Source organism: Ascidiella aspersa, chromosome 1 (assembly GCF_963924565.1).
Source record: "Ascidiella aspersa chromosome 1, kaAscAspe10.2, whole genome shotgun sequence".
NCBI lineage: Eukaryota > Metazoa > Chordata > Ascidiacea > Phlebobranchia > Ascidiidae > Ascidiella > Ascidiella aspersa.
The window spans coordinates 38,968,996-39,041,084 of NC_139447.1; the positions used below are offsets into that span (position 1 = coordinate 38,968,996).

General features: G+C 34.5%; 1 protein-coding gene and 1 non-coding gene across 2 annotated transcripts; both read left to right on the forward strand.

Annotated features, from left to right (window-relative positions):
- The first annotated feature begins 10,745 nt into the window (after positions 1-10,745).
- Trnap-ugg (transfer RNA proline (anticodon UGG)) lies at positions 10,746-10,820 on the forward strand. The gene has a single exon. It is a non-coding gene; the product is annotated as a tRNA-Pro (tRNA).
- An 18,258-nt stretch (positions 10,821-29,078) lies between these two features.
- Positions 29,079-38,831, forward strand: LOC146170423 (NACHT, LRR and PYD domains-containing protein 14-like). Its single transcript, XM_083391828.1, has 8 exons — positions 29,079-29,084; positions 29,631-29,786; positions 29,932-30,087; positions 30,271-30,462; positions 34,185-34,346; positions 35,063-35,218; positions 35,394-35,585; positions 38,404-38,831. The coding sequence occupies exons 1-8, from the start codon at positions 29,079-29,081 to the stop codon at positions 38,593-38,595; spliced, it is 1,212 nt and encodes a 403-aa protein (XP_083247954.1). The 3' UTR covers positions 38,596-38,831.
- Positions 38,832-72,089: the final 33,258 nt, after the last annotated feature.

The following is a 72,089-nucleotide window of genomic DNA, read 5'->3' on the forward strand; positions in this document are numbered from 1 at the left end:
AGTTCATAATTAACTAATTCTAACCTAAAGGAAAGTGGCACGCCGCCTGGTAAATAATACAAAGTTTGTCACACAATTGCAGATTTGATCATCATTACTTTTACAGTAAAGGCTGAAGTTTTCAATCCTATTTATTCAAGTTGTATGGTATTTGCAATCAGGAAACTGCAGGCTATTGTTACTAAAATGGCAGCTAGAAAAGAGTAAAAGGCAGCCAAAAAAAAATTGCCAATTAAGTTGGTTGTTCAAACGCACATGACAAAAAATATCTATATTTTAATAAATAATAAACAAAACGAAGTTATTAAGTTTAGTATGTATACATAGTTGCTGCGTACGGTCAGTTAAGCAGACTGTACGCAATTTTTTGTAATGGCCTGTTTTAGCTTTGCACACCTGCATTCACACACAACTCGTTTTGGCTAGGGATATTATTGGTCAAGTTTAAACACACTTGAACTAATTTTTGAGACATATACTGCATAACGCTTGTTTTTTAACAAACAGTGGTGTGGTTATTTTGCGCTTCTTTTACGGCGTAAAATTCAAAACGGTGTCAAAGTATTTACCCATAAGCCAATTATGTTTTAAGTAACGTCTTATGGTTTTGCGTGTTTAACGACTTTTTATTTTTCGTCAAGTACTACAGTACATTTGCGCTTAATAAGAATCTATTACGTCATAAAATTTCAGCCAATAGGAAGTGTTCTGAAAACGCTTGGATTTAGAATCCTACTATGGACGTTTAAGTATCTACCTCCAACAATTCATTATTTGGGGGAATTTAAACTAGGGAAATTACTCTTAGGGGAATCCCAAAATTCGAATTTCAACTTGTTTTGTTTTTATCAAACAACTTATTAAATACAACTACAGATTGTAGGAATCAAACTATTTTAAAGAAAAGAACTCGAAATAACAGATACAAACCGAACGCTTATTGTCTACGTTTGCTACGTAGAACTAAACTATTATTAGGCTTTAGCATCACATTTTAATTTTTAAGTTACATTTATTGTAAAGAGAAATGCGTTGAAAATTAGTAAATCGGCGCTGGTCTGGAATCCTACCACAGCGTTTAATTAATTTTTAAATCAACGCACAATAGTTAAGTTCGGGTGCGGGCGGGTTAGCGTTTGGGTCAAGTATTATTATTATTATATTTATTAGTAATGCTTGATAATAAATCTTTCCAAAACTTTTACTTGACATCTTTTCAAGCTGAAAAAGCAGTTATATAAATTAATTTTAGGAAACAATTTGCAACAAAAAATGTAATGCTACAGTTTTGCAACAAGTTTTTTTTTTTTTTGAGTGGGTTTTTTAACATTTGTTTTGTTTTACAATATGACAAATTGTGGATATTACTTTTTATATTCTTGTCTGGAGTGTGGCTTTATTTTTAATATGGGTGTTTCAATATAGCATATTGGCTTAAATTTGGTAGCCATATTAAAAGATTACATGTGAAGCTTTGTTTCTCTGTTCTGGTTATAAAGTAACAAAAGCCTGAAAAGTCATCGATTATTTTGTTTTTACAGGTGCTTGCATTACAACAACAAACCTTGTGAGACAAACAAGTGGAAATGGCCACACTTGGGCTACAAACTATGTGGGGCCTCTTTATAGTGGCTCCTTTCAAGATACAGCCACCAATAAACTTGTGGGTTGGGTTATTTACTTCAATTCCGGTTATTCAATCATCGCAATTCGTGCCGATGAATGTGGGACGCCCTCAAGTGATGACCAGTCAAAGTTCAGTGCGAGTTGTTCGATAAGTGGAAATTGGGTTTCACTTTCCATCAGTGCAACTTCTCCACTGACAACTGAAATCGTTAAACTTGAAGTTATTGCATCTGGAACATCGTGCGTCGATCTAACCACGTTTATTTCTGTGCAAGGTAGAGGTTTTGTTTTATCATATGTGAGTTAGTTCACATAACATTTAAATGGAGCTGGTCTAGAATCCAACTTCTTTTTTTACTATAAAGCAACGAGTTGTCAAATTTGTAATTTCAAAGCAGAAATAAATATAACATTACTTTACCCCAAAAATCCAAAATCCAAATGCTAACTCGCACCCTAACCCAAATGATAAAAGCAATATAAACCCGCAGACAAATATTCTAAACCAGCGCTCAACTAAGTTATCCAGTAAAAGTGATTTTAAAATAATTCAGTACACTATTTATTTATTTGCACCATTTTGAATAGTTCTGTTTTTTTAATATTCTAAACTTTAAACAACTTGAAAATAAAGTAAATTGACATCCTCTTAATCAAGACATTTAGATGCGCACTTGAATTAGATCTATTTAAACTTCACTTATACAAGGTGGAACGCATTCCTTATCATCCACTGTTTGTTTAGATTGTGGGAGTCCAGGTCTTACTGGTGTGGAACCACCGCCAGCAAATAGTGTTTACGGCGACTCACACACTTTCGGCTGTGATACAAACCACAGCGGTGAAGCTGTGAATGCAACTTGCAAAGCTGATGCCACCTGGAGTTTAACAAATAATACTTTCTGTTCAGCGAAAGGTTTGTGCTTTAACAATTTGAAACAAGTTTTATTTATAATTTGTGTCATATTACTTTGCAGTTATGACAAGCTCTTTGTCTTTCTCCTAATTCTGTATTTCATTTGTTAAGAATATTATAAGAATTAAATTATTTTTGATGATAATGCAGTAGACATATACATAAATGTCTATAAATTGTGCTTAATGGAAACATATATTTTATACTTAATTAAATATTTACATAAGTCCATTTGAAACAGTAGGAATGTACCCTGATTAGAAACATATATTTTTTACTTTACAGTCATTGAACCTTTCTCAATCATCCCAAGTTCATTTCAACTTATTGCTGCAACTGTTTCTGGATATTTAAATTTATTGAAACACAACTTCCAATTGAACTTTTTAATCAATGATGAAGTAGGTTAAAACAATGTTGTATGTTTTGTAATTTAAATTCAAGCTTTATTACTGTTTTGTCAAATAGTTAATTTATTTTGTTGGGTTTTAAAATAGTCTATTGTACATTTAAGGAAACATTAAATATGACTAATGTAATTCAGCTTGAATCCAATAATATTCCAACAACACAAAATTGTCCTGATAGTTAGCGTACTTACAAACAATAGGCTACATGCTGTTTTTTAAAGCAACTGGAAAAAAGCCAACTTTGTATCATTGTTACTTTGTTGCTAATTAATTTTCAGCTTGCACCAGGGGTTCAACCTGTGGTAGGCGAACCACTAGTGCTACGCAGGTTACTTAGGTGGTACTTGAGTAGCTTCCATTTTTTTTTTACAAAAACCTGGATTCATAACTTAATAAATTATTTTGTTTACCTGGTTTTGTTTGCAAAAAAAATCGCCAAAGCCTATTCCTATTATGACATAATTATTACTGTTGTTTTGTGCAATTACGATCTCAAAAAATGATTATGTCAATTGTCAACAAGGAGCAAAGTTGATTTAAAAAGTCGCACAAAGATGTGGTGCAGTGAGCGTTAACTATGTCAAAGTTTGCTTTTGATAAATATTATCTACTGTTTTATAGCTTAAGGGTTAAATAATGCTAGTTTTGAGCTTAAGGTATTTCGCAATAAAACTTTTAATAACAGTTAAATGGTACGCGTGGCAGTACAGAGCGTCCAAGTGGTACGAGATCGTAAAAAGGTTGGGAACCCCTGGCTTACAGAGACTAGACTAGACCAGTGTTTGTCCTTTTGAACAGTACACACTTTCACGTTTACTGCACTAAAGTACCTCAGAACAACAATTGTTATCAAGATATATATTTTTGGTTTTGATGTCACAAATAGAGTATAGTATCTTACGCGCTATGTACGCTTAAATACATGTTGTGCCATCTAGTGTACACTCCAGTAAGGCTGGAAATAAACCTGTTTATTTATTATTATTATATACCTGATCATAGGCTTATTGTGGTATCTTGTACACATCAGTACACTGCATCAATGTGGTACACCTTTTAACAATTCTGATTCACCCGTACAATACATCCGGTTGAAAAGCATTCTAGACCATCTCACCATAAAATATTTTAAAAATCTATAATCTTTCTTACCCCTGTTTTACAGATTGCTCACACATGTGAATACAACATTTCATTGTCACCAATATGCACATTAACACCTTGAAGCTTATACATCAGCAGATCTTCAGTCAGGTCGGTTTATATTGTTTTGTGAATAGGTATAAAAGTGAATCGTCTGTTATATTCACTTTCAAGTAAAATGTCTAGTCTAGATGTATAATATCTGCCTAATTATAAAATACAAATATATACGTGTCATATAAAGGCACAATTTGATTTTACCAATTGGCAACTTTTGTTTTTTTGAACTTTACAATGATGTAACAGTTACCACCTGATATTCCAAATATGTTACGATTTATAAATAATAGCGACTTTGTTTCACAGCTATTTTCTTGCGGAAAGTCAAGTGCACATTTACTTTAAACTTAAAGAACTTACGCTAGAGGATAAAAGTTTGTCTGTAACAACAATTGACGGAGTTATTATTGGGTTTGCAAAGCTTGATGTCAGACGTAAGCATAAATTACTGTTTATTATCTTGTCTTGAAAAGAATATTTTGCATTTTGAGAATTAATCATAACATTCATTGGTTTTTATTCTTTACTCTGGTGTTTTCAATTATTAAACATATTTTATTTTCATTTTAAGCATTAGTAATTACAATTACAATTTTTTAATCTGTAAAGCTGTTTTTTTATGTGATAGCAAACTAAGCCAAAGGTACTAAATGTAAATGTGGTTTTAGTAGTTTGGATTATAATCTTTTACATGTTGGTGTAATATAAAATGCTATTCATTTTTTTATATATCCTTATTCTGATGTTTTCAATTAATATAATTATTTCAATATAAGTTTTAAAAGAATAATGATAGCTTACTTAGGAAATATGAGTTTCATTGATTAGAGAAAATATATTTAGTCAATGCATTTTCCATGAAGTATTTAATCATTGTTATCATCTTTATTGCCAGATCCTATGTTCTAGTAACTGTTGTTTTACAGTTCCCACTTAATATTTATCATCAAAATGCTGTAACTAATCTACACCAATTGACAACATGTGCTTACGAAATGAAATAAGCCACAATAATTTAATTTTCAGTTGCTGGACCGTTTCGGATTGACCCCAGTCCAGCACAAGTTGTTGGTGGGAGTGTTGGAGCTTACATAGAATTGGCAAACACCAACTTCAATGTGAACTTTTTAATTAACGATAAAGTAAGTTTGTTTTAGGTTTAGAATGCAATAAAAGTAAGTTTTTTGTTTTGGTTTTTATAAATTAGTAGATTTTGAATCTTTATTGGTGTGTTTTTGGTGACTATTTTAACTGGGTATTAAAGTGATTAAAATTATCAGAGAAACATGGAAAAAAACTCACTGTCTTAAAATATTTTTTCTAATGTACGATTGTAATTTTATTATATTTAAAATTCTATTTTAGGAATTGTACCATCGGTAGTTTGTTAAATTCGATGGTTCAGTTTTAATTCTGTTACTGGCTGAATGGCTGATTAAGTTATGTATTAATTGACCTACAAACTCCATTAACTGACGTACAATTCCACAGGTAACTTACACTTGTGAACACAACACTTCCTCCATTCCAACATGCAAATCTACACCTGGAAACCTTTACTTCAACAGATCTTCTACAAGGTTGCTCAACTGTTTTGCTAAAATCCTTTAAAATACTTTATGCGATGTGGACATCCTGGATCTGTGAATCTGTTAAATGCATATTTTACTATTTATTTTACTGCATTGTAAATTGACCTCTGAATATTAGCAAAGACATCTGAACCACTGAATTCGCGTTGGTATTTTTATTGGCAGATTGTTGCTGTTTAGCTTATTGTAATGCTCAGGTAGGGAATAAATGGGCAACATTATTCATTGGGTGGACCTATGATGTAATTTTGCGCGAAACTTTAACTCAAAAGACAATAATATTTTTTTACATACAAGCCAGTTTGTGTTTTGAAACATGGTATTTTAGAAACTTTGATGTTTAATAAACTTTCTTCTTGGGTTATCTACTTGAAGTAGTAAATGCATTTTGTTTTGTAGTTCTTATTTTTCTCAAATTGGAGTGACTATTTCTATTCAACTGGAAACACTGACTTTATTGGATAGCAACATTTCTGTCACAAAGATGGATGGAATCATAAAAGAATCTGCAAGTCTAAATGTCCAATGTAAGAAGAATCTGTTTATATTAAATAAAACTTGATTTCTCAAAATTTGAACAATATTAAAAAAAAATTACCACATCTTAAAATAATCTTTGTTGCCTGTAATAATATTTGCTTTGTTAGTGATATCTATTCAGAAAAAATAAGCTACTACATAAAAATCATTTTGGATAGTTGATTGTAGTTAAAACTTTAAACAAATGCATTCAGTGGTAAAAGTGTTTTTTAAATAAGAGTAGTTCAGTCAACAAATTGTATATTTGCGGCATTTTGATTAATCCGTGAGAATGTGCAATATGTTCCTCTACCTGTTTAATCAATTAAGGCAATTTGTTTAGATTGTGGGAGTCCAGGTCTTACTGGTGTGGAACCACCGCCAGCAAATAGTGTTTATGGCGACTTACACACTTTTAGCTGCGATACAAACCACAGCGGTGAAAATGTGAATGCAACTTGCAAAGCTGATGCCACCTGGAGTTTAACAAATAATACTTTCTGCTCAGTGAAAGGTTTGATTTTAACACAAATTGATTTTTTGGTTCTGGTTTACTCTTGTTCAGATAAAGTTGTGTGAAATATTTTGACCAAAATTTCAGAAATGGAGAAATTAAAAACCAATGGGTCTTTTATTTTAAGAAATCATTTGTCATTTTAACACTTTCATGTAATTTTGATCATTGACACATATTGACCTGCTTGTCATATTTCAAACATTCTTTGGTCTATTAATGAAAGCACATTTATTTTGTGTTTGTGATGTGATGTTCTTTACAAAGATACATAAATAATTTTAATCTTACTTGAGATAATCTTTTCTAATAATTATAATGACACTTTTTTAGTTAAAGGATTCTGGACTTCCCCAAGCCCCAGCCAAGTTTTTGGTGGATATGTGTACTTTGACATTTATCTTGCGACCACCAACTTCCAAATCAACTTTGTAATCGATGGAGATGTGAGTTTCAACAAATTTACTATTTTTTTAATGTATCTGTCTCTTAATAAACAGAGGTCGTTTTTTAAATTGAGTAGCAATGTCATGTCTTTGAGCTACAAAAAGTTATCGAAGCATGTGCATATTTGCTGATTGCAGTTAATGTGAGAACCTGACATTATTGCCAATTTCTATGAATTTTAACCGTTGTAATCTTAGGAAGTAAAAATTAAGATTTTTTGTGTCCATGGTTATCTTTGCTTAAACAAATTGTAATGCTTATACCATTTGGATGACCGTTTTATTGATCGTTTATTTGAGCGTGTAACTTCATGGTGTATATTTGCATTTTGAAGTCTACTTAACAAGACCGGCATAACTGCATACTAAAACTCCCCATGATTGACCATGATATATGGTGATTGCCAGCTATTCTTAGGCTGTAGTTGTTTCTTTAAACAATAACATTTTATGTATTGGTAGTAGTTCCTTTTAAAGGAATAAACTGCATTTACTAACTTTGTTGATATTTCAATGTTTACATTAACTTGTTATTTAAGAATAATTATACTATATAGCCTAAAATAAGTATAAATTTCTAGCATATGTGTGATAATAAACTGCTTTGATTAAAAAACTGGGTAGTTTTTGCAATACTTTGTTATACTAAGCCTCAATCCTACACTTAAACTTTTAGATTGCCTGGACATGTCGCTACAATGTTTCCTCCACATGTGAATGCACTCAAAGGAATGGAAGTATTTACAACAACAGAACATTTAGGTTGGTTAAACTTCATTATTGTAAACATTCTTGTTTGGTGAAATGTAACTTTAAAGATTTGTTGGAATTGATGTGTTTCGTCCTACGTCCACCACTGTATTCAATATCTGTGTTGATTTTCAGTTATTGTTCGGTACGTAGCCAGGAGGTATTAACGTACATTGAATTAGATCCACTCACTTTAATGGATAAAATAATTTCTGTTACAACTATTGATGGGTTAAGCCTAGCAAATGCAAATCTTGATGTCCAATGTAAGTTGAACTACATTATATAGGCCTTGTGTATTTTCAAAGTTTATTTTAACAAAAAAATCACAAAAATAATTTTAACAATTCATCAACCATAATAACAAGGCATTTATGGACAAGCCACTAATAGCTACAAAAATACCTATAATTGGTCCAATAAACCTCTGACAATACCATAAATCTAGTTTTGTATTTACACCTTGATTTTGTTTTGTGTGAGCTAGTTAAAAATTGGGATTAATAATTAATAAGAATACAAATTATTGATCAAAATTAAAAAAGGTGTCTTGTTTAGATTAAGTGCATGTTGATAGGTAACTGTTTCAGATAGTCTGAAAATAATTGCTCAGTTTAAACAGTTGTTTTTATAAACCTAAACAGAATGCTGCCAACATAACATGTAACAGCTTATCATTTTTATCATTGTTTCTTTGATTGTTGCTTTTGTTGCATTATATTTTATTTACAACAATTCTCCCTAAAGTGTAGTTGTAGGTGAATGACACTTTATTTCTTTTCAGTTAAAATCCCCCTAACCCTTGAAACTCCACCAAATGGATTCTTACCAGGAAGCAACATAACTGCATCAATATCACTTGTGACCAATTCTACTTATTATCACTTTAAATGGTTCATCTCCCTCAATGTTAGTGTGTTTCACAAATCTTTATATTTAAATTTTTTCTATGAATATTATTGTTTTAATTAGGTTTACTTTTAGCCACTGTTTAAAATTCTTACTTAATCCATTACTTTGTCTTTGTATTTTCTTTAACCCAGTTGAGAATTTGAATAAATATTTTTTCTCTTGTTTTAGGAGGTTGGAAATTGTTACAGAGATCGTTGCTATCACCATTCCTCTGTCTATCAAAGTCAAGTTTCATTCACGTAAGAAAAATACTATTTTTATTTCACTGATAAGAGAGTTGTAACTCACCTATAACATCTACTGTTTGTAATGTGCAATTAGATTGTTTGTTTAACCTGATGTTACTTCTTTGAACTCCTTAAGCACATCAAACACAAACAATGCCTGCACTTTTTATTGTGCAATAATAATAGAAAAAGATTTACTGTGTGAACTTTATTATTATGTTTTGTTTAGTCTATTTATAATTTCATGCAACAAAACTTAAATATTTCATTTTAAAGCATTATGAGAAACGCTAGCTCAGTTGATTTATCGATGAGATTCCAAACCAACGCTACTTCTGCATCGCATAACATAAGTCTTCAAGGCTACTACGATTCATCACCGTTCGGATATTTAGAATTTTCAACTGCAAGTGAGATATTTGTTGTGTTGTTTTTTTCTAACATTTTAGGTTTAATTTTTTACAGAATAATTGTTTATCTTTGTTATCTGTTTAACACGCACTTACATTTCTTGATTTGTCCTAAATTTATTTACAACGATTTTCATAATTTAAAATCAAATGATGCTCTAAATCAAAAAAAAAAGTACATCACTGCCCAATTTCTTGTTTGTTAAGATAGACCAAACATAAGTAATATTCTTAATGTTGTTTTCAACTTACTAGTTTCATTATTTATTTTACATGTATGCATGGTATCCTTTCGACATAAGTCATTTTAACACAACAAGATTACCATTGTAAATAAAAACACTTGTTTACAAAGTATAAATTATTTTGTGTGTTTTAAGGATGTGGAAATCCGAGCCAAGCTGGTGTGTCAGCAGCCCCAGCAAACAGTGGGTTTGGAGCGAGCCACACATTCACCTGCACCACTGGCTACACAGGGACAGCTACCGGGCTCTCAACCTGCCAAGCTGATGGTATTTGGAGCTTGGAGGGAATACCGACCTGTGTTACAATATAAGGTGGGCTGAACATAACACGATAGACAACAGTTGTTTTTTATACTTATAATAATCAGTGTCTTCTCAATATGTTGAAACTGAATAAGATTCATTGAAAACGTTCAAAAGGCTATCTACTTCTGTATGGACTTTCTTACTACTTGTTACTAAAATCTCACTACACTTTTTTCTTTTAATATGGAACTACAATTTTTTTTCACTTTACTTACTTCACCGAGATATCAGTAATCTCTTGCTAGTCTTCCATTTGTTTCAAACTCGCATGAAAGAGTATGGTCACCTTTGTCATACATAAAATCTATTGGTTTTTGTATAAATTAAGCTAGTTGTGTATTTTGTACGAATTGTTCTAATTTATGTGTGCGTCTCTTGTGCGATTTATTTGTTGGATGTTTTACAAGTGTTTATCTTCTTATCGCAACATGTTTGTGGCTTTATTGGTTTCTTTTTTTGTATGTTGGTTAGTGCTCAAGTATTCATAGTAACACCTACATTAAACATTAAACATCACTAGTTTTCATTGAAAAAAAAATAGATTTGCAATATTTAACAGTAACCCTGGAAAATATTCAGCATACATATTCTTCAAAGTGAATTTGCTTGTATTAACAGAATGATACAGGCAACGGTGCTATGGTTGTTTCTCGACTCGTTCCCTTCTGAGCCTGCATAGCTCAGTTGGTAGAGCGACGGTCCCGGCTGGACCGGAGGTCGTGAGTTCGAACCTCACTTCAGGCTTGTTGTATTTTTGTTTTTTTCCTGCTTTCATCATATATCAACAGAATCGGTGAGTCTGCGATGGCTTTTGGTGTACTATTTGGTCAAAAAGCAAGCGCGTTTTTGAACGGTGACATACCGGATACATTTATGACAGTTTCAGATAACTTTCAGACTATCTTACCAAACCGAAGTGGAACCGGTTGAAATTTGTTCACAAACGTAACATAAAAAAAAACGAATATATTGAAATCCATCATTTTCAACGTGTTTTAATTCCACATCGCGAGTCTTCACACAATCAACTACAAATCGAACTGTATTTTTTCTTGTTTTTGTGTTATTTTTTTACCACGACTTTTGTGAGTGACACAAATATTTCTGCAGTATTTAGTTAATGCTTGTTGTAGTGATGCACAATGCGTTTAAGTTCAGGTATTTTTATGTATCTTAACGATCTTGTTTGTACTTTGTCAATGCTTATCATTTGACTTTTGACCTTTTTGCTTTATTCTGTTTGCTAGTTTTCCACAATGTTATAATCAAGGTTCCTCAAACCGCATCAAAACGATAGGTTTGTCCATAAATGCTATTTGTTTTTTACCGCTTAAAATATCGCTCACATTATGTAATTGAAGTTTTACTGTTATTTTGTGATTGTGGTTTATTTCGATTGTTCTATTTTACTGTTGTACTATTTTACTGTTGTACTATTTTACTGTTGTACTATTTAAATATTTGAAAGTCATTTCATTGGTTTTATTTAAGTTCTAAGTGTTACGTCATTAAAGCAACGTCAAGGCAATTTCGTGTGAGCTTTTTTACAACACATTCCTGTCATTTTGATACTAACTAAGACAGTCTCCGTAGTAAAGCAGGTTGATACTCACATAAACCCAAGCAGCAAGCAGCAGTGTTGGGTTAGGGTTAGGGCACTGCTGCATGCTGCTTAATTTTATGACACTTTGCAAGTCGCAACGATAACAGTGCACTTACGCAGTACAGTTCACATTTGAACCTCTATGCATTCATTCGACCACAAACGCAAGCAAGTGTAGGCTATATACGGTTAACTAGCATCTGTCATTGACTAGCTTATCAACAACTAAAAAATACACCCGCAGAGCTAAACTGGTTTGCAGAGCCGAAATAGCTTTGAAGAGGTTGACTTTGTTGTAAAATCAATAGCTTAGCGACCGCAAACGGATATGTGTTTATTGAGTAACAACAGAACAGCAAGTCATACAGAAATAGCGTAAGGGTCCCGTACTAACAGCCAGCATTAATTCAGTGAAGCATATTTTGTTGTTACATTGCTTCCCAATTCATTTCAATACACAACGTAGGGCTATTTAGGACATTTTTAACTTACTGTACAATTTACTTATTGGCCTTTTATTTTGCCAGCCTTTTTCAAAGCAAGCCGCCGTTGCTCGCTAGAGGCGACAGAGATCTGGCGTAGTTTAAGTGTTTGTCAAAGTTTCTGAAAAAAAAAATTTAGCTACAAAGGTATAAAGGAAGAATTTAAACTTCGTAAAACATGTTCCTTCAACATGATCAAAATTGCCTATGTTGTTGAAAAACAAATTAAGGAATTAAAGTTCCAAAATTAGTAAAAGTGCTAAAGATTTTTTGGAAATTGAAATTGTTTTTTTACTCTCATATAAGCTTGAAACGTTCTGGTTTTAGTTCCGAAAAAAAAGTATGAATTTCTAATTTGAAATTCATTTTGCCAGTAATGATAGTTGGCCTAACGGACTTTATTGAGTCGGGAGTTGGACTCGACCTGAAGTTATGTTCGTGGGTGAGTTGTGCGACAACTATGACAACTCTTCAAGTAGATTACGGGATATTCACCCTATTTTAGAGACCGGGATGCGAGCTTTTTGTACACGCGCACAACCAAGGTACGTTATGTACGAATATTTTTCAGCATGTCCGCGCATTTTAAAGGCCTTTTACAATGTGCAAAACATAAACCTTAAAATTTGGCACATTCTGAAAAATGGGCGCAGAGTTAGAGCTATAGTTAGAAGAGTTAGAGTAGGAAAAGATGTAGGCTATAATACTTATGAGAGTTAAGAAACGAATCGGCGTTGATGAGCGTCGGCGTTTGATGTCAACCAAAAGCGCGTGTGCCCGCAGGAAATCAGCGCCCAGCAGAGGTTTTGAGACATCGGCAAGAAACTTTCATTTGCAGTAATCAGGGATTTTCCGGTAGGGTTCAATCGGCGTTCGCGTCCAGTGAAAGGAAAAACGCTGATCTCGGCGCCAGTATCGACGAGAAAACTGTAACCTGAAGTACGGTCAAACACGTGGAAAGGGCTACCTGTTGTACCGACCGTCGCAGCAGACGGTCTTTTAGCTTTATTTCCAAATCGTTCGTAATAAAAACACCGGCCACATCACTTGACTTTTTTAACTTGCTTTGCAAAAGGTTTTTTTACATTTGTTGCAGTTTTGATTTTTTGTAGACGCCCGGCGAATGGTCGAAACTATCTTTGAATCGGCCAAGCGGAGACCTTGCAGTAGTACTCTGTGAGGTTTCGTGAAAAACTGCGCCTCGGTTGCTGGAACCATACTTTCGGCTGAGCAGTCCGGAACGTCGGCAACTTAAGAGCGACTGCGTGTTGCGATTCTATGCTCATGCTTCCTTTAGAAAACGAACATTCTCTATAGAAATCACAAGTTGCGCCGCCAACTCGCTATTCGTTATAGCGACATGACGCCGTTTGGTTTCCAAAGTAACCATAGACACTAACAGTAAAAAAGTATAAATCTGTCATTTATGAAATACTTTGTTTGTTTTAAAACATTTGATGCGTGGCAATTTAAATTTCTTTTATATAAAGCATATGGAATATGATTTTCCTTTTTGGCGCTGGTCTAGAATCCTACCACAGTATAAAATCAACGCACAAAATTTGAGTTAGGATGCGGGTTAGTGTTTGGGTGTGGGTAGGTCAAGTATTATTATATTCTTTATTTAATAATAATACTTGACCCACCTTAACCCGGGTAACACTAATTTACGGAATGATGAATGGTCGGAATAGTCGGAACGCTCACTAATTTACGGAATTGTCGGAATGGAATGAATAGGGCCGAAACTAATTTGATGAATGTTCGGAACGGAATTAACTGTCGGAATAGAATGAACTGTCGGAATGGAATGAATGACGCTGTAGAAGCAGAATAAACTGTCGGAATGAGATGAACGAAGCTTTCCGACAGTTCATTCTGTTCATACAGCTTCGTTCATTTCATTCCGAAAGTTCATCCCTAACCCAAACCCTTACCCCAACCCTAACCCTAACAGCTTCGTTCATCTCATTCCGACAGTTCATTCTGTTCCTACAGCTTCGTTCTTTTCATTCCGACGGTTAATTCCGTTCCGACCATTCATCAAATTAGTTTCGGCCCTATTCATTCCATTCCGACCATTCCGTAAATAAGTGAGCGTTCCGACCATTCCGACCATTCATCATTCCGTAAATTAGTATTACCCCCTTAACCCAAATGCTAACCCGCATCGTAACCAAAAAATGTTTTGTTGCGGTAGGATTCTAGACCAGCGCTTCCTTTTTTTCATGACAAACTAAGAAAAAAAATAGTCAAGTTAAGCATAGGCTGTGCTGAAAGTATAGAATGGTGTGGAATATTGAATTATTTAGTCATACAGACCAGGAGACGAATTGAGTTAGTTAAAAATATGATAGCAGTTTTAAATGTGTAGAAAGTCCCTAATTATAACAAGATGCATTAAAAGTTAGGCCTATACTGTTCTCGTTAGTCAAATGTATGCAGACCTAAATGATTAAAACAGGGTGCACACTTTCTCTCCATTGTTTACATATATATGTATGTATTGCTATAGGTTGTTTGGGTGCTGGTCTAGAATCCGGGGCTCTTTCACTATTGTACGTGAAAAGCTATGCAAAAAAAAAAAATAATAATACCGCATACCACAACGCATATTGTTTGGGTTAGGGTGCGGGTTAGCGTTGTGTTTATTGTTAATAATTACTTGACCCACCCTCAACCAAACGCTAACCCGCACCCTAACCCAAACAATATGTGTTGTGGTATGTGGCATTTGATGAAAGTTTTTTTTTTATTAAATTTTACGTACAATAGTGAAAGAGCGCCTAGAATCCTACCACAACGTACTTTATTTGGGTTAGGGTGGAGGTTAGCGTTTTGTGTTAGGTTGGGTCAAGTATTATTATTCAATAATAAACATAATATTACTTGACCCACCCTCACCCAACGCTAACCCGCACCCTAACCCAAATATTGTGCGTTGATTTAATTATTTAATAATAGTGGTAGCATTCTAGACCAGCGCCGTTGTTTGTAGTTGGTTAAATATTTGCATCTTCTTCCAATCCATTTGAAAGTTTTTAGTTTACCCTTTATAATTAAGTATGGTTGATTGTGGTGTACCAGATTGTGTTGGCAACATCGGGAAGGTTTCGTGTTGGTACCAAGAGGAGAATGAGATTAAGGATAACTAGATTGATATGGGTTAATTATTATTGAAGTTCAGAGTAAATTTAAACAAGTTCAAAAAGTATATGAGCTTAAAATATACTAAATGAGCAAAACAAGAGACACATTAGCAAATCATTTATAGATAGGTATGAGAATTTAGTTTATTATCATTATTTTTAAAAAGGACAGTTTAGGCAAAATTAATCAATGGTGGGAAAAAGTAAGTATCTACTGCAATTTCAACAGATTTTGATGTACCAAACTATCATAAAAAACAATTATATGGAAAAAAACAGAAAAAACTTTGTTAAAGCATTCTAAAAATGGAATGACCAGTAACTGTAAGTTGTTTTTATAATTTATAACTTAATTGATGGGTAATTAACAAAAATCCTGTTTGCATTATAACAAGTTTAAAGGCTGATTGCAATGGTCATAGTGAGATACTGAATCAAAAAAAAATACATTTTGTGTACACATATATATATATGTCATTTTTGTAGTTGTTTATTTTATAAAGTGAGTAAAAAAGAGTTTCCAGATAAAAGTGCATAAATTTTAATGTTTTTTATTTTATACAATGTTGTGATATTCTTAAAAAGTTAGTTATTCACTGTTGACTTCTATGTTTGTTTTCTACCAAAACGAACGTTGTCAGGTTTAGCGTTGTGGTTTGGGTGGGTGAAGCTTTATTAAAAAAACCCAGCATTTCAAAAATAAACAGCATTTTTAAAAATAATGTTTATCTTTCTGTTTTCTTACAATAACAACAACTTAGTTTTAAGTATCCTTTCTCAGCCAGCGATGATCTTGTACCTACCACAGCATTTAAATTAATAAATCAAGGCATCCTATTTGGGTTTGTGCTGGTTATTGTTTGGGTGTGGGTTGGTCAAGTATTATTATAATAATTCTTCCCAGTTTCAATTTTAATAACTGGTTTTCCACCTGTATTTCGTTACTTGGAAAAAGGTAGTAGGATTTTAGACCAGCGTCCCTTTCTCTGATAGATTTTCTCCATGTTTACATCAATTGAACTAACATTGCTTCAGTCGTTTTCTACAGCAGCTGCTGGTTCATTTAGTTGTCTTTTGAATGAAGTGTGGACTAACTTTTGCCTTGTATAAAAATACTTATTCTATAAACAACTTTAAGATACAATGATGAGAAATTTTATTTTTTATTTTTAGACTTTTGCCCTTTGGATCCAATTTATTAAGTATAAATATGGAATAAGAGTTTATAATAGAATTTTCTGTTAAGTATAGTAAACCAAATAAAGCTAAATATTTTAGGAGCTGATCAATTTATTTGTCTTATAGAATTTCTTAATATTCATGTAGTGGGGCATTGATGACTGCTTAACCTTAATTTTATCCATAATAATAAAATATTTGTAAATGCATTATGTTTTTCCAATGTAGATAATATGTGAATATTTTGAATAGATTAACACAATTAATATGATAATATTTTTTTCAAATTGCTGCAATTAGGTTTGTAAATATGTGAATATTATACAAATTCGCTTAAACTGTGAAATGTCTGACGAACAAACAAGAAACATACACTTTAAGGTAAGTTTTCCTTCTGCTTTTTCTAATTTTAAGTGTTTTTAAGAAAAAAAAAATGTTTTTTATAGACATTGGTTAGACCTTAATCAAGTTGTTCGGTAATACTAACTCATTCCTTGTGGCTTATTTATATTTTTTCTTCTGGGTTGGTTTAAATCCAATTTTGAAATAAATTAAAACGAGGGATTTTGGTGGAAAGCAGATATTTGTGAAGCCCATTCTTTACACTTTTCTGGTCTCAACCAAAGCCAGTCATTTATAAGATCATAACATAAATAAATTTTATGGTTAAAGTTCAGCTGTCATATTTAGAACGAAATTATAATTATTTAAACTTCAACAATGCAAAAACATTTATATATATGTATTGATTGTTTTTTAGTGGTAATACAAAGTCGTGCATAGCTTTTCATATTCTTGATGTCAATTTTTGTTTCAGCATGAATCTGCTAGACAATTAAGAGCAGCAACTTCGAATCAAGGTAAGCTCTTTTTAGTATTCAAGTGTACATTTAATGACTTACAACAAACTCAAATATAAATTGCAGTTTATAGTTTAGGCAGATGAACCACAACAACATAAAAGCTACAAAAAATAATTCAAATAAATATAGAAATAAATTGATCACTCGTATCGGGTTAACAAATTATCAATTATTGATTTTAGAACACATTACTTGGTAACCAATTTAAATCTTGTAAATGGAAAATTAACTCAGTATAACCTGAAGCAGGTAAATTCCGCTAAATATTTAGGCCTCATCATAGGTGATAAATTGTCATTTAAACCTCATTTTCAAAAGATTTCTAGGGAAATTGTACTGTTATCAAAAATGAAATCTTATGTAGACACTCCTACACTTGGGCTTTTATATTATAGCTCAATACTCATCTTCAATTGTGTTTTAACTGGGGTAGAGCTTATCAACTAAATAAAACATGTATTACAGAACAGAACAGGGAAATCCAAATTTTAAGCAACACCCATTCTTAAACAAGATTGCTTCCATTATACCATAATCACTCAAATTTAATAACTTCAATAAAAATATAAAAGCCATAATATATATTTGATAAAAGCGACATTTCGCAACTTACAGACGTTTCAGCAATAAATCATGCCATCATTAGTGTAAAAATCAAGATAAAAGCGATAAAAACGATCTTCACTTGATTTTTCTTCACTTGATGTGCGCTTGTTGTATATTTTGTCAGGGGGTATATTTTCAGGGCTTGGTGTTTTTTTATTTTTATTTTAAGTTTAAAATTTTTTTTTTAGTTTTTTTTAATTTTTTGATATTTTGTATTGTATATTTTATATTATATAATTTATATTTTTTTTAACTTGTTTCTGCAAGCAAAAACAGATATGGGCCGAAAACTTCCCCACTTAACTTCTGGCTTTGATGCGAAAGGGGTTCAAATATGGTGTCGTAGTATTTGGGAAATAATCGAAACATATATTAGATAAATAGAATTTGCGTAGATAATGCGTACAAGCATGTTATTACACTTTGGCCAGCTAAGATGTTTAAAAAGCAAATATTTTCAATCTCTCTAAATGATTTAACGTCTATGGTTTGCTATACTTTTTCCAACTTTTACTGTGTAAATTTTTACCATGCCTTGGTCTGAGCAATCACTGTTGAAACCAGGGCTTTGGAGCCGGAGCCCCGGAGCCGTACATTTTTAACGGAGCCGGAGCTCCACATGAAATTTAAATAGAGCTGGAGCAGTTGTTTAAAAAATAGCTCCGGCTCCGATGTATTTCATAAGATGCTATGCTAATAGCCTTCCACTAAAAGCTGAATTCACATAATTTAACAGCAACTCTTCACAAAATTAGGAATTATTGCCTCTTTGGCGCACCTTTTGTAACTAACCATTGTGGTGTTTCGTTTGTGAATATTTTGAAACGCTAGATATTGTAATTAAGCGTTCAGCCTTAAACCTCAGTTTTTGACGTAATGGAGCCGGAGCTGGAGCCGGAGCAGTGGTATCAATAAGCTCCGGAGCTGGAGCTAACCTATGATAAAAGAGAGCTCCGGAGCTGGAGCCGAAACCGTTTAACATTTACGACTGCTCCAAAGCCCTGGTTGAAACAGAGTTTAAATCTGTAGTTTTGAGCAATATGCAAACACGTTTATGTGCCTAATAAGCCACCTTTTATGTTGAAAGTTTTGCCAATTTAAATCCAATAAACGCAATATATATTTATTTATGACGCCATGTTATGACGTAGCTTTGTAACGTCGTCGCTAACAATGCGTTAAACTTAAGCTTTTTGTTGCCGCGGCCCTTGTATAATTATATTTGTTTAGGCCTGGTGTTGATATGTTTGAATGGTGCAACAATTACAACAGGTCCAAACAGAGATGTGTACACTGCTTCCAGGATTCGCATTTCAATTTGCGGTGGTAAAATATTTTGTGTTGTAAGAGCAATAGGTTTTTTTACTTAGAGAGGCCTCTTTATAAAAGGCAAGTCGCATGCGCCTAGTTTTACTAGGCAAGCCACTTCGAACAAAAAGTTGCACGCGCAGGACAATGAGGCACAGCAGGGATGCCAGCAGCCGCCTCATCGCGACGTGAGCTGAATAAAGCAAGTGAATGAAAGCATTCTGTATTGAAGTTTTTCTGCCGCTAGATAGTAGTAGATAGCTGTTATGAACTAAAACAATGACGTAACAATTGTTTTTTGTCCCCCAATTGGAGGTGCCTAGGGGTGCAGCCTCATAAACCTCTACATAGCACCTTAATACCACTATATGCCATGTCTGAAAATTTGAAAGTTCTCTGATATGCACTTTTTCTATAATGCTCTGGATATAAATTGGTCTGAAACATACCAAGCAAACCATAAAAACCAAAAAAGAATAGCGGCAAAAGTTTTCGGCCCATATAAAATAACGGCAAAAACAAGATATGTCCCGAAAATAAATTTTCGGCCCATATAATAATAGAAAAAAAACAAAGAGTTAAAAACAAGAGTTAAAACTTGAGATAAGAACAAAAACAAAACACTGAGTGCAACCAGTAGGATTAAGTTTCAACTTAATGTAACCCTAATTTTGTTTAATGTAAAGTTTTTTTTTTGTATGTTCGTCATGTATTAATATTTATTCATTGTGTAATGCATCTTGTTTTGCCTTTCTTGTTGTTGCAAAATTCTTGACACACATTGATTCACAGCCAGGGGCAGCTGACTAGATGACTTAACAGTCTTCTGTACCCCCTGGGAACTACGAATGCTTTTTTTGTTTCAATTGTTTTGCATGTGAATACCGTTGTTCCGAAATAACTTAAATCTATTTATTCAAATGAAGTTGCTTGAGTTCGTTTAATCAATGATTAAAATTCTGTGCTTCTGTTTAGGTGTGAGCTCTGATGAAGAGTATTTCTCTAGTGGCTCCGATAATAATCCCTCCATCAGTCAACATCCGGATGCAAGGAGCAAGAAAAAAGCCCCACCAAGCAATCGGCCAAGAACAAGTTCCAAGAAACTAGCAAAGGCTGCCAGAGCAAATAAGGAATACAGAGAGAAAAAAGGTAATTTATTAATAAATAGTTTCCCAACAAGTGCAATCATTTTTACTTTACCAAGGTGGATCAAATCAGTGTTTTATTTAATTTTTTGTACTGCTGTTTAGAATCAAGCTCTGATGAAGAGTATTTCTCTTGTGTCTCTGATGATAATCCCTCCACCAGTCAACATCCGGATGCAAGGAGCAAGAAAAAAGGGGGTTCCCCACTGAGCAATCGGCCAAGAACAAGCTCCAAGAAACTAGCAAAGGCTGCAAAGAAGGAATACAGAGAAAAAGACGGTGAGTTATAAATTCCCAGTCAAGTCTTTATTAGAGCAAGTCAACCCCAAGTCAAATTACTGATATAAAAATAAAACAATATACTAATAAAATGAGTAAACTTGATAAAGTAAGATTAATTATTTAATCAAAAAATATTTAAAAACAGAAAAATTAAGATAAAAAGCTGAATTTTATAATAAAACTCTTTTTAAAATTTTTTTGAAAACTTTTACAATTTAAGTTTCAACCAAAGTTATTTAATTCAATTTGAAAACAGTGACTTAGTGCGCTAAATCATTGACTTAAGTCGTTCCAACTCTGGACTGTACATAAGTAAATCAATGATTTTCTAAAACGGTCAAAGAAAATTTGTATGTTCTGGTTATATTTAGCAATGTACCACATAATGTTCCAATGCATATTTCACTTCCTCCTCATGAAAGGCCTTGATATCTCCGTGATAAAGTTGAACAAGTGGTTGAATTTAGTTAATAAAAACCAAACAAAAGGTCAAACCCCTTCTGTTTTCCAGACAAATTAAACAGCCTTACTAGAGATTAGTCTTTTCAGTACAAAAGTTGGAACTGCTTGTATTGAGATTAAAATAAACAAATTGCTTAAAATTGTTGTAGTAATAAGACATTACTAAAATATAACGTAGCACACCACATTATATTAGTTGTTGTTGATTCACAGATCCTCAACATCAAAATGGCGACTCCAGGCAAACCACAATGCAAGCAAAAGGTACTTGGTATTCCTGGTCAACTCACTTAAATGTATTGTTTGATATTGTCAACAGTGACAAAAAGATTTGTTTATGTTTGATGGTATTATCCATAAAAATAATATCAAAAAATGTAGTTGTGCAGTCTTTGTAAAAATCTTTATACACAAATTGTTTGTGTATCTGTCTATTTAATGAGATGATTTTTAATCTGGAACATGATGAATATTTTATCTTCAGGAAATTAAGTGTTACCATTACTATTTTTGTTCAAACTTTTAATAGGATTTATCTGGTTTTAAATTAAATTACGCAATTACAGACTATGCCCAGCAGGCTGGGGGGGATATTATCAAAACTGACACTACTAATATAACGGGTAAGTACTTTGGTAAAGTGTTAATATTTTATTTCATAAAAGCTATAATATACTTGTTACGACTTTACTAGTAATTCTAGAAAATTACCTAGGCCTCCTGTAAAGTCGCTGTGAGTTCTTATTTTCGGGCAATAAATAACCTACCAAAGAGAACTTATATTAAAGACCACAACAAGAAAACCCAATGTACAGATGTATTGGTTGCAAGAGTAGAATATTACCACACCGCAAACAATAATGACACTTAGACACACACAATTACTTACAAAGGCGACAAACAGAGCATAATGAAACTTAAAGTTTTACTCGCTAATTTCACAAGGCTACACCCAGACGTCTCTCTTAGCTGTAGGCGGTCAGCCGCTGGTAATATACGCTAAAACAAAACTCCTTTTCACGGGAACCGACGCGCTCCCGGAAACCCCAGGCCCGCCTTACAGGGCGGCCGTTTCGTGGAAAGATAACATTGGGCGGACCTTTTAGTGAGAATTTAAACCGCGCCGGAAAACAAGCGATAAATGATTGTGAGATTTGCAGAAATGTTTGGAGACAGGAAAAAACATGTCTAAAGTCCAATTAACGGCGAACACCACAGCGCACAAGAATATTACGTTAATATACAATTATACATGTCTCGAAATGCGAAAACCTAATTCCTAGCCCTACATTTAAGAACAAAGGCGCAAAATTAATAATGAATGTTAGAATTTACAGTCGGCGTAATTAGCAACCGGTGATAATTTTGTAGTGCTAATTAAGCACGTAACAATACTCCATAAATAAATGTAAAATGAAAAATCATTAAATTGTTTTAATAAACCACAAAGTACAAAAGGCGACCAAATATTATCTTGCTTTGATCGGCTTGCTCTGTAATGAAATGTGTAAAAATACTTTTTACACAAACTGTAAAGAACACAGTGTATGATTGTGGTGATACATATATAGCAAGGTCTATTCACAGTAACCACATTTTGTACAAATATTTATTTTTACCGTTGAATATGTATTATTTTAACATCTTGCTTTTATATTGTTTTAATGCTATATAAAAAGTGGCAACAATGTGATTGTAGCTTGGGTTTCTTACTGAAGTACGTAAATCTTTGTCACAACATCCATTATTATGCAATTAATGTGTTTTATTCACATATGTGTCTACCATTTGGATATTTCAGTGGAAGGCAGCAATATAGATCATTCTATTTTTGGAAATCAAAATGTCAACATAGAACAAAATATCTACAATACATCAAGTGAATCTGCTGAATTAGACCAACGAAAACCCACCAACTGTAAGTGTTGGCATTTGTTTAAACTTAAAAACAATAAATAAATTGTTTAAAAGATTGAAAACTAATGAGAAACTTTTTGAAATTAAGTCAAAGTCAAATCTTTTTGAATAAATGACCCAAGTTAAGTCACTGACATAAAAATAAAACGTTGAAGTAATGAAACTGTACAGAAAGCAAGTTGTTTTTGGTACAAAAATTAAAATACGTAACCCAATGTTATTAATAAATGTTTAAAGAAAATTTTTAACATTAACGGAAAAAATTTTAACAATTAGTCCAAATCAAGTCATTTGAAAACACTTCTTTAAGTGCATCAAGTCCAAGTATTAAGTCAAGTGATTGTCAAGTCATTACAACATTACAAACTGATTGAATGATAATGACCCACATGTGTCATTTTAATGTTGTTGTCACCATCAAAGTGTATGCAAAAAGCAAAAGCCAACAGCCCTCAAGCATTTTTGGCTTAAATTGTTCAAAATTATTGCACCTTTAAAGTGCTGTGTGAACTTAACAAATGTATAAGCTTTGCCATGTTTAGGCAATAATAAGGGAATAATGAGCGATACTAATCTAAGAGGCAATATATTTTTATCTATGAGGTCCCCCAATGTTTTATAACATCCTCAAATACATGAGGTATGGGGTGCAGAACTACAATCTGGGGGTACATCGTCTGCTTTTCCTATTGTTTTCTTATAGTTAAGTTGTTTTCTATCTTCCTGTACTGTAAATCTATTCTACCTAAGAATAACACTTTCTTTGTTTTCAGACACAAATGAAACAAAGCCAGATGGACCTTCTTTATTGACTAGAGTTTTGCAATTTATTCCAGACAAAAGTAAGTTAAAGTGTAGTTTACATTAAATTTTCTAATCAAATGTTATTATGCTGAAACATCATTTTAAATAGCATGTTTTTTTAGTATGGCAACTACAGCTGAAAAAGGAATTGCGAAAACATGCGCAATTATTATCAGGAATAAGAAATATGCCGATAAAACTTGATCGGGACCAGCCAATTCAGCTGGTGCCTGTTGCATTAACTAAAAATGAACCAAAATCTATCGAACAACTCAATAAAGAAGGACATTACAACAAACGAGAAGATTTCCAGAAAATTTTATCACTTGAAACAAAAAGCCTTGACATCAGTGAAGCGATAGAGCAAGCTTTTAAACAAGCAGAGTTAGATGCAAGACAACATGCCTCTGAAGAAGCCAGACAGGACTACATCAACCAAAACGGCAACAACATTGTGTTTATCGGGCAAGCTGGTATTGGCAAGACCACTCTTACCCGAATGATAGTGGAAATGGTTCTACAACAAAAGCTTTTTCCAAAATGCGAGTACATTTTTTTTGTGTTTTGTCGGGAAATCGACTTTACAACCAAAACTACACTTCTACAAATGTGTTTCAATGGAACAAACATTACATTTCGACACAAGCAAACTACAGAAAAAGCTGTAATGGAAACAATTGGGGACGGTGAAAATGTTGTATTTGTATGTGATGGTTTAGATGAAGCAAATACTGATGCTTTCTTCACAGATGAACGATTACCATCAGATGAAATAGCAACAGCTGATGTCCATCTAAAGAGGCTGTTTAAAGCTAAAGTTTGGAAAAAATCCATAAAATTTTTCACTTGTAGGCCTGGTCAATTTCACCATATGTCTAAAATGATTCAAACCACATCAGTCTTTAACCTTCGAGATATTTCAGCTGCTTCACAAAAGAAGATTTGTGAACAAATCTGTAAAACAGTAGAACAGGTCACATTAGTAATGGCTTATTTGGAAAAAAAGAGAGATATTTCTGTTTTGTGTCATGTTCCTGTTCTTTGCATAATCATTATGTATGTCATAAACATACACTTTGCAGAAGGTAAAGAGCTGGAAATAGAATCCCTCACATATATTTTTTTTAAAGTTCTGGAGTATTTCTGCCAAAGTGAACACATCAGGGAAAAACATGCCCACTTAAGCAAAATTGCTCTTTTGGCATGGAATGGATTTAAAAAAGGAGATTTTATGTTTACAGCCAAGGACTTTTGGGATGTAGGCATGGATCAAAGTGATGCAGATGCCTTTCTCATGCACTATGTTGATGCTAGGTATAAAGTTAGCTTAAAAATACTGGAAGGTTTCAAACGAACAAGCTTCACACATTTGTTACTGCAAGAAAACTTCTCCGCTCTTCACTTGGTGTTTTATTCCACTCTGGATGAATTTATTAACATTCTTCCTAGATTACCTGAAAGTCGATGGGAAGTTGTGTCAAGATTCATGTACGGATATTTTAACATTGCACTGAACTCAACAGTTAGCTCATTTCTCACCGCATGCAGTTGTGAACCCAACCATCAGATATGTGAGGCCAAAAGATCCAAATTAGTTGGATTTGCACTTCAGTTTATGCAGCAAATTAGTTCAACTGACACAAAAAAGCTTATAACCATCAGTGGCTGGTTGAACGAGCTCAGAGATCCAGAGCTCGATAAAAAGATTGCTGAGTACTTGCCGAGTCAAATCAAGTTTCAAGGAAGCGTCTTACCATCTGATGTCCCCAGTCTTGTCTATCTGCTCTCAATCAAAGCTGTATCCCTTGATATAAGCAGGAATAAAGGTAACTAGACGGGGGTGCGGTTGTTGTATATTTTGTCAGGGGGTATATTTTCGGGGCTTAGTGTTTATTTTTATTTTGTTTTAATTTTTTTTTTTAAATTGATTTTATTTTGTTTATTTTTCAATTTTTATTTTTTCATATTCCATTTTAATTTTTTATTTTTTATTTTATACTTTTTATTTTTTAATATTTTGTATTGTGTATTTTATATTATATATTTCATATTTTGTTTTTCATCTTCCTTAAACTTGTTTCTGCAAGCAAAAACAGATATGGGTCAAAAACTTCCCCACTTTGATGCGAAAGGGGTTCAAATGTGGCGTAGATTTTGGGGAATGATCGAAACATATATTTGATAAATAGAATTTACGTAGATAATGCGTATGGCTATTTTATTAAATTTTGACCAGCTTACGTGTTTGAAAAGCAAATATTATTATTCTCTTAAAGACTAAAAATGGTTTAACGCCTATGGTTTGCTATACTTTTGCAAACTTTTACTCGGTAATTTTTTACCATGGCTTGGGCCGAGCAATCACTGTTAAAACAGGCTTTAAATCTGTAGTTTTAAACAATATGAAAAACACTATTATGTTCTCAATACGCAAACTATTAAATCGAAAGTTTTGCTGGATGTTTAGGCCTGATGTTGGTAGTATGCTGGTTAGAGCAAGATGCACGACAGGTGCTAACAGAGAGGCGTAGACTGCCTTAAGATTTCGCATTTAAATTTGCGGCGGTAAATACACCCTATTGACACTTGATTATTAGGCGAAGCTTATCGCAAAGTAATTGGTCGCCCCCCCAAAAAATGCTGACGCCGCATTTAAAGCAAGCATTATAAATGTGTTGCCGATATTCTGCCTTGAACAACCCTACTCGAGGTGGGTGAAACTTTATTCACGGCCTTACCTCTTTTTGTATTACCGCGACAATACGATGAAATACGATTTGAAGAATATTTGAAAAAATCGTATTTGGAGAATATTTGCTATTTGCACCTGTGTAGTATGTTACTCCAATCCAACATATCAACACACAATTTTAAGTTGTGTAGGCCTGGTGTTGATATGTTGGATTAGAGATGCCACCAGATTTCGCATTTAAATTTGCGGCGGTAAAATATGTTGTTTCTAAAGAGCATTAAGCAATTTTACTAAAGAGAAGCCTCGTTTTAAAATGCAAGTCGCACAAGCCCAGTTTTGTATGTGCTACTTCGCACAATGAAAGTCTCACGCGCGGGACAATAAAGCGCAGCAGGCGGTGAGTCGCTTCGTCACTTCACAAGCTGGACGAAGCAAGCGAATATGAACGAATTCTGTATGAAAATTTTTCTGCTGGTAAATGGCAGTCGTTAGCTACAAAGAGCTAAAACGCAATATTTCAGGTTTTTGCCCCCCATGCAAAGGCCCCTGGGGGTGCAGCCTCATGAACTTCTACAAAGCACCTACATACCATTCTACGCCATGGCTGAAAATTTAAATTTGAAGGTTCTACGATGTCTACTTTTTCTTTAAAGCTTCGGACAAAAATCCATAGGAAACCATAGGAAACCAAAAAAGAATAGCGGCAAAAACAAGATATGTCCCGAAAATAAATTTTCGGCCCATATAATTATTCCACAATTTGTAGAATTTATCTCTGTTTAATTTGCATTTATTTACCTAACCCATACCATTATTGTTAGATTAGCCACCATTATTGTAAGCTAACAACAATCTTATTGGGTTTTTCACAGACACACGTTTACAACAGCACTTTAAAGTTATAAAGTGTTTTACTTACTGTTGTATTAATCAGCAAAAAGGTACAAAAGAATAACTGGATATTCTAGAATAGTAGGTTTTTAAATATAATTAATAAAAATATCAAATCCTGGTACAGTTTTATTTATTTTTTTAATTCAATTTTGCTGAGAGGTTATTCATAAGATATCCTTTTGTCACAAAACAGCAATAAATGGCAAAACCGTTTCCCAACATTTACATCTTGTGGGAATTGTGATGCATAATCACACAAAATATAAAGATAATTTACCACATTGGTAAATCAAGATTATATTTTGTGTAGTTATGTATTACAATTCCATGTATTTTGTGGCATGCACAAAATGAACTCTATACAAATGTTTACTTACTTTAAGTGTTTTCTAAAACATTGTTGTGTTGTAGTTGAACCTGGTCACAAACGTTGTATATTTATCAGTCGGTAATATTCAGATGTAAACATGACTGCAACTATTGTGTTGCTATTATTAAAAGTTATGCTGTGGTTGAATATGCTGGCCGCTTGCTCAATTGCATTTGATTAATACTTAGTAACAATAAGGCAAAGTTTATCACAATCAGCAAGTAATTGGTCGCAGAAAACCAACTTTTTAAATGAGATCAAGCATTATAAATGTTTTACAACAGCGATAGGCACTAAGCTACTCGAAAGTTTTATAATGATTTTCAACAATATTTAAACTAACTTAAACCATTATTATGATTGTGATAATAACACCATAAATTAAAACTACTAGAGTTTATAAAGATGAAATCTGCTTTACCAAGTTTCCTGCTACATTTTGTATTTTCTTGTAGAATATTTATTGTAAGTTATTCTTGCTGTTTTTTCCATATTAGTTATCATTTATATTTCACCAACCATTTTTTAATTTATTGTATTTAGACTTTTTTAAGTTTGGAATTATATTTTAAATTTTAGCACATCGGAATTAAACTATAGGATTGTAAATATCATTTACATTTAATTAGTTTTAATCTTGGTGTTATTTCCATTAGAACCTGAATTGGAAAGTGATTCCATAAACTTGGGGATAAAACACTTTCAAGGAAAAGGATTTTCTTTTTTCATGGAATCGCTTCGACTGGAAAGTACCAAGGTTGAATTGTATCCAGTGTCACTTTAAAACTATTCATGAATATTGCAGTAAATTTTGAACTATGTGTTTCTTAAATTTCTTTTGCACTGATAATTTCTGTTAATACTAAGATCTAAATTACAGATTTCAACACTTGATCTTTCCAATAATATTATTGGTGATGGAGGTGCTTCCATTGTTTCTAATATTTTTACAAATATTGACAGTCTTAAATTATCTGGCTGTGGAATAACTACAAAGGGTGCCAAGTCCATTTATAAGGGATTGTCAAACACCAAGGTTTAATATTTGTTTTTATTTATACTGCAATAAAGTACAATTCGTATCTGCCTTGCATACTTAAATATTATTGACAGCATTACAAATTGTTTTACTTCTTTTCACTACACATGAGAAATATTTTTTTATCTTTTTTTTGATATATCCCTGCTATCTCATTTGTAACATTTCAGCTTTCTACACTTGATCTTTCCAATAACAATATTGGTGATGAAGGTGCTTTAATTGTTGTTGATGTTTTGCCGAATATTGACAGTCTTAAATTATCTGGATGTGGTATAACTACAAAGGGTGCCAAGTCCATTGCTACAAAGTTATTACATAATAAGGTTCAATGTTAAAAAAATGTACATAAATGTCTATTGTTTTTATTGAACACTTTTTTATTACTTTCAACAATATTTTTCCATTTTTGTTAACTTAGAACAATGTTGAAATATTGCAGACATAACCTTTATTTACAGAATTCAACACTTGATCTTTCCAATAATATTATTGGTGATGATGGTGCTTTAATTGTTGTTGATGTTTTGACAAATATTGACAGTCTTAAATTATCTGGATGTGGAATAACTACAAAGGGTGCCAAGTCCATTGCTACAAAGTTATTACATAATAAGGTTCAATGTTAAAAAAATGTACATAAATGTCTATTGTTTTTATTGAACGCTTTTTTATTACTTTTAACAATATTTTTCCATTTTTGTTACCTAAACTTATTTGACAATGTTGAAATATTGCCGACATTGCCTTTATTTACAGATTTCAACACTTGATCTTTCCAATAATGATATTGGTGATAAAGGTGCTTTAATGGTTGCTGATGTTATGCCGAATATTGAAAGTCTTAAATTATCTGGCTGTGGAATAACTTCAAATGGTGCCATGTCCATTGCTACAAAGTTATTACATACTAAGGTTCAATGTTAAAAAAGATATGAATAAATGTCTATTGTTTTTATTGAACACTTTTTTATTACTTTTAACATTATTTTTCCATTTTTGTTACCTAAAATTATTGAACAATATTTTAAGATATTGCAGACTATACCTTTATTTACAGATTTCAACACTTGATCTTTCAAATAATAAAATTGGTGATGGAGGTGCTCTAATTGTTTCTGATGTTTTGACAAATATTGACAGTCTTATGTTATCTGGCTGTGGAATAACTACAAAGGGTGCCAAGTCCATTGCTAAGGGATTATCAAACACAAGGGTTTGACATTTGTTCTTTTATTGATATTGCAATAATAGCACAATAAGTATCCGCCTTGCATACTAAAATATTATTGGCAGCATTTAAAATTGTTTTACTTCTCTTTACTACATTTGAGAATATTTTTTCTATAGTTCTTATATATCTTTAATGAATTCTTGCATCCCATTTGTAACATTTCAGCTTTCTACACTTGATCTTACTGGAAACATTATCGGCACATCAGGAATAAACGCTTTGTCCAAGTGCAACATTGATCAGCTTGTCTTGACTTCATATGTGATCCATGAAGGCAAAATATCCAAGCATGGTGATGTCGTGATTGGAAATCATGAAACTGATCTGATGGAAAAACTGGTTGTGAACAAATCTAAGGTAACAATAAGCGCAATAAATATCTACCTGCATTTACGTGGTTAAACAGAATAAAACTATTCCACAGGAACACACAATAAGATCTACAAAGCCTCTATATCTAGCAGGGTAATCAATATTTATTACCATAGCATTAGTTAGACAAATACCGATTTATATATTTATTTACTAAGATAGATAGATAGATTTAAATTTACTTCGGAACAATGGTTTATAAATACAAAAAATTAAATAAAAAAGGAAGCGTCCGTACCTAAAAAGTAGGATACAGAATAGTTTCTAAAAATTAAACAAATTTTTTTTGTTGTTGTTTAGCATCATGCCACGTTGATGAGCAAATTAAACTTAAATAAATAAAGGTAAATTAAACTGAAATGTAATTTTTTTAGACTTTCTTTCATTTTTTTTTAACTTTAACTATATTGAATAAAATCGTTAGCGGTACAAGTATCGGCTGACAAAAGCGTTAAAAATCGAATATCGGTATCGGCAAAATAACAAATTAAATCTGTTGATCTCTAGTATAATAACCAACGACATAAAAAGTCATACGCAGTCATATCTACGACAGAACCTGTTGTGGAATAAGTCCTAAGTTCATCGGAATAAAGCCTCGATGGCCGAAATAATGCCTTAACCGTAGGGAGAGGGTGGTGGAAGCTCGGCCGTTTTGGTGTCGACGTTTAGGCGCCCTAGTTTGAAGCGTTAAAAATCGGATATCGGCCAGAAAGAGTTATGTCGCTTAATCTCTAGTATTAAGACCACCGACATAATAAAGTCATACGCAGTAATATCCACCACAGAATATGATCTAAATCGTCTAAATAAAACCTAAACCTGTTAAAATAAGTCATAAGTTCTTAGGAATAAAGCCTAAATGGCCAAAATAATACATGAAACTGTAGGGAGAGGGTATGAGGCGATCGGCCGTTCTATTGTCGACGTATAGGCGGTCTAGTTTGAACGACTGTTTTAGCACCGAATTGTTTGCCCCTGTTTGGGGTAAGTGATGGGTAATGGGTGGATTTAGAATTTCGGTAGAGTTTAAATTTTTAGAGGAGATGGTGATGTACTTTGAGGTGGGGTTTGGTGTAAAAGGTTGTATATTACGTCGTTATGTGTCCGTGTAAATTTGCTAGCCTCGTGAAATAATAGCCGATCAACATAAAATATGAATGTGGCAATTAATATGTAACCATAAATAATCCTATGGATAGCGTAACATTGTCGATAGATGGATAAAGAGTGCGGGAATATTGTTTGAAATGCAAAATATTTTTACTTCATAAACGTTGCATTACGTGGCGCTACACTTTACGTAGATAGCATTGCCATAAAATGTGATGTGTTTTTCATTTCGTGTAATCGTGGAGCGTGGAGCTTACATTTTCAAACATCAAAAGGCGCTGGTCGTTCCTTGACTGTTTGCCGCTGGTTGTGTCCGAATTTATCGCAATTATCTAGGTCAGTGGTTCTCAAAGCGAGCCACTTGGCTCACTTTGGGGGAATTTTAAATTTTGGGGAGGAAATTTGTTCCAGGGAGGAATTGGGGAGGAAAAGTGGATGAATAATTATTTGATGATTATTACACATAACTAACTGCTCGAAGTTTAAATGGGAACGTCTACTTGCTATACGACTTAAAGTAGCCTTTAAGTTAAGACAATATGCTGCTTTAACTGTGTTAAACCTACGTCATAATAGACTCAGTTTGGTTTACAATATCTATTGTTTCGTCACAGTAAGTAAAGTTCACTAGCACCAGGTGTCTGTTTTATACTGTTTGTTTGTTTCAGCATGGTTGTATAAGCATGGTAAAAGTAATACGTAAAAGTAAAGTAAAGAAATGGTGAAACATAAGATTGCCCAGATCCAGTATATATTTTAAATTCTGCAAAATGCCAAAGCAAGTGCTCGAGAGCGACTTTTACCAAATCATTCATTTAAAAAACATTTGGTTGGATCCACAAGTTTGTGTGCTAAGGATTAACCGTTGCAGAGCAAACACTTCTTCCAATTCCGACTACATGTTTAGTTGAATGTGGTTTTAGCGCCATTACAGATATTTTAACCAAAAAGAGGAACACTTTATATTTTTAAACGCGGTGATCTCCGGGAAAAACTGACATGTTTTTCTCCTCAATTTTCATTGTTTTTTTTGTTTAAAACATGAAGCTCATGGTTTACATTACCAATGAATAACGCTTTGTAAATATCTTATGTAAATTTCGTTTTGTAAAACTGTTCTTTGCGTTTTTATAATTGTTTTTTAATTGATTCCTACTTTTGTAATGTTTACTGTTATCTCTGAAATGAATCAGAAAAACGCACCATGCACATCATATCCATATACTGTGAAATTTTGGCAATATTCCTTTTGGGATTTTTTGAGGAGGAATTAACATTGTTTAAGTCTTTAAGGGAGGATTACGAAAAAAACTTTGAGAACCACTGATCTAGGTGATCATCAAAATCAAATTATTTTTTTGGTTTTGTAAATCTTAAATTGAAAAACAAGCAAAAGAGGTTGGCGTAACAGCGTAAAACTTTTTAAACAAAATGATTGCAGTCATTTTTATGACCCAGCAGTTTGCAAGTTGAAATTTAAATATAATTAAAACGTAATGTTTAATGTTGTGTCTGAAATAAAATATATACTCGCTATAGCGCGCCACACTTGGCTAAGCACCTCACACACATACTTGCCCCTGAAATCGCCGTTTTTGTTTGTCTGGCATCAAGTAATTCTTTCGTTTACTACTTAGAATAAAGAAGCTAAATATTCACGTCCTGGTTGCAATATGTCATATATATTTGCAGAGGTACAAGTGTATATTGCAACACATTAATATTAATTTTAGTCAAGGGCTTTCAACTTTAAGCAATTTGTTGTGTTGAAATCAAAAATACCAATATCTGATGTTGTGGCAATACTGTCTCTTTGCTTGCAACATTTTGATGAAGTAAATCTAAGTTCATCCAGAATAACAAATGATGATTTACAAGAACTTGCTTACGCCATTGCTCTACTTCATAAACCAGTGAGTCAATAATGTTACTATAGTTTATTGACAGCTCTAATCTTCTATTTAAATTTCAAATTTCAAGACTACAAGTTAACAGTTAAACAACTTTATTTTGTTTGTTCTTTCTTAAACATGCTCTATTTTTTTCTATTTAGACTAGTTAGTCGCCATATTGTTTTCTATTTCATTTATTTGAAGGGTCTTGTGTCACTTCCCTGCCGTTCGTCGAGTTCACTTGTAAAGTACACATTAGATCTGTGCAGATTTAAATTTATTAGAATACTTTTCACTGGTCTTATTAGAATGGAAGTTTTTGCTACAATTCTAAGCATCCTCTTAAAATATCCTGTGAACCCCAGGTTTCCCCTAAGGTTAAGGGTTAAGGGTTAAGTCTTGTGGTAAAATACACCGGGAAGTGTTCCCACTGCGTTTGGTCGCTACAGTAATTTGAATACTCGTGTCTTGGATCCTGGTAAGCCGCTGGCATATTCAAGTTGAAGTAGAAGAGAAACTTTAAACAAAACCGGGTTAAGTTGAAAAAAATAAAATACTGCAACAATTGCCTCTCTATCCAACAATGGGCGCAACATTTTGTAACAATCACTTGCTTTATTTGTTAAAGGGATACCCGCCACCAGTGGGCGCTGGTGATTATTTAGAATGTTTATTAAATCCAAAGTTTCATCTCACCCACAGATCAAATCACTCGATCTTAGCCGTAACAAAGTTGATGATGAGAGTGCTCGTGAAATATCTGCTGCTATCCACAATATTGAGAAGCTCATACTTTGGGATTGTATGCTTTTAAATGCTGCGATGCAAACGTTGGCCAAGTCAATCAAGGAACTAAAACAACCGGTTTGTGACATTTCCTTGTAACCATATATTTTATATTTACATTAAAACACTGGCGTCTATTCCTATCGAACAAGTGGTCACGCCCCCTGCTTTTAAAAACAAGGGGCAACTATATTTTGTCCTGGCTGTTATTACGTCATTACTATTAAACTGCAACTAGTCAGCGCTCATAGAAATCACATGTGAATTTAACAAATGGATAATATACGCCACAGTTTAATTACAAGAACCCTCTAGGTCAGGGGTGGGCAATTATTTTTAGTCGCGGGCCGCATGAGAAACTTACAATGTTGTGGCGGGCCGGGTAAAAAAAAGGATCTGAAATACACAAAATACGACGTCCTACTCTGACGGTATAAATCAAATAAGCTAACGAATTTTTTATTACGCTGAATTTGTGCCAAAATGTGCAATTTGAGCTGAATGTAAAAAAGCCGACTAGACCTCGCGCAAAGCGCCAAAAAATTGCGACTATATTTGTATGAAAATGCAAACTTCAATTTAAATTTAATAATTTTGCAATTTAAATTTAATAATTTGGTACAAAAAACTCGTGTTTTTAAAGCTTTAAGTTATCAATATGTTACTTGCGGCACAACGGTCATATTGCTAAGGCGATATTAATTTTGGAGAAACACACAACATTTTTCCATTTTTGTTACCTAAAATTATTGAACAATATTTTAAGATATTGCAGACAATACCTTTATTTACAGATTTCAACACTTGATCTTTCTAGTAATGTTATTGGTGATGAAGGTGCTTTAATTGTTTCTGATGTTTTGACAAATATTGACAGTCTTATATTATCTGGCTGTGGAATAACTACAAAGGGTGCCAAGTCCATTGCTAAGGGATTATCAAACACAAGGGTTTGACATTTGTTCTTTTATTTATATTGCACTAATAGCACAATAAGTATCCGCCTTGCATACTAAAAGCAGCATTTAAAATTGTTTTACTTCTCTTTACTACATTTGAGAATATTTTTTCTATAGTTCTCATCTATCTTTAATGAATTCTTGCATCCCATTTGTAACATTTCAGCTTTCTACACTTGATCTTACTGGAAACATTATCGGCAAGTCAGGAATAGACGCTTTATCCAAGTGCAACATTGATCAGCTTGTCTTGACTTCATATGTGATCCATGAAGGCAAAATATCCCAGCATGGTGATGTCGTGATTGGAAATCATGAAACTGATCTGATGGAAAAACTGGTTGTGAACAAATCTAAGGTAACAATAAGCGCAATAAATATCTACCTGCATTTACGTGGTTAAACAGAATAAAACAATTCCACAGGAACACACAATAAGATCTACAAAGCCTCTATATCTAGCAGGGTAATCAGTATTTATTACCATAGCATTAGTTAGACAAATACCGATTTATATATTTATTTACTAAGATAGATAGATAGATTTAAATTTACTTCGGAACAATGGTTTATACCTACAAAAAATTAAATAAAAAAGGAAGCGTCCGTACCTAAAAAGTAGGATATAGAATAGTTTCTAATAATTAAACAAATTTCTTTTTTTTGTTTAGCATCATGCCACGTTAATGAGCAAATTAAACTTAAATAGATATAGGTAAATAAACTGAAATGTAATTTTTTTAGACTTTCTTTCATTTTTTTTAACTTTAACTATATTCAATATAATCGTTAGCGGTACAAGTATCGGCTGACAAAAGCGTTAAAAATCGAATATCGGTATCGGCAAAATAACAAATTAAATCTGTTGATCTCTAGTATTATAACCAACGACATAAAAAGTCGCAGCAGTCATATCTACGACAGAACCTGTTGTGGAATAAGTCCTAAGTTCATCGGAATAAAGTCTCGATGTCCAAATCACGCCTGAAACCGTAGGGAGAGGGTGGTGGAACCTCGGCCGTTTTGGTGTCAACGTTTAGGCGCCCTAGTTTGAAGCGTTAAAAATCGGATATCGGCCAGAAAGATCTCTAGTATTAAGACCAACGACATAATAAAGTCATACGCAGTAATATCCACCACAGAATAAGATCTAAATCGTCTAAATAAAACCTAAACCTGTTAAAATAAGTCATAAGTTCATCGGAATAAAGCCTAAATGGCCAAAACAATACATGAAACTGTAGGGAGAGGGTATGAGGCGATCGGCCGTTCTATTGTCGACGTATAGGCGGTCTAGTTTGAACGACTGTTTTAGCACCGAATTTTTTGCCCCTGTTTGGGGTAAGTGATGGGTAATGGGTGGATTTAGAAAGGAGATGGTGATGTACTTTAAGGTGGGGTGTAAAAGGTTCTATATTACGTCGTTATAAGTCCGTGTAAATTTGCTAGCCTCGTGGAATAATAGCCGATCAACATAAAATATGAATGTGGCAATTAATATGTAACCATAAATAATCCTATAGATAGCGTAACATTGTCGATAGATGGATAAAGAGTGCGGGAATATTGTTTGAAATGCAAAATATTTTTACTTAATAAACGTTGCATTACGTGGCGCTACACGTTACATAGATAGCATTGCCTTAAAATGTGATGTGTTTTTCATTTCGCGTTAATCGTGGAGCGTGTAGCCTACATTTTGAAACATCAAAGGCGCTGGTCGTTCCTTGACTGTTTGCCGCTGGTTGTGTCCGAATTTATCGCAATTATCTAGGTCAGTGGTTCTCAAAGCGAGCCACTTGGCTCACTTTGGGGGAATTTTAAATTTTGGGGAGGAAATTTGTTCCAGGGAGGAATTGGGGAGGAAAAGTGGATGAATAATTATTTGATAATTATAACACATACCTAACTGCTCGAAGTTTAAATGGGAACGTCTACTTGCTATACGACTTAAAGTAGCCTTTAAGTTAAGACAATATGCTGCTTTAACTGTGTTAAACCTACGTCATAATAGACTCAGTTTGGTTTACAATATCTATTGTTTCGTCACAGTAAGTAAAGTTCACTAGCACCAGGTGTCTGTTTTGTACTGTTTGTTTGTTTCAGCATGGTTGTAAAAGCATGGTAAAAGTAATACGTAAAAGTAAAGTAAAGAAATGGTGAAACATAAGATTGCCCAGATCCAGTATATATTTTAAAATCTGCAAAATGCCAAAGCAAGTGCTCGAGAGCGACTTTTACCAAATCATTCATTTAAAAAACATTTGGTTGGATCCACAAGTTTGTGTGCTAAGTATGCCAAATTAACCGTTGCAGAGCAAACACTTCTTCCAATTCCGACTACATGTTTAGTTGAATGTGGTTTTAGCGCCATTACAGATATTTTAACCAAAAAGAGGAACACTTGACATTTGTAAACGTGGAAATCTTCAGGCAAAACTGTCATGCTTTTCTCCTCAATTTTCATTGTTTTTTTTGTTTAAAACATGAAGCTCATGGTTTACATTAACAATGAATAACGCTTTGTAAATATCTTATGTAAATTTCGTTCTGTAAAACTGTTCTTTGCGTTTTTTTTTGTTTTTTAATTGATTCCTACTTTTGTAATGTTCACTGTTGTCTCTGAAATGAATCAGAAAAATGCACCTTGCACATCATATCCATATACTGTGAAATTTTGGCAATATTCCTTTTGGGATTTTTTGAGGAGGAATTAACATTGTTTAAGTCTTTAAGGGAGGATTACGAAAATAACTTTGAGAACCACTGATCTAGGTGATCATCAAAATCAAATTATTTTTTTGGTTTTGTAAATCTTAAATTGAAAAACAAGCAAAAGAGGTTGGCGTAACAGCGTAAAACTTTTTAAACAAAATGATTGCAGTCATTTTTATGACCCAGCAGTTTGCAAGTTGAAATTTAAATAAACTTAAAACGTAATGTTTAATGTTGTGTCTGAAATAAAATATATACTCGCTATAGCGCGCCACACTTGGCTAAGCACCTCACACACATACTTGCCCCTGAAATCGCCTTTTTTGTTTGTCTGGCATCAAGTAATTCTTTCGTTTACTACTTAGAATAAAGAAGCTAAATATTCACGCCCAGGTTGCACTATGTCATATATATTTGTAGAGGTACAAGTGTATATTGCAACACATTAATATTAATTTTAGTCAAGGGCTTTCAACTTTAAGCAATTTGTTGTGTTGAAATCAAAAATACCAATATCTGATGTTGTGGCAATCCTGTCTCTTTGCTTGCAACATTTTGATGAAGTAAATCTAAGTTCATCGAGAATAACAAATGATGATTTACAAGAACTTGCTTACGCCATTGCTCTACTTCATAAACCAGTGAGTCAATGATGTTACTATAGTTTATTGACAGCTCTAATCTTCTATTTAAATTTCAAATTTCAAGACTACAAGTTAACAGTTAAACAACTTTATTTTGTTTGTTCTTTCTTAAACATGCTCTATTTTTTTCTATTTAGACTAGTTAGTCGCCATATTGTTTTCTATTTCATTTATTGAAGGGTCTTGAGTCACTTCCCTGCCGTTCGTCGAGTTCACTTGTAAAGTACACATTAGATCTGTGCAGATTTAAATTTATTAGAATACTTTTCATTGGTCTTATTAAAATGGAAGTTTTTGCTACAATTCTAAGCATCCTCTTAAAATATTCTGTGAACCCCAGGTTCTCCCGTAAGGTCAAGGGTCAAGGGTTAAGTTGTGTGGTAAAATAAATCGGGAAGTGTTCCCACTGCGTTTGGTCGCTACAGTAATTTGAATACTCGTGTCTTGGATCCTGGTAAGCCGCTGGCATATTCAAGTTGAAGTAGAAGAGAAACTTTAAACAAAACCGGGTTAAGTTGAAAAAAATAAAATACTGCAACAATTGCCTCTCTATCCAACAATGGGCGCAACATTTTGTAACAATCACTTGCTTTATTTGTTAAAGGGATACCCGCCACCAGTGGGCGCTGGTGATTATTTAGAATGTTTATTAAATCCAAAGTTTCATCTCACCCACAGATCAAATCACTCGATCTTAGCCGTAACAAAGTTGATGATGAGAGTGCTCGTGAAATATCTGCTGCTATCCACAATATTGAGAAGCTGGGACTTAGAGGTTGTGAGCTTTCAAATGTTGCGATGCAAACGTTGGCCAAGTCAATCAAGGAACTAAAACAACCGGTTTGTGACATTTCCTTATACCATATATTTTATATTTACATTAAAACACTGGCGTCTATTCCTATCGAACAAGGGGTCACGCCCCCTGCGTTTAAAAACAAGGGGCAACTATATTTTGTCCTGGCTGTTATTACGTCATTACTATTAAACTGCAACTAGTCAGCGCTCATAGAAATCACATGTGAATTTAACAAATGGATAATATACGCCACAGTTTAATTACAAGAACCCTCTAGATCAGGGGTGGGCAATTATTTTTAGTCGCGGGCCGCATGAGAAACTTACAATGTTGTGGCGGGCCGGGTAAAAAAAAGGATCTGAAATACACAAAATACGACGTCCTACTCTGACGGTATAAATCAAATAAGCTAACGAATTTGTTATTACGCTGAATTTGTGCCAAAATGTGCAATTTGAGCTGAATGTAAAAAAGCCGACTAGACCTCGTGCAAAGCGCCAAAAAATTGCGACTATATTTGTATGAAAATGCAAACTTCAATTTAAATTTAATAATTTTGCAATTTAAATTTAATAATTTGGTACAAAAAACTCGTGTTTTTAAAGCTTTAAGTTATCAATATGTTACTTGCGGCACAACGGTCATATTGCTAAGGCGATATTAATTTTGGAGAAACACACAACATTTTTCCATTTTTGTTACCTAAAATTATTGAACAATATTTTAAGATATTGCAGACAATACCTTTATTTACAGATTTCAACACTTGATCTTTCTAATAATGTTATTGGTGATGGAGGTGCTCTAATTGTTTCTGATGTTTTGACAAATATTGACAATCTTAAATTATCTGGCTGTGGAATAACTACAAAGGGTGCCAAGTCCATTGCTAAGGGATTATCAAACACAAGGGTTTGACATTTGTTCTTTTATTTATATTGCAATAATAGCACAATAAGTATCCGCCTTGCATACTAAAATATTATTGGCACCATTTAAAATTGTTTTCCTTCTCTTTACTACATTTGAGAATATTTTTTCTATAGTTCTTATCTATCTTTAATGAATTCTTGCATCCCATTTGTAACATTTCAGCTTTCTACACTTGATCTTACTGGAAACATTGTCGGCAAATCAGGAATAGACGCTTTGTCCAAGTGCAACATTGATCAGCTTGTCTTGACTTCATATGTGATCCATAAAGGCAAAATATCCAAGCATGGTGATGTCGTGATTGGAAATCATGAAACTGATCTGATGGAAAAACTGGTTGTGAACAAATCTAAGGTAACAATAAGCGCAATAAATATCTACCTGCATTTACGTGGTTAAACAGAATAAAACTATTCCACAGGAACACACAATAAGATCTACAAAGCCTCTATATCTAGCAGGGTAATCAATATTTATTACCATAGCATTAGTTAGACAAATACCGATATATATATTTATTTACTAAGATAGATAGATAGATAGATTTAAATTTACTTCGGAACAATGGTTTATACCTACAAAAAATTAAATAAAAAAGGAAGCGTCCGTACCTAAAAAGTAGGATATAGAATAGTTTCTAATAATTAAACAAATTTCTTTTTTTTTGTTTAGCATCATGCCACGTTAATGAGCAAATTAAACTTAAATAGATATAGGTAAATAAACTGAAATGTAATTTTTTTAGACTTTCTTTCTTTTTTTTTAACTTTAACTATATTGAATAAAATCGTTAGCGGTACAAGTATCGGCTGACAAAACGTTAAAAATCGAATATCGGTATCGGCAAAATAACAAATTAAATCTGTTGATCTCTAGTATTATAACCAACGACATAAAAAGTCGCAGCAGTCATATCTACGACAGAACCTGTTGTGGAATAAGTCCTAAGTTCATCGGAATAAAGCCTCGATGTCCAAATCACGCCTGAAACCGTAGGGAGAGGGTGGTGGAAGCTCGGCCGTTTTGGTGTCAACGTTTAGGCGCCCTAGTTTGAAGCGTTAAAAATAGGATATCGGCCAGAAAGAGTTATGTCGCTTAATCTCTAGTATTAAGACCAACGACATAATAAAGTCATACGCAGTAATATCCACCACAGAATAAGATCTAAATCGTCTAAATAAAACCTAAACCTGTTAAAATAAGTCATAAGTTCATCGGAATAAAGCCTAAATGGCCAAAATAATACATGAAACTGTAGGGAGAGGGTATGAGGCGATCGGCCGTTCTATTGTCGACGTATAGGCGGTCTAGTTTGAACGACTGTTTTAGCACCGAATTTTTGCCCCTGTTTGGGGTAAGTGATGGGTAATGGGTGGATTTAGAAAGGAGATGGTGATGTACTTTAAGGTGGGGTGTAAAAGGTTCTATATTACGTCGTTATAAGTCCGTGTAAATTTGCTAGCCTCGTGGAATAATAGCCGATCAACATAAAATATGAATGTGGCAATTAATATGTAACCATAAATAATCTTATAGATAGCGTAACATTGTCGATAGATGGATAAAGAGTGCGGGAATATTGTTTGAAATGCAAAATATTTTTACTTAATAAACGTTGCATTACGTGGCGCTACACGTTACATAGATAGCATTGCCATAAAATGTGATGTGTTTTTCATTTCGCGTTAATCGTGGAGCGTGTAGCCTACATTTTGAAACATCAAAGGCGCTGGTCGTTCCTTGACTGTTTGCCGCTGGTTGTGTCCGAATTTATCGCAATTATCTAGGTCAGTGGTTCTCAAAGCGAGCCACTTGGCTCACTTTGGGGGAATTTTAAATTTTGGGGAGGAAATTTGTTCCAGGGAGGAATTGGGGAGGAAAAGTGGATGAATTATTATTTGATAATTATAACACATACCTAACTGCTCGAAGTTTAAATGGGAACGTCTACTTGCTATACGACTTACAGTAGCCTTTAATTTAAGACAATATGCTGCTTTAACTGTGTTAAACCTACGTCATAATAGCTTCAGTTTGGTTTACAATATCTATTGTTTCGTCACAGTAAGTAAAGTTCACTAGCACCAGGTGTCTGTTTTATACTGTTTGTTTGTTTTAGCATGGTTGTAAAAGCATGGTAAAAGTAATACGTAAAAGTAAAGTAAAGAAATGGTGAAACATAAGATTGCCCAGTTCCAGTATATATTTCAAATTCTGCAAAATGCCAAAGCAAGTGCTCGAGAGCGACTTTTACCAAATCATTCATTTAAAAAAACATTTGGTTGGATCCACAAGTTTGTGTGCTAAGGATTAACCGTTGCAGAGCAAACACTTCTTCCAATTCCGACTACATGTTTAGTTGAATGTGGTTTTAGCGCCATTACAGATATTTTAACCAAAAAGAGGAACACTTGACATTTGTAAACGTGGAAATCTTCAGGCAAAACTGTCATACTTTTCTCCTCAATTTTCATTGTTTTTTTTGTTTAAAACATGAAGCTCATGGTTTACATTAACAATGAATAACGCTTTGTAAATATCTTATGTAAATTTCGTTCTGTAAAACTGTTCTTTGCGTTTTTGTAATTGTTTTTTAATTGATTCCTACTTTTGTAATGTTTACTGTTATCTCTGAAATGAATCAGAAAAATGCACCTTGCACATCATATCCATATACTGTGGAATTTTGGCAATATTCCTTTTGGGATTTTTTGATGAGGAATTAACATTGTTTAAGTCTTTAAGGGAGGATTACGAAAATAACTTTGAGAACCACTGATCTCGGTGATCATCAAAATCAAATTATTTTTTTGGTTTTGTAAATCTTAAATTGAAAAACAAGCAAAAGAGGTTGGCGTAACAGCGTAAAACTTTTTAAACAAAATGATTGCAGTCATTTTTATGACCCAGCAGTTTGCAAGTTGAAATTTAAATATAATTAAAACGTAATGTTTAATGTTGTGTCTGAAATAAAATATATACTCGCTATAGCGCGCCACACTTGGCTAAGCACCTCACACACATACTTGCCCCTGAAATCGCCTTTTTTGTTTGTCTGGCATACAGTAATTCTTTCGTTTACTACTTAGAATAAAGAAGCTAAATATTCACGTCCAGGTTGCACTATGTCATACATATTTGTAGAGGTACAAGTGTATATTGCAACACATTAATATTAATTTTAGTCAAGGGCTTTCAACTTTAAGCAATTTGTTGTGTTGAAATCAAAACTACCAAGATCTGATGTTGTGGCAATACTGTCTCTTTGCTTGCAACATTTTGATGAAGTAAATCTAAGTTCATCCAGAATAACAAATGTTGATTTACAAGCACTTGCTTACGCCATTGCTCTACTTCATAAACCAGTGAGTCAATAATGTTACTATAGTTTATTGACAGCTCTAATCTTCTATTCAAATTTTAAGACAACAAGTTAGCAGTTAAACAACTTTATTTTGTTTGTTCTTTCTTAAACATGCTCTATTTTTTTTCTATTTTTACTAGTTAGTCGTCATATTGTTTTCTATTTTATTTATTCAAGGGTCTTGAGTCACTTCCCTGCCGTTTGTCGAGCTCACTTGTAAAGTAAACATTAGATCTGTGCAGATTTCAATTTATTAGAATACTTTTAACTGGTCTTATTAGAATGGAAGTTTTTGCTACAATTCTAAGCATCCTCTTGAAATATCCTGTGAACCCCAGATTCTCCCGTAAGGTTAAGGGTCAAGGGTTAAGTTGTGTGGTAAAATACATCGGGAAGTGTTCCTACTGCGTTTGGTCGCTACCGTAATTTGAATACTCGTCTTTAGGATCCTGGTAAGCCGCTGGCATATTCAAATTGAAGTAGAAGAGAAACTTTAAACAAAACCGGGTTAAGTTGAAAAAAATAAAATACTGCAACAATTGCCTCTCTATCCAACAATGGGCGCAACATTTTGTAACAATCACTTGCTTTATTTGTTAAAGGGGATATCCGCCACCAGTGGGCGCTGGTGATTATTTAAAATGTTTGTTAAATCCAAAATTTCATCTCACCCACAGATCAAATCACTCGATCTTGGCGGCAACAAAGTTGATGATGAGAGTGCTCGTGCAATATCTGCTGCCATCCACAATATTGAGAAGCTGGAACTTGAGGATTGTAAGCTTTCAAAAGCTGCGATGCAAACGTTGGCCAAGTCAATCAAGGAACTAAAACAACCGGTTTGTGACATTTCCTTGTAACCATATAATTTATATTTACATTAAAACACTGGCGTCTATTCCTCGGGAATGAGGGGTCACACGCCCTGCGTTTAAAAACGAGGGCCAACTATGTTTGCCTGGGCTATTATTACGTCATAACCAGTGGCGTATCCAAGGGGGGATTGGTGGTACGGTTCCCCCCTTGGTAAGTGATATGATCCTTTTTTGGTCGTTTTTGTCAGGGTTTAATAGACTATTGGAAGTGGTAATGCTTTCAATGTAAATTGGTCACACGTCCTGAGCTAATGCAAACCAAAATAAAACGCAAACGCCGTTTTTCGTCTTTGTTAACGCAGGATGTTTTTTCTCATTCGCCTTTTGCTCAGGTTGGCTGATTGGCAAGTGCCTATTCGACAATTAACCTCGTAAGTCAAACGTTCTTTTTTTCTCGCTAAAATCATAAAGTTAGACGCTTTTAATGTTCCTCGCTGTTTGCTGTCTGTGCTAATACCCGATGTTGCTGTAACAACGGCATTTTTTAACTGAAGCGGATTCTTAACATGCGGTATAATGGTGACTGTCTTTCGCATGTAATGATGGTTGACGCAAATTGTTCTCTATAAGCAAATTCTAAAACTACGTGTTTAGTGTTCAATTGACACAACTTAATTTCCCTCAAACGCAGCTTGTAAGCTGACTTGGCTGTATGCGGCGCAGATGTTGCGCTAATCATGGCATACAACACCCGAAAAAACGATCTTCGTTTAGTATTGCAGGTGGCGAGAGACGTGCTTGTAATTTAGCATGGTTTAGTATATGGAACTTACGATACAGCGCAGCTGATAATGAAATTGTGGATGGACCAAATTTAATCACACTTGCGCGGTCTGTTAAGGTTTCCTACTAAAGTTAACGAATGTACACTTAGCGGTTTCGCAGCTGGCACTTGGTAGGAGTGTTGACGACGCACGTGTTCGCTTTGCGTCTAAAAGTTCGCTTTTGCTGGACGTTAATTGTTTCTGATTATTTTTCTATGACATCAACATTTATTACCGTCAAACGGAAAGTAAGGCAATTCCCCAAATTGAAAATTCGGAACCCCTTTTCGGAATTTTCTGGATGCGCTCCTGGCCATCAATGTTATGCAGCTCACGCCAGATTGAAAACTTTGGATTTTGCGCGGGGGAGACGATTTTGCAGCTTGAAATTGCGCGGCTGTAATAACATTTCCTGCCAAATTTGCGCGACTGTAATAACATTATTTGTAAAATTTGCGCGGCTGAAAATGGAGTATTATACTAAAAATTGTTAGCGCGACGTAAGTTTTGCGCGTTTGAGCGATTTTTCGCGGCTGACCGCATTTTACGTTGAATTTACGTGAAATGCGCGGCTATGACCGGTAACAGGTGTACGCATAAAGAAATACGTATAGAATGAAAAGTGGTAATAACTTGTCCGCGCCAATGGCGTATAGAATACCATTTCTTATGTGCGCAATATATGGCTTATATTTATAGTGCTGGAAATTGTGCAAGTATTTTGCAATTTCGTGCTGTTCATTAATTGTAATAAAACTGTCACTGAATTTGTTGCTTATAAAAGCAATGTGGTCTTTGTCAACATTTTATATTTGAGTTTGGTCGTTTGTCGAAATTAGAATTTAAACATGTTGACAAGACCACAAATTGTCGCACGTCCTGCTTTATAGCAAGAATGAGGTTTAAAGTAAATAAATTGAAATACCTCACAAAACATAACCACTTAATATCTCGATAGTTTGCCACGAAATTGTAAAATTATATTATCATTGGGATTATTTTAACGCTAAAATGTAAAACAACGTGAACTTTTATAATATTTATATTCCCATAAATTTCTATAACATTAGAAAAGCTGTCCTGGATATATTTCCTGTTAATCTTTGTTAATATTGTATTTTTGCCGTTTATAAATCAACGAATATTAGTTCCCCACTTCCGAATAACTGGCGGTCGAGTCATGGATCTTTTTAAAGACTAAGTTTTATTATATGTTATTACTTTCAACACATTAAATGTTGTAACGAGATTTCGACTAAATATTATTAAATGTGAAATTTAAAATATTTTTTTATAAAGTTAGTTTGCTAAATATGTTATTTTACTATGAGTAATGTATTAAACATTCAAGGTTACAGACTATTAGTCAATATCCAGCAAGGTTAAGGTAATTGCAAGTAATAATAACCTCTACACTACAATAATCATCAAAAATAAGATTTGACATTAACCTATTTGTTTTATCATGTTTTTGTTTAGTTTTTATGTTATTACCGATTACAATTCATGCAAAAATATTTCAAACAACCAATGCTTTGAATTTCAACCTTTTCTTGTTTTTACAATATAAATGTTTTGGGAAGCTGTTTTGCGAATAAATGATTTTATCACTTAAGGGTGCGTTGTAATTAATTTCCCTATAAAATAAAAATAAATAAACGAAAATATAATTAAATTTGGTATTTTAAATTGGAAACCTACTAACCTATAATACCAAGGTGTTATACTGTTAACATCCTTACCCCAACCCTGACCTTTGTGTTAAAAATGTTTATTAAATCCAAAGTTTCATCTCACCCACAGATCAAATCACTCGATCTTAGCCGCAACAAAGTTGATAATGAGAGTGCTCGTGCAATATCTGCTGCCATCCACAATATTGAGAAGCTGATACTTTGGCGTTGTCAGCTTTCAAATGCTGCAATACAAACGTTGGCCAAGTCAATCGAGGAACTAAAACAACCGGTTTGTCACATTTCATTGTAACCATATGTTTTATATTTACCTTAAAACACTGGCGTCTGTTCCTGGGGAACGAGGGGTCACGCCCCCTGCGTTTGAAAACAAGGGGCAACTATGTTTTTAACCGCTAGGTAATAATATTTATACTCCCCGCACAAAGATATACGTATAGAACGCAAAGTGTTAAGAACTCTTCCGCACCACTAACGTATAGAATACAGGTTGGTATGAGCTTATTATATAAGCGCATATACATTAGAATATCACTAGATAGAGAAAGTAAAAATTAAATTTATTTTAGGGCTAAATTATAAATTCCACTTCAGACACCAAATGATTTAAAGCTATCCACAAATTTCAATTACAACAAAATAATCCATTTTCATTACTTTAAATACCGCCATTTAAGCGTTTTTGAAAATTATGCACCGTTGTACAATGAGGTGCTTAAAAACAAGCATTTTGTTTAAAGTCTTTTGACTTGTTTTACTTCTTTACGTTAACAACCAATACGGCCATTAATCAACGAATAAATGCGCTTGCTTTAAAATTTTTTTAAAATAAGTCCTTTTAATTTAAACTAACTTAGCTGGTCATTACAAATTTTGTTCTTCGACGCCGCCAAGGAACTCCAAAACCCCCCCTGGATACGCCACTGACTCGAGGGTTAAGTTGTGTGGTGAAATAAATCGGGAAGTGTTCCCACTGCATTTGGACGCTACAGTAATTTGAATACTCGTCTCTAGGATACTGGTAAGCCGCTGGCATATTCGAGTTGGCATATTCGAAGTAATAGAGAAACTTTAAAACAAAACGAGGTTAAAGTAAAAAAACGGTCTAACAGCTGACTCTCTATCGCCACCCTACGGCTCCATTGCTCTGTGTGTCGAAGGAGTCCAACAATGGGCGCGACATTTTGTAACAATCACTTGATTTATTTGTAAGAAACCCGGCGTTGCCCAGCTTAAATAGGGTATATACCAGTTTTACCGATGAAGGGCTGATGTATCGGCTATATAAATTAAAGCACGAAAGTTGGCAAACTTAAACCTGATGTTCGCGTGGTTAAACAACATAAAACAATCCATCATGCTTTGTGTTCTTCATCACTATTGCAAAATACGTTATTGTCGGGCAGGTAAAATGATGAGGCGGTAGCACAAACGGTGTTTGGGCTTTGACTTTTATCAACACTATATTTACTATGTAGCCTTGAAGACTTTCGTTAACAACGATGCACGATAAAGGAATGTTTAAAACTGGTTGCAAAAATATCCATCCACTTTTACGTCAGTAAAGCGCAGGTTTTGCCATTGCGATTTAAAAAAAATTTCATAACCGTATTTACGTACTAAAAGTACTAAAAGGATCGTTGATCTCGTATAAGTGATTTGTAAACAGCCTATTGTTTTTTAATTGTTCGCCTATAAGTTAGTGTTAAAATGCAAATCACGTCTGTATGCGTTTTAACGTTTTCAAGGCTTTTTTTGTTTTATTTAGGTAGTAATTGTTGCCATGGGCTCTACCACTGGCGTGAAACATTACATTGGTCGATCGAAAATCACTAATAAACAATAATAAAAAAAAAATAATAAAAACCGTAAGTCGTAGCACAAATTGTTTAAATTGCGCGAAGTCAAATCAAATACGTAATCCCTGTAGGTAAAATACTGCATCCAACGAAAAAAAAATCCTGTTTGAAAAGTAGATTTGCTTAGTGTTCAAACCGCTGCAGTAAACGCCATATTTTGCAAACACAGTCCAAATATTGCGTAGTTTATACTCGGTTAGGGTTGTTGTACGTTGTCTGTCTAAGTGTAATAATGCCCCATGAAAGAATGTTAAGGTTACGTTAGGTTACAATAAATTCCATAACATGTTATGTTGTTTTTTTTGCTTTTGCGTGGAGCCTTTTGTAGACACCAAAGCGCTGGTCGTCCCTTGACTTATAAGTAGGGCTATTATTTTTTGCCTTAAAAAAAATTTACACGTTGGGTCAAAATTTGTCAAAATTTTGTCAAAAATTGTCAAAATTTTTGCTAATAAAAACCGAATAAAAATGCACATAAATCGTTTACAAAATCAAAAAAAAAACTATAGTCAGCATTTTGAAATTGGTCGTAGATTTTTTTTTAATTTATCTTTCATTTTTATCAAAAAAAAAGTAGTTTTGATTAATGTCAAAGTCGTTTTAACCGTATTATATATTTATTAGAGCAATATACGGTATAAAAAACGCGTGAGTTACGACGCCTAGGTTATTTAAATCAATGTTATTGTTATTCGAACAGATCAAAATTTTGTCAAAATAAATTATTTTCAGGTCAAAATTTGTCGAAATTTTAATTTTTCAGGTCAAAATTACCTATTTTTAGGTCAAAAAGTAATCGCCCTACTTAAGGATTGAAATAAAATTATTCATTTCACACGTTTTTTTATACACAGCAAAAAAATATGTAGCAACATTTATCGATCCAGAATTGCTAACAAACGCCATAAAAATGAAAGTTGCTACCCGTTTCCGGTTGGCGACGGCGCTCGCTTATGATGCGAGACATTCTCTCATAGAAAGAAACAATTTTTTTCTGTCGGGACCACACGAGTTGATTTCTATTTTGCCCACTTGCCCGGCGTCTCGCTTAAGAAGGAGCAATATGAGCCACGTTGCTTTGTTTGTCTTCCTTAAAGGACCTAAAACGCGAACATGCTGACGACTGACCCGCAAACATTCCATTTTATATACATAAGATTTACATTTTAGTTATGCTGCCTCCAAAAAATTAGGTTTACCTAGAAAAAAAAGGCGGGATTCTACTGAATTAGATAAAACTTCCACAGGGAGCCAGTTTCCTTATTAAAGTTATTTAAAAGTATTAAGAACTCGCCTGCGCCAATAACGTATAAAATACAGGTTGTTATGTGCGCAATATATGGCTTATATTTATAGTGCGGCAAATCGTGCAAGTATTTTTCAATTTCGTGCTTTTCATTAACTGAGGAGATATTAACAGTAAAGTGTCATGGATCCTGGTAAGCCGCTGGCATATTCAAGTTGCAATATAATATAAACCTGAACAGGAATGTTAGTTTGGCCATAAACCAGGTTGAAGTTTTACCAAAAATACTTTCTTGGTTAAAGCAAATGAAAATCTAAAATACTGCAACAATTGCCTCTCTATCGCCACCCTACGACACCGGAATGGGTGTTACGGGGGAGTCCAACAATGGGCGCAGTATTTTAAACAATCACTTGCTTTATTTGTTAGAGGGAATGTCCGCCACCAGTGGGCGCTGGTCATTGTTTAAAATGTTTATTAAATCCAAAGTTTCATCTCACCCACAGATCAAATCACTCAATCTTAGCGGCAACGAAGTTGATGATGAGAGTGTTCGTGCAATATCTGCTGCCATCCACAATATTCCGGAGCTGCTACTTATTTCGTGTGAGCTTTCAAATGCTGCGATGCAAACGTTGGCCAAGTCAATCAAGGAACTAAAAGATCCGGTTTGTGACATTTCCTTGTAACCATATATTTTATATTTACCTCAAAACGCTGGCGTCTATTCCTGGGGAACGAGGGGTCACACCCCCTGCCTTTAAAAACGAGGGCCAACTATATTTGCCTGGGCTATTATTACGTCATAACCAGTGGCGTATCCTGCAGATATTACTTTAGCAGAACAACAACGTCAAGTCGCTCGGGGACCAATTTTACAATACTCGGGTACACCAATTTGACGACCTTATATATCGTAAATAAAAATTTAGCGTGAGTTCTGATTATTTGTATCTTAGCGCTAATGTTCTACCGCAGTAAGACTATCTGCCTGATTCTCAAAAATACCGAGAAACGTAAATACCATTATTAATTATTGACAACAAAAACGAGCTTGCGCATTACAATAAATTACATACATTATGGTCTAACAATCAACAACTATATAATCAAATACTTTCACATAACATTTTCCCTTATCATAGAATATATCTTCAAAACGGCAGCAATACTTAGCGACAAATACGCTATACCAATTCCTATATCTAAATACTATCCTAATGATTATCCTAATGATTATCCTAATGATCCAACATTATCTACACAATAATCGAGTGATATCACATGCTAGTTGTCATACGCAGAGTGGCGACGTAAATAGCGTGGTAACCGGCGCCTATGAAATGCACGAATGTTTAAAACCCATTGGGGTTCTGAGTGTTAATTTAGTATTCCTTAAGTAATTACTAACGGCTAAAGATGTTGCAAGACCGCAACAGTTCCCTGCTAAAGTTAACGATTGTACGCTAAGCGGTTTCCCACTAGCGCCTCGCAGGAGTGTCAACGACGCACGTGTTCGCTACCCGTCTAAAGCAGTGTTTTGTTAACCTTTTTACACCAGGGCGCAGTTGTAAACTTTTAAAAACAGGGCGGCGCACCAGGCGATCGAAAACTCTGTTTGGGTACCTGATCACATCTCTTAGATTGCTAGAAAGTTTTTATTACATAGACCTCCTAATTTTATTATCTATAAAGTACGGTTTGCATGAAATAAACCTTTAAAGAATAAATTAAAACAGGTCTTTAATATTGTAAATTATAAAAACACAGTATATAGTTAAGAGCTGGATTGAAGCATACATAAAACCCACAAAGCTACTTCTAAATCAGAATAATGTATATTACCATAGCATTAAGATCAACGACATAACAAAGCCAAATAATCAGCAATACCTATACAGAATAAGGTCTAAATCGTCTAAATAAGATCCAAATCTATCGGAACAAATCTTAAATTAGTTTCCTAACTTATAAAATCTGTTTTCCTAACTTATAAACGCCGTATAACACAGTGCTTAATCTGGCGTTGTAATTTCTGCTGTAAAAATACGCCTGACGTTTTGTCACTCAAATCGATAAATAAACGTACTATTTCGAAGCATTAGCTTTCAAACGTTAAACATCGTTGTTTAATAACGCCGAATTTATCACACTTGTAATGTGATTACCCTGATAAGGCTTTCTAATTCCTTTTGTAATGATTGGTAAGTTTTAGGCCACATTTTGTTCCAACCTTTTTATCGAAACAAATAAAAACTGCTGGATCAGCAAATGTTCAGTTATAAGTTATGGTCACATTGCAGGGGTGTCTCCCCCTAGGGCTATTTTATTCAAAGTTGGGGCAATTAGCACCTTAGGATAGAATTTTCCTCACCAAAATGTCAAAAAAAATACTAAATTTGTTATTCAGCCAATTGTCATTGTTTATTCACAATATAAAACATTCGCAGCAATTACGACAACAAACAATTACTGTTGACATTATAACATTATGCTGTTTTTATTTTTTGTACAAAAGTGCTTTTGATATTAGAAAAACAATAGTTGCCAAACTTTGGCACGGGAAGAAGTTATAAGATAGAAATTGGCACGTCGGCATGTTTGAGTTGGACACCCCTGCCATACAGCCCACGGTCACTTTCAAACCACCCATGAAAACTAACCCCTTAAAATATACCCTCTGACAAATCTACACCAACCATACCCGTCTAGTTATTTACTTATTATGTTTTTCATAAATCCCATCTCAATTATAACATTTCAGTTTCTACACTTGATCTTACTGGAAACATTATCGGCAAGTCAGGAATAGACGTTTTGTCCAAGTGCAACATTGATCAGCTTATCCTGACTTCATATGTGATCCATGAAGGCAAAATATCAAAGCATGGTGATGTCGTGATTGGAAATCATGAAACTGATTTGATGGAAAAACTGGTTGTAAACAAATCTAAGGTAACAATAAGCGCAATAAATTGCAAAATCTACCTGAATTTACGTGGTTAAACAAAATGGACACTTGGTTACCCTAGTTTGAACGGTGTCGTTAGGTCGCCGCTGTTTTGGCACCGGATTGTTTGACCCTGTTTGAGGTTATTGGTGGGGTTAAAAATTAGGTTAGGGGTAAAAAGATTAAGGGAAAAAGTGTTGAAATTAGAGGTGGAGTTAGGGCTTATGCCTAGATAAAAGATTATACAAGCCCCATCGCGGCCATTCAAGTATCATCCCGAAGGGTTTTTGTCTTCGTGTCAGACGTCATTTCGACTATAAGCTACTATTAGGTTTCAGTCTATTTTGGTTTTATTCCGAACTGCTTTTTATTCCAACGTTGATATTTTCTGTGTTGTGACTTGAATCTAATCCATCATGCTGTGGGCTCTTCATCACTATCGTATATTACGTCGTAACATGTCCCTGTACATTTGCTAGCCTCGTGTGATAACTGATGATTTAAAAATATGAATCTGACAATCAACAAGTATAAAAAAAGTAAAAAAATTGATGGCATAACAACGTATAACTTTTTTAACGAAATTTTCGCAATTATTTGGATGATCCAGCAGTGTACAATTCAGAATTAAAATATAATATAAACGCAATGTTTAATGTTGTGTCTGAAATGGATCAAATAAATACTCGCTATAGCGCGCTACACTTGGCTAAGCACGTCACCCACATACTTGCCCCTGAAATCGCCTTTTTGTTTTGTCTGGCATCAATAATTCTCGTTTACTGTTTGTAATAGCGAGGCTATATATTTACGTCCAGGTTGAAGTGTTTAAGTGTACATTGTAACACACTGCTATTGCTTTTAGTCAAGGACTCTCACCATTAATGAATTTGTTGTGTTGGAACGAAAACTACCAAGATCTGATGTTGTGGCAATCCTGTCTCTTTGCTTGCAACATTTTGATCAAGTAGATCTGAGTTTATCAAAAATACAAAGTGATGACTTACAAGAGCTTGCTTACGCCATTGCTCTACTTCATAAACCAGTGAGTCAATGATGTTACTATAATTTATTGTCAGCTCTAATATTCTATGCAATTTTTAAGACAACAAGTTAGCAGTCACACAACTTGATTTGTTTCTTCTTTCTTTAACATGCCCTGAGGTTTTCTTTCTTTAGTTGGTACGCATTCACTTGTAAAGCACATTTTATTAGTGCAGATTTCAATTTATTATAATACTTCACTGGTCTTATTAGAATGGAATTTATTACTACAAGTCTAAGCAACTTCTTAAAATATCCTGTGAACCCCAGATTCTCCCGTAAGGTTAAGGGTCAAGGGCAGGGGCGTATCCAGAAATCCAAAAAGGGGGGGTCCCGAATTTTCAACTTCGGGAATTCCCCGTTTTTCCATCGTTAATGACGTCATAAAATAGTGACAGATATGACGTCATAAAACAGCGATTGTAATGACGTCATAAATAATAAAAACTCATCAGAAACAGCCAATTTACGTCCAGCAAAAGCAAACTTTTAGACGCAAAACACAACGTCACACGTACATCGTTGACACTCCTGCCAGGCGCCAGCTGCGAAACCGCTTAGCGTACAATCGTTAACTGGCGAAAAACGAAAACAAGTTCGTGAAATATATGTGATCGATTTTGGTAAATCCATTTACGGGACTAGGCTAAATTGAAAGCACGTCTTTCGCCACCTGCAATACTAAACGAAGATCGCTTTTCCCCGGTGTTATTTGATTAGCGCAACATCTGCAAAAACGCCACTTCAATAGTTAATCTAGTTGAGTGTTTTTAACCTTTTTAACTAAGTCGACACCTGGCGAGCGAAGCGATCGCGATTTTTTTTGGGGGGAAAACGGCATTGTGTAAAATTTCTTGCAAGTTTTTATTACATTGCCGAAAATAAAAATAAAAGAAATATTGAAAAATATATGTCCAATATTTTTGAATACGTTTTCCGTTTGGCCGCGAGGCACTTGGCAGCCTTCCACGGCGCAACGGTAGAGAAGCGCTAATCTGGTTCAATAGACAGCATCAAAACGTAAAAACCAGACGTAAAAAGAACATTCGCGCAAAGCGCGAAAATTTTTCGCACCTACGTAGTTAAAATACTCAAAAAGTATTTAAAATGGACTCGTGTATAGTTTGTTGGCGGGCCTGATGAATTACAGCGACCGCTTGATTGACTGCCTATGATTTTGGTTTCGCATTGACAAGACGTGTGACCAAATTACACTGAAAAAAACACGCAGCTTCGGACGGTGAGGTAAACCCTGACAAATACGAACAATAAACGTTAATGTCACTTCCGAAAAGGGGGGGGGGGGGGTCCGAACCCCCAAAAACCCCCTGGATACGCCACTGACTCGAGGGTTAAGTTGTGTGGTGAAATAAATCGGGAAGTGTTCCCACTGCATTTGGACGCTACAGTAATTTGAATACTCGTCTCTAGGATACTGGTAAGCCGCTGGCTTATTCGAGTTGGCATATTCGAAGTAATAGAGAAACTTTAAAACAAAACGAGGTTAAAGTAAAAAAACGGTCTAACAGCTGACTCTCTATCGCCACCCTACGGTTCCATTGCTCTGTGTGTCGAAGGAGTCCAACAATGGGCGCGACATTTTGTAACAATCACTTGATTTATTTGTAAGAAACCCGGCGTTGCCCAGCTTAAATAGGGTATATACCAGTTTTACCGATGAAGGGTTGATGTATCGACTATATAAATTAAAGCACGAAAGTTGGCAAACTTAACCTGACGTTCGCGTGGTTAAACAAGATAAAACAATCCATTATGCTTTGTGTTCTTCATCACTATTGCAAATTACGTTATTGTCGGGCAGGTAAAATGATGAGGCGGTAGCACAAACGGTGTTTGGGCTTTGACTTTTATCAACACTATATTTACTATGTAGCCTTGAAGACTTTCGTTAACAACGATGCACGATAAAGGAATGTTTAAAACTGGTTGCAAAAATATCCATCCACTTTTACGTCAGTAAAGCGCAGGTTTTGCCATTTTGATTTAAAAAAAATTTCATAAACGCATTTACGTACTAAAAGTACTAAAAGGATCGTTGATCTCGTATAAGTGATTTGTAAACAGCCTATTGTTTTTTAATTGTTCGCCTATAAGTTAGTGTTAAAATGCAAATCACTGTATGCGTTTTAACGTTTTCGTAGCACTTATGTGGCCTACCGCGGCTTCAAGATAAATAGATTTCCTTAAAACTGTTTTTTATTTAAGTAGTAATTGTTGCCATGGGCTCTACCACTGGCGTGAAACATTACATTGGTCGATCGAAAATCACTAATAAACGTAAAACCGTAAGTCGTAGCACAAATTGTTTAAATTGCGCAAAGTCAAATCAAATACGTAATCCCTGTAGGTAAAATACTGCATCCAACGAAAAAAAATTCTTGTTTGAAAAGTAGATTTGCTTAGTGTTCAAACCGCTGCAGTAAACGCCATATTTTGCAAACACAGTCCAAATATTGCGTAGTTTATACTCGGTTGCTGTACGTTGTCGGTCTAAGTGTAATAATGCCCCATGAAAGAATGTTAAGGTTGCGTTAGGTTACAATAAATTCCATAACATGTTATGTTTGTTTTTTTGCTTTTGCGTGTAGCATTTTGTAGACACCAAAGCGCTGGTCGTCCCTTGACTTATAAGTAGGGCTATTATTTTTTGCCTTGTCAAAAAACTCAATTTTGTCAAAATTTACACGTTGCGTCAAAAATTATCAAAATTTTTCCTAATAAAAACCGAATAAAAATGCACATAAATCGTTTACAAAATCATAAATCGTTTACAAAAATTGCGCAATAAATAGCTTATATTTATAATGCTGCAAATTTGTTTAGTTTTTATGTTATTACCGATTACAATTCATGCAAAAATATTTCAAACAACCAATGCTTTGAATTTCAACCTTTTCTTGTTTTTACAATATAAATGTTTTGGGAAGCTGTTTTGCGAATAAATGATTTTATCACTTAAGGGTGCGTTGTAATTAATTTCCCTATAAAATAAAAATAAATAAACGAAAATATAATTAAATTTGGTATTTTAAATTGGAAACCTACTAACCTATAATACCCAGGTGTTGTACTGTTAACATCCTTACCCCAACCCTGACCAATGAGAGTGCTCGTGCAATATCTGCTGCCATCCACAATATTGAGGAGCTAATACTTTGGGATTGTCAGCTTTCAAATGCTGCGGTGCAAACGTTGGCCAAGTCAATCAAGGAACTAAAACAACCGGTTTGTGACATTTCCTTGTAACCATATATTTTTTATTTACCTTAAAACACCGGCGTCTATTCCTGGGAAACAAGGGGTCACGCCCCTGCGTTTGAAAACAAGAGACAACTATTTTAACCCGGGATTTTATTAAGTCATGACCATTATACACGACCCCGCATGAAGAAATACGTATAGGATGTAAAGTGGTAAAAACTCGTCCGCGTCAATAACCTATAGAATGCAGGTTCTTATGAGCTCAGTATATGAAGCTAGGCACATATACATTAGTATTTTACTAGATAGGGAAAGTGTTAATTTAATTTATTGGAGAACCAACTTATTAAGTACAGTACCAAACGATTTAAAGCTGTTCACAAATTTCAATTACAACAAAACATTTCATTTTAATTACTTTGATTACCGCCACTGAAGCGTTTTTGGCGAATATTTACAATTCTACAATAAGGTGCTTATCGCTTGTAGATTAAACAATGGTCATCATGTTATTCGCCGCTGATTTTATCACAACTAAGTGGCTTGCATCGACAGAACACTTCTGTTTGATTGAAACGATTAAGTTACGTTGTATTTCCATTTGTGCGTTGTTGACCACAGAACTAAATAAAAGCTTATTTGCAAATATTTGTGGTCGCATAGATTTTTGGAATCATATTTTCCGGACATTATTTTTTTGTTTACTTTGGTTTAACTAAGTGATAATATATAGCAACGTAATTATTGCTTTACGTTAAACATAAATGGCTGATATTCATTAAGTATTTAGTATTGTCTTCTCCAAACCCTATTTGTGGTGTTTTATTGTGCAAGGATCGCGATGCCCGTCGCTCGACGTCCTTTGTTCCACACGATTATTACCTTCGTATCCCGAGCGCCGAATTGTGTTTCCTCAGTAAGGTGCAATAACGTAAAGCGACGCGTTTATGCTCCGTCTCATCCCAGACAGAGCAGCGATCGTTCGCCACGCCAGCCTACGCGTTTCTCTTGCAACGAACATACAGAACACAGAGACACAAACTTTCTCTAGTTTACAAATTATTATTTTGTTTGTATCTAGATGAAGCTGCTGGATCTGCGATGGAATAAATTCGATGAAACAAGCGCCACGTCACTCGCTCACTGCTTGCACAATATCGAGTTGTTGAGGATTGGTGGGTTTTCGTGTCACATTTCTAACAAAAGCAAAAACATCCTCAAGTCGAAACTACGGGAACTCAACTTACCTGTGAGAACAAGTTTGTTTCAACTGGTTTCTTGTTTCAATATCCTTGTTAAATTTCTTGTTTCGTGAAATTTATTTTCCCAACTTTTTCACGATTTTTGATTTCTGTTCGACGTTAAACTTCTTGTTTACGCACTCTATGACGTGTAGCTGTAGGGGAAGCCCCGACAAGTACTTCCCCGTAATTTAACAAACGTCACTTGTCCCACCATAGTAGCCGAAATATAGTTCCTCAATCGCCAGTTTCGCGAGTTTTAATGTAATTTACATATAGATCCGTCGTTGATTTGAAATGTGCTCAACTTTTACGTGGTTTGTATTCTCATGTTATTTAAATATATGTTTTTGATATGCTTAATTTTTTAATGTGCATTATATTAAAGATTTTGTTGTTTTGTAAATATTTGTTTAATAACTTTTTTCATATTTTCTAATATTTATTTCATCTTTCTTAATTTTTACATTTGTTTTGTTTGTGTTACATTAAAAACATTGTCAAGTTTCGTTACCATTATCACTTGTTACTTTTTACTTTTTGTTAATGTTTGAGGTTTGTGATTTCCTTTCCCGGGTCTGATCTGTCCTGTGGGCCACGATCACTCATTATCGTTTTTATGCAACGCATTGCTTTGCCTTATTGCCATCTCGCCTTTCCTTTAATACCGCCTAAACTGCGCTGGTCGCTTCTTTCGTTTCTGTCACGTCATCGCGTGACGTCCCACCCCACGATTGTGCTGAGTAATTGGTTGTATTTTGCTGCGTCACAGTTATTTGTTGTTTTTTTATTAAACGGATTTTAAATTACTTAAATCACTTTGTGAACTTTAAACTTTTCACAATGTTTATTAGATAGGTTACAACGAAAACGACAAACAACCGCTAATAATTTTTTGCGCCTGGTGGAATAATTTCGTCCTGTTTTAGTTCTGCTGCCATAGGCTATGACATATTATTTTCCCTCTTTCCACTGCGGTGACACGCATCCAATGGCAAAATAAGACGCCGTTCTATGCCATTCAAAACAATACGCATTAGTCGCTGGAAACCAGGAGCGGAATTGCAAAGACCCATTGGCATCACATTGAACTCGAACATACCCATGTGGCTCGCGAAAGCGGTCCTTTTCGCGGGAAGTCTTATCCATAGGAATTTGCCAATACCCAGATTTTAAATAGTGTAGGCTACTAAAATAGGTGGAGTTAGATAAAATATCGAGGCTTCGGTCTACTGTAGCTGTTTTTCTTTGTCACCTCATTTAGGCCCCGATAATCACTGCAAAAACGAGTTTCATCTGATTTTTCCTCACGAGTACTATCGGGCTCGACCATGGGATGGAACGTATAAGACCTTGGGTCTTCATCTCGTGGACGATTTCGTCCACTTTCTTCTTCTCAGGTGGTGCCATCCGACGAAAGGGTTGGTCCACTGGGCGAGCATCTCTGGTGTTAATCACATGTTCGACGAGATCAGTTCGTCCTATTTCTGAGTGGGTCGCAAACGATCTGTGACCATGTTGCAAAAGGTCTGTATCCGTGCGAGCTCGCTTGTTGTAAGACCGCCACCAATTTCAATAAAATCTTTGTGGTTTTCTTCAGCTGGGCATACGAAGCTGACGCTCTGTTGGGTAGAACAAGAAAAGTCCACGCGTCCGCGGTCATTACAATAACATGGGTGTGTTTAGTTTGTGACCTATTGTGGCATGGGCAAATGACAGGATTTCGGGACACCTCGACAAGTTACGTTTAACTTTAGCCTTCAAACAGTTCCATACCTTTCTCGTATTATGGTAACTGCTAAGCCCGTATCAACAAGGGCGCGCACTGACAGGTTTTCTATCATAATATTAACGAAGGAATGAGGCCTTTGACCAGATGCGATTTGTACGATAGACTGTTTAGGTAAATCACCGAGGTCAAACCTGCTAGCGCCCTGGTCCAGTGGCTGGTATTGGCCGGAGCGAAGGTCGGCTACCTCTTGTCGTAAATGGTCGATCGTTTCCATAAAATCCCCTATTTGGCGTTGGAATTTCTTTCGGAAAGCTGTTTTTTTTTATTCTATTTTTTTTTCAGGCAAGAAACTCAGAATAAAGTTATACCCATGTCCATGCTTTAAGCTACCGTTTATTTGTTAGAGTGAATATGGGAGAGCTACCACCTCCGGACAACCGTTTTATCCAATAAGGGAGAGGTGCGGAATCCATATAGAGGGGAGGCGCCGGGTTGAATGGGTATAAGACGGGGTCTGCAGAAACACTCTCCGTCGTAGCATTATTGCTAATTTGGCCTACATTCTGTGAGGGCTGGCACGCAATTCTGGGCGTAGCCATCTTTACTGCTTTAGTAAAGTCGCACTTTTTTGACACGTTCTTACTAATTGCAGTGGCGAGTGTTCTGTCGCTCAAGCCACGCAGTAGAACCATACATAACCTCATTTTTTACTGTAGGCTTGTCGCCGCCGTCTGGGTACGCTTGTTCGCCATCGTTTCGCAAACGTATTCTCTTATGCTTTCGTTAACCATTTGACCCCTTTCTAGCAACTGGTCACGTTTATCAACGCTTTGGTAAAGCAAGTTCAATTATAGCGCACCGTATGTCATGCCACGGGTGTTGGCTTCAAGTGACGTACTGCCTCTGAATAGCTGCAAGGCGTGGAGCTTGGTGCAGATGGTACACCTGGTAAATCTCCCAGAACTGCGGGTGGGGTACCATATACCAGTTCTGCCGACGACATGTGTAGGTCCTCCTTTGGAGCGGTTCGTATGCCCAGTAGCACCCATGGAAGTTGATCAACCCAGTTGAGTCCGTTTAGGCGAGCCATCAACGCAGACTTTAGATGGCGTTGGAATCTCTCGACGAGTCCATTTGACTAGGGATGATAAGAAGTGGTGCGATGATTTTTCACACCGAGCGTGTTAATTATACTTGACTATAGTTGTGAAGTGAACTGGTTACGCCACGATCTGATGTAATGTCCGCGGGAACACCGAAGCGGCTTACCCAGTTGCTAATAATACACGTGTACAAGTAATGGTCGTTGCGTCTGGCATCAGAACAACTTCCGGCGAACGTTTAAATCTATCCACCGTTGTTAATAGAAAGCTGTAAACTTGACATGAAGGCAGGGGACCAACAATATGTATGTTCACATGATCGAAAGGCTTAACTGGATCTGCATACCTTACCAGCGGAGCTGCATGCTTAGCCCACCTACCTACTTGTTTGTGGAGGCCGTGCCGAACATATTTTGAGGATATGATTTTTCTAGTGGTCCGAATAGACGAGTGCGATAAGCCATGTTTGACGTCAAAAAGTTTGCTCTGACACGGTTGTAGTATAATGGGACGAGGATATCCGGTGGACGTATCACGTAATAAAGCAACTCTTGGCGAGCCAAGCGGAATCTGTTCGATATATAGATAGCTGTTGTGTAAGCTTCAACTTCCGCACATTTTTGTGCCGCACCTAAAGATGCGTAATCGATGTTAAGTACATCATTTTGACGAAGATTTATGGATGACAAGCGAGAAAGTGAATCGACCGCACAGTTGTTTTTACAAATATGCTGTACATCCGTAGTAAACTCAGCAATTACAGAAATATGTCGTTGTTGCCGCGCAAACCATGGATATGATGCTTTTGCAAACTCGAAGGTTAAAGGTTTGTGGCCGGTAAATGCGGTAAACCTACGCCCTTCTAAAAAGTACCGAAAATTTTGGACCGCCTGGTTAAGGGCAAGTATAGTTCCCTGCCGAACATGATGTACCTCGTTTCTGGTGGCCGCAAATAACGACTGAAAATGCTAACGGTTTCCAAACACCATCAATTTACTGTTCCAAAACGCCGCCAATAGCTTTATCCGAAGCATCCACTCCATCCGTTTGATGGTAGATGGTACAGGACATTGTCTGATGATTTATACCTTTTGAGGAAGTGAGGCTGCTCCAATCTTGTTGATATGATGCCTTCAAAAGTCACTTTCTGCGACTCCGAATATGCCATTGTTTGCGTTAATACCTAATACCTAACCAACGCAAAACAACAACGGTTCGGAACAAGACAAGAATGCGACTAATGGCCGTAATACCGTTTGCATCGGAATAAAACTAAATCCGTCGAAATAAGATTTAAATGTTCAGAGTCAGGTCTCTACCACCTTTAGTATCCCCAAACTAAACCCCGAGACGTGTGCAATACTGCGGACCCAGGATGGTGCAACCTGACAATAAACTGTCTATTTTAACTACGTAAAAGCAGAGAGCGTCGTGATTGTCAATTTTTGTTCGGGTAACAGTATAACAATAAAAAAATCCAATTTGCAAGGCATCACTGAAAAACTGTTTTGGCACCAATCTTACTAACTCTCTTAATAATTTTAACCGTGACCCAATTTCTTACCCCTACCGTTACCCGCCACTAACCCAAGACGGGGGCTAACAACCCAGTCCAAAACAACGGCGTCGGTTAAACTAGGGCGTCCAAACACCTAAACGGCCGGTGCCAGACCGATGGCCCCCGATCGTCCCATGCACTCTACCTTAGTTTCCGACCTTATTCGGTTCAATTTAGGACTTAATTTAATATTAGACTTTTATTAATAATGTAATGAAAACGCGCAAGCGATATTTTCATCCGGAGTTGAAAGTAATAATTTGTGACAGTTTAGATGCAAATTAGTGAAAATATGAAATCTAGAAATAACCAAATTATGTAAATGCAATGTGTCCATTTAGTTTTAAGTCAGGTCTTCCCCTCCCCACTTTCACCCAACCCTACATACTAGTTAGTCTGGTTTCTCAGTGGTTGAACCACTTTCGTTCCATTGTTAACCCCACACGCCCTTAATTCAAGAACAACTGATCAAGTCGTATGGCAGTCCAATGCATAGGTATGAGACGCCTCAAGCTACTTGACATGAACAAGACTGGAGGAAATGCAATTCGACTTAAGCTGACTGGCTTGCACCCAGCTATTACTATGAGACGCCTCAAGCCAGCGACCAATTGAGCTGAAAAGCCACAGCGCCACCGCGTGTTGGGGTCACTTAATGAAAATTACCTTCAGCCAACCACATGTGTGTTCCAACGTATGTCAAATTCATTAAATTTCGCTAAAAGTAGAGTGGGATATTAACCATCTGGCAAACAAGTTGTGAGTTATTTAACCGACAAGCACAAAACATATAAGACAGCTGCAATTACTAGTAAGTCTCACTTATTGAAGAAGGTTTGGAATGTAGCCAGTGGTGCAAATAAATCATGGAAGATAAACACAGTAAGACAAATTGTTGCGCATCGACATGACAAATATTCCGAAAGCCCGTCATACAAACACCATGACGTTTTGATATGTGACCTTCCTAAATACAATCCTAGTTAAAGTTTGAAATTATGAAACACAATCGTTGCATAAAAGTGGGTGGTTTTGTGAAAAGTTGCCTTTTATGACGTCATTGTTTAAACAAGCGACATACGGTATTTCTAAAAAAAAAGAATTTTTTTATTATGGAGGCAAGTTAGCACCTGTGTTAAGTTAACACAAGTTGATATAAATTTATCGATGTGCGAAGTTTTAGTTTCGTCAGATATTAACTAACAATAGAATACAAACGGCGTTTGTACTTGGCACAAGGAAATATGCATTGCATTTAAATAACAAAGCAGATCTTTGCTTGATTGAGGTTTGATCTCTTGGGTAAAGTTGATGTATCGCCAAATCCAAATATATAAACGATTTAAAGCACAAATGAAATATCGGTGAGTGATAAGAGTCGAACATGTAATCATATACGTAGCCTACACCGCAATACTAAAACTTAACATCATATTTGCATCATGAAATACCTTCACAACGTGACGTCATCCTACAGACAACGTATGGTTAAAAAGTTTTTATTTTTTATTATTTTGTTTATCTATATATAAAAATTCTTTGCTATAGTGAACCGTCTGTTCCATTTTGTATAAACGCGTAGTTCAAGTTGTGTTTGCAACTTGCAAGGCTCGAGACCATCTTTGCCCGGGGTCGCATTTCTCGCATTTTCTCGCAAGTTTCAATTCTTGAGAATTGTTTGGACTGTAAAAATATGAAACTTCAACGCATTACACTTCAATTTATGAAAACACAAATCGTGATATTTTTATATTTTTTTAACAGGCGCTTCAAAAAATTATAACGTGATAAACTTTCAATGTAACGTTACGTGACATAATAAACGTGCGCAACTGTGTTAAAAGAGCATGCAGCGGTCAGTAAAAGTTGATTTCCGTTCTGTTTGTGACTGCGATCCTTTAAATATCTGCAATAAAGCCTTTTGCGAACTTTCTTAATAATTGTGTGCTTTGAAAAACTGTCGTGAAAAGGTTATTATGGGTCAGGTGGGACAACGGCATAACTTATTGAACGGACGTAAATTGACGTAATAAACTAATGTAAGATTGTTTACAGTTGGGCTTTTATTATCGAAATTGGTTTAGATGCTGCATGTTGATTGTAGCATAATTGTTTGTTAGAAATTTAAAATTTCACAAAAAGTATTGTTGGCAAATAAAATTTTTAAAGTTTAATTTCGTATCTTAGAAAACCTGTGTTTATTAAATGAGTGATTAGCAAGAAAAGCTGATCGACTTTATGCCGAGGTCGTAATCTAATTTATTTAAAAATGAAAAATTTAAGATTTTTTCATTTGTTTGAAGTGTTTACGGTGGGTTTGGTTCTTGGAAACAACAGCAGACCAGTGATAAGTAAGTTTTTACCGCGATTGTAAAACATTGCAATTTATTTATATATCCCGTAGAACTGGTTTGTAAACGTTGTCTAACAAGTTAAATTAAAGTGTACATATTTGTACAGCTGCCTTAACATTACACTTATAGCGCAAAATAGAATGCAAATACATCAATATTAAAAAACTATATTTTGGAGTACAGACCCCAACAAAACTAAACGTGGTTGCTTAAATTGCGGTCTTGACTGTTCTTTATTTCGGGGAATTTAAACTTGGGAAATACTCTTAGGGGAATCCCAAAATCCAAATTTAACTGTTTCAACGTGTTTTTTTTACGTTTTATCAAAATAATGTAAAATAGAGAACTCAAAAATATCCAAATCGAATCGCTTGTTGTATTCTAGAATCCTGCCTGAAAACGAAGCATTATTTGGGTTATAGTGCAGGTTAGCGTTTGGGTTAGGGTGGGTCAAGTATTATTATTTAATAAAGAATATACTAATACTTGACCCACCCACACCCTAACTCAAATTTTGTGCGTTGATTTTATAACTGTGGTAGGATTCTAGACCAGCGCCCAATAAACTATTTATATATGCTTTACAGTCAGTTAAATCTATTCTAAAGTAAAATGCAATAAAAATTATCAATCTGCTCCAAAATTCTGATGGTTTTAAACTTTTACTGGCAATTTAATACGAAAAAGGTCATTTTGTTGTCTAATGGCTGAAAAGAAAAGCAATTATATCGAGTAATTTTAAGAAACAATTTGCAACAAAAAAGTAATGCTAAGTTTTGCAACAATTTTTTTGTCAAGTTGCAATTACAAAAATTATGCCATTTAGGTGTTCTATTAGTGTAAATTCAAGAGAGATGTGGGGTTCTTAACATTTGATTTGTTTTACAATGTGGAAAATTGTGGATATTACTTTTCAAATTCATGTCTAGAGTTAGGCATGATGAGCCATTTTGATATTGGTGTTTTAATAAAGCATATTGGTTTTAATTTGGTAGCTCTATTTAAAGATTATACATAAAACTTTATTTCTCTGTTCTGGTCATAAATTTAACAAAATCCTGAAATATTATCGATTGTTTTTGTTTTTACAGGTGCTTGCATTACAACAACAAACCTTGTGAGACAAACAGGTGGAAATGGCCACACTTGGGCTACAAACTATGTGGGGCCTCTTTATAGTGGCTCCTTTCAAGATACAGCCACCAATAAAGTTGTGGGTTGGGTTATATACTTCAATTCCGGTTATTCAATCATCGCAATTCGTGCCGATGAATGTGGGGCGCCCTCAAGTGACGACCAGTCAAAGTTCAGTGCGAGTTGTTCGATAAGTGGAAATTCGGTTTCACTTTCCATCAGTGCAACTTCTCCACTGACAACTGAAATCGTTAAACTTGAAGTTATTGCATCTGGTACATCGTGCGTCAATCTAACAACATTTATTTCTGTGCAAGGTGAAGGTCTTGCTTTAATCTTGCATGTTTCTGCAACTTTACTTATGAACTAATTATAACGTTTTTTTGTAAATAAAACAATTAAATTATATAGTTCAACTGATTTTAAAATAAAAAATTAATTTACACGACAAATTATTTGTTTGCTTCTTTTTATCAATTTGGTTTTTCAGCTAATCAAACTAAACTTTACTCCCCTTGTTTAATCAATTTAATACTTTTTAAGATTGTGGGATCCCAGGTCTTACTGGTGTGGAACCACCGCCAGCAAATTTAAACTTCACTTAAACAAGGTGAAGCATTCCTTATTATCCACTGTTTGTTTAGATTGTGGGAGTCCAGGTCTTACTGGTGTGGAACCACCGCCAGCAAATAGTGTTTACGGCAACTTACACACTTTTAGCTGCGATACAAACCACAGCGGTGAAGCTGTGAATGCAACTTGCAAAGCTGATGCAACCTGGAGTTTAACAAACAATACTTTCTGCTCAGCGAAAGGTTTGATTTTATACAGTTTGACACTAATTTTATTTATAATTTGCATCCTATTACTTTACAGTTATGACAAACTCTGCTGTATTTCATTTGTTAAGAAAATATTTGAGAAAGTACATTATTTTTCATGGTAATGCAGTAAACATATACATATAATAAAAGATTGCTTTTTTTGTCATTTTGAAGTCATTTGAAACAGTTGGAATCTACTTAAAAACACATTTTCTACTTAATTAAATATTTACAGAAGTCATTTGAAACAGTTGGAATCTACTTTGATTAGAAACACATTTTCTACTTAATTAAATATCTACAGAAGTCCATTTGAAACAGTAGAAATCTACCCTGATTGGAAACATATATTTTATACTTTACAGTCATTGAACCCTTCTCAATCATCCCAAGTTCATTTCAACTTATTGCTGCAACTGTTTCTGGATATTTAAAGTTATTGAAACACAACTTCCAATTGAACTTTTTAGTCAATGATGAAGTAGGTTAACACAACATTATATAGAAATGTTTTTTAATTTCAGTTTACACTTTATTGTTGTTTTGTCAAATAGTTAACTTATTTTCTTGTGTTTTATAATCTATTGTATATTTAGGGAAACTGTAAATATGACTAATTATTTGCCTTAATAAAACTTAACTGGACACAGTGTATTACTTATATAAAGAATACTTTTGACATATTTTAGCTGTCTAGTAAAATGTCTAAACACAGAATTAAATTAAACAACATTGTGCTGCAACAGCTTTATGTGAAATTAACATATTGACAATTATATTACACAATATTTATGACAAATAGCACAAGGATGTAATAATAAACTTTGTGATGTGCAAACAAGCATGGCTGTTTGGAGACCTTTTATCACAGTGGTTCCAAACCTGGGGAGAAAGTAGGGGTCCGTGATTACCTTGATGAATTTAGGGTAAAAACAAAAAGCGTATTTTTTTGCAATGATGTTATTCGTTTGGGCTGGGCACCACTCCTACAGCTGTACAAACTTTGTTTTTTTGCCAACTTTAATATTGAAACTGCCAAAAAATTTCACGCTACGCGTGATTCTTCTGTTCTACTTTTGGTGACATTTTAGCAACGGGGACTCGGAATTTGTTGCACGAATCTATAATGTTTTTTCTATATTGCCATTGTATTGTGTGTCGTCACATTTTTTGGAACACCATAACGCAATGATTAATTTTTGCTCTTAACATTTTTATTTGCATTTAAATGCAAAGCCTTAATTTTTTTCGCGTTGCGCGCGACCCACAACACTTTGTGTCTATTTTCAAGTTGTGGCAGTGATATTTCATTGAAAATGCCGAATTGCCTGTCGTAGGGGGGCACAAGGCATAGAAAATTACCGAAGGGAGGCGCGGTTGAAAAAAGGTTAAGAACCACTGCTTTACGCTCGTAGCAAAGCTTTACGCTCGTAGCAAAGCAGCTTGTGGCAGCGAAAGAGTGTTAATAATGTCAATTGTTTATTCAACTTTTGTTATTTTTTTGTTCGTTCTTTCTTTCTTCAACAACAACCACAATTTGACACAGTACAGTAGTTAAGTAGCATAATTGTTACAATATTTAATAGTATGTCAATTGAGCTTCAGGCAAAATTTAGGTAGGGTTCCGCAGAATTAATAATTTGTCTAAAGGGGTCCGTGACAACAAAAAGGTTGGGAACCACTGCTTTATCATAACATTAAAAAAAAAACATGCAATCTCTTTATTGATTTACTCCTTATTGCTACCTTTAAAGTAATTTTCACCTTACAAGTGTTTAAAACAAAAGTTTAAAAATAAATTATTAAACCTTTACCTAAATGATTGGTTCTTAACCTTTTAAATACTGTTACCTGTGAGAAAAAATTAAAGAATTGTTAATTTTTTCCTGACAAAAAATAATAAATTACAGATTGAATCAAGTAATAAAACTTCAATAAAAAATGTCTTATAATTAGCGTACTTACAAATGTCAACTTTAGAAAAGCTTCTTTGTAGCTTTGTTTCTTTGAAGGCACCTTGATAATTTTTAGCTTACACTGACTATACTTGGTCACCACAGAATGCATCTACTATACAAACCATCTCACCATAAAGATTTTAGTAATGAATAATCTTTCTTGTTTCACAGATTGCTCACACATGTAAATACAATGTTTCATCGTCACCAATATGCACATCAACACCTGGAAGCTTATACATCAACAGATCTTCTGTCAGGTCGGTTTATATTGCTTTGTGAATCGACATCAAAGTGCTTTGGGCAACGACTAGAGATTATTTAGTTATTTACAGATAATTTTTTAGAAATTTAGAATTTATTACAAAAGACAACACCATAGAATAAATTATGCATTGTTTATTTTTGTCTTCACTTTCAGCCTCTTTAAACATTTAGCTTTTTGCAGGAAAAGGGTTGAATAAAGCAAAATGTCTAGATGTATAATTATGTTCCTAATTATAAAACACAAATATGTGTCATATAAAGGCACAATTATATTTTACCAATTGGCAATTATTGCTTATTTTACCTTCACAATGACGTAACAATTTCCACCTGATATTTCAAATATGTGGTGTTTCTAAATAATAGCGATATTCTTTTACAGCTGTTTCCTTGCGGAAAGTCAAGTAAACATTTACTTTAGACTTGAAGAACTTAAGCTAGAGGATAAAAGTTTGTCTGTAACAACAATTGACGGAGTTGTTATTGGGTTTGCAAACCTTGATGTCAGGCGTAAGCATAAATTACTGTTTCTTATCTTGTGTTGATTAGAATATGTTGCTTTTTGAGAATTAATCATAACAGTCATTAGTTTTTAATCTTTAAAGCTATTTTATTTATGTAACAGAAAACTTAACTATTTGAAACCAATTGTACTAACCTTAAATGTAAATATGGGTTAAGTAGTTTAGATTGTAATCCACATGTTGCTGTTAAATGAAATGCTATTCAATTTTTTTTGTTACATGTATTTACTCTGGTGTTTTCAATTATTATACTTTTTTGAATATAAGTTTTGAAAGAACTGTGATAGAAATATAAGTTTCATTGTGGAGAAGTAAAGAGAAGTAAATTTAGTGAATGCTTTTTCTATGTAATTTTTAAACTACTGTTATCACCTTTATTGCTATATCCTATGTTCTAGTAACTGTTGTTTTACAGTTCCCACTTAATATTTATCATCAAAATGCTGTAACTAATCTACACCAATTGACAACATGTACTTACAAAATAAAATAAGCCACAATAATTTAAATTTTAGTTGCTGGACCGTTTCGGATTGACCCCACCCCAGCACAAGTTGTTGGTGGAAGTGTTCGAGCTGACATAGAATTGGCAAACACCAACTTCAATGTGAACTTTTTAATTAACGATAAAGTAAGTTTGTTTTAGGTTTAGAATGCAATAAAAGTAAGTTTTTTGATCTTGAATCTTTATTGGTGTGTTTTTGGTGACTATTTTAACTGGGTATTAAAGTGATTAAAATTAACAGAGAAAACTGGAAAAAACTTGCTGTCTTAAAATATTTTTTCTAATGTACGATTGTAATTTTATTATATTTAAAATTCTATTTTAGAAATTTAACTATTGGTAGTTTGTTAAATTCGATGGTTCAGTTTAAATTCTGTTAATTGAATGGCTCATTAAGTTATGTATTAACTGACTCACAAACCCCATTAACTGACGTACAATTCCACAGGTAACTTACACTTGTGAACACAACACTTCCTCCATTCCAACATGCAAATCTACACCTGGAAACCTTTACTTCAACAGATCTTCTACAAGGTAGCTCAACTGTTTTGCTAAAATCCTTTAAAATACTTTATGCGATATGGAAATCCTGGATCTGTGAATCTGTTAAATGCATATTTGACTATTTATTTTACTGCATTGTAAATTGACCTCTGAATATTAGCAAAGGCAGCTCAACCACTGAATTCACGTTGGTATTTTTATTGGCAGATTGTTTCTGTTTAGCTTATTGTAATGCTTAGGTAGGGAATAAATGTGCAACATTATTTATTGGATGGACCTGTGATGTAATTTTGCGCGAAACTTTAACTCAAAAGACAATAATATTTTTTTACATACAAGCCAGTTTGTGTTTTGAAACATGGTATTTTAGAAATTTTGATGTTTCATAAACTTTCTTCTTGGGTTTTCTACTAAAAGTAGTAAATACATTTTGTTTTGTAGTTCTTATTTTTCTCAAATTGGAGTGACTATTTCTATTCAACTGGAAACACTGACTTTATTGGATAGCAACATTTCTGTCACACAGATGGATGGAATCATAAAAGAATCTGCAAGTCTAAATGTCCAATGTAAGAAGAATCTGTTTATATTAAATTAAGCTTGATGTCTCAAAGTTTGAACAATATTAAAAAAAAATTACCACATCTTAAAAATAATTTACCACATCTTGAAATAATCTTCGTTGCCTGTAATAATTTTGGTTTGTTGGTGATACTACATAAAAATCATTTCGGATAGTTGATTGTAGTTAAAACTTTAAACAAATGCATTCAGTTGTAAAAGTGTTTTTTAAATAAGAGTAGTTCAGTCAACAAATTATATATTTGCAGCATTTTGAATAATCCTTGAGAATGTGCAATACTTTACTCTACCTGTTTAATCAATTAAAGTAACTTGTTTAGATTGTGGGAGTCCAGGTCTTACTGGTGTGGAACCACCGCCATCAAATAGTGTTTACGGCGACTCACACACTTTTAGCTGCGATACAAACCACAGCGGTGAAGCTGTGAATGCAACTTGCAAAGCTGATGCAACCTGGAGTTTAA

Excerpts from the sequence above, each read along its gene's own strand:
- LOC146170423 (XM_083391828.1), top strand. Across the intron at positions 30,463-34,184 it reads TGGTTGTGAACAAATCTAAG|ATCAAATCACTCGATCTTAG; the intron begins GTAACAATAAGC and ends TCTCACCCACAG. Across the intron at positions 35,586-38,403 it reads TGGTTGTGAACAAATCTAAG|TCAAGGGCTTTCAACTTTAA; the intron begins GTAACAATAAGC and ends TATTAATTTTAG.